The sequence below is a fragment of the Glycine soja genome, chromosome 1 (assembly GCF_004193775.1).
Source record: "Glycine soja cultivar W05 chromosome 1, ASM419377v2, whole genome shotgun sequence".
NCBI lineage: Eukaryota > Viridiplantae > Streptophyta > Magnoliopsida > Fabales > Fabaceae > Glycine > Glycine soja.
In genome coordinates, this window is record NC_041002.1 from 17,705,716 (window position 1) to 17,777,804 (window position 72,089).

At 38.2% G+C, this 72,089-nt stretch overlaps 1 protein-coding gene, 3 non-coding genes and 1 pseudogene across 4 annotated transcripts; 2 read left to right on the forward strand and 3 right to left on the reverse strand.

Annotated features, from left to right (window-relative positions):
* Positions 1-26,997: 26,997 nt before the first annotated feature.
* On the forward strand, positions 26,998-29,124 carry LOC114412176 (the record flags this gene model as incomplete). The annotated part of the gene is made up of 2 exons (XM_028376013.1): positions 26,998-27,888; positions 28,108-29,124. Coding segments are annotated over 2 exons (1,908 nt in total), but the record flags the coding sequence as incomplete, so codon positions are not given.
* On the reverse strand, positions 27,262-27,368 carry LOC114368378. The gene has a single exon (XR_003657330.1). It is a non-coding gene; the product is annotated as a small nucleolar RNA R71 (small nucleolar RNA).
* A 7,439-nt stretch (positions 29,125-36,563) lies between the features above and the next one.
* Positions 36,564-36,670, reverse strand: LOC114368583. Its single transcript, XR_003657364.1, has one exon. It is a non-coding gene; the product is annotated as a small nucleolar RNA R71 (small nucleolar RNA).
* Positions 36,671-47,562: 10,892 nt separating this feature from the next.
* Positions 47,563-47,669, forward strand: LOC114368392. Its single transcript, XR_003657333.1, has one exon. It is a non-coding gene; the product is annotated as a small nucleolar RNA R71 (small nucleolar RNA).
* Positions 47,670-70,805: 23,136 nt separating this feature from the next.
* The window catches only part of LOC114412259, a 2,266-nt pseudogene continuing 982 nt past the window's right edge, over positions 70,806-72,089 (reverse strand).

The window sequence follows — 72,089 nt, forward strand, 5'->3', positions numbered from 1 at the left end:
CTATGATTCATAGGAAGGAGTTCCATATTGATCAAAAAGTGTTCTTGTTTAACTCTCGCCTCAAGCTTATTTATGGTAAACTTCGATCTAGATGAGATGGCCCTTTTGTTACTACTAATGTTTTTCCCCATGGTGCAATCGAGATTAAAAGTGAAGTTACCGACAAAGTCTTCAAAGTGAACGATCACCAACTCAAGCTTTTTCATAAGAGCCCCCAAGTAGAGGAGGAATTTGTGACGGACCACTCTTTGGTCTTGTCAATTTTATGTGATAATGTGCCTTGAATGACACTTGAGGAGTTTCCTTCTCTTTTTCTTTTATATGTTCTCTTTGTTTACCTTTGATTGCATGCTAACATTGAGGACAATGTCTATTTCAAGTGTGGGGGGAGGGTTTAAAAAAATCTGTTTTATGTTTTTTGTTTTTACTGTTTCGGTTGTTGTTATATGTTTTTGTATTCTATTTTAGTTTTTGTGTCTATTTTTGCTTAGCTGTATTTTGTTTTGTCTATTTTTGCATATGTATTTGTATGTTCTATTTTCTGTTTCCTATTTTTTGTCTTGCTAAATTTTTTTTGTTTTGTTATTTTACTGTTTTACTATTTTTACATACAGAAAATAAAAAAAATAAATAAAGATTTTTCCAGTTGTTGTTTTCTAATGTTTTTGTTGAATTTAGACACTTTTTCATGTTTTCCATAGAATTTTAACTTGTATAAATTGTGAGAGATGTATCTTTTTTTGTTGATAGGTTTCATGCTTGATGTGAACCATGGTTGCAATTGTGGAAGTGATAGGTAGGCTTGGAAAAAATTGAAGGTGGATCATGTGTGATAGAATTATGCCTTGTAAGTTTTTTGGGATTTTGTGGATGGATTGCATTATTCCATTCATGCCCTTTCATGTCTAATTTCCTCTTTGTGCTAGATTACTCTAGGTTTTGCCTTGCCTATCTTGTCATTCGTTGTTGCACATACATTGATTGAGATGATTTAGGCCTTCTTTCTTTTAGCCAAATAAGCCTACCTTGCATTGATATTCATTATCACTTTCTTTGAGCCTTTAACCTTTTTTTTTATTTTGTAGCTCAGTACAAGAAAAAAAGTGGAAAACCATGTTGTCCTAAACTTTAGTGAGAGAAGAGGCCTTGGAATTGTTTTGGGAGTGGGTTTTAAACCAGTGTGGGGGATTTGTACTATGTTTTTATGAAAGTTTCTTTATTTTTGTCATTTCATTTTCTTGTGACTTGTTGAAGAGAAAAAAAAAAAGAAGAATACAAAAGAAAAAAAAGAAAATAATAATAATATAAAAAGAAAAGGTTCATAAAGAAAAAAATCTACAAAGAAAAGAAGAAAAAAATCGAAAAAAGTGTTGTAGTTCATTTTCATTCTTGTAAGTTCTTTTGATTTTAATTTTATTGTTCTCCATTTTATTTCTTTGTTTCTAACCCTCTTTTTACTTGTTGGCATACTCCCCATTGCCCTTATTTTCCTTTATTTTTAGCCTAAATATCCTTCTCGTATCCACCCTTACCTAAGCCAAACATTACAAACCAATAAAAGTCCTTTTGATCTTTTGATGCATGTGTAGTTCAAGTTGAATGGATAAAGTCTTGTCAAAATTTGGATGTGCTAGTTACATATGGTGCTTGAGTGTAAACACAAACCCATACACATTTGGTAAGGTTGAGTGTTGGTCTTGGAGAGATTTCTATCACCATGGTACATTCTTAATTTTGACTTGACTACTTGTCCACTTTGCATTTTGTGATCATGTGTTCATGAATTGTTTGTTACCTTGATACCATTCTTCCATTTTCCATCTCTCTCATTTTTGTGCATCGTTAGGATCCATTGAAAAATATGTGTGCCCTTTTCATACCTTTCTTTTAGTTATGATAATCTTTTTTAATTCTTTCTCTTAGTCTTTCTTCTAGTTTTGCTCAGGAGTGCAAAAGATAAAGTGTGGGGGAATTTGATTGAGCATTTGTAGTTTAATATTTTTCTATTCTTCTTAGCTTATTTGACCTCTCCTTGAATCCTATTTTCCCACCTTAACTCATTTTTGCTCTTAGGCAAATGAATGAGGTTAATTGAGAATTGTTACTTATCTTCTGATTTTGTGCGTACTTGACCTATCTTCCCTGTGCAGGGCCTATAGGACACTACAAAACTCCAGATGAAGCATGTTAGTAGTCCCTAGAAAGGTAAGAAAAAAAGGTTAAATTTGTAGAAGCAAATGACTTTGATGTTTTGATGATGATCATGATGATTTAATGCAAATGATGCAAATGATTCAAGAATACAAGCCACAACATCAAGATGATCACTAGTATTTTAGGAAGGGAATTCCTAATTGATTTAGCAAAAGGTTTGGCCAAGTAATTTGAGTTAAAAAGTGTTTTTCAAGAGATTTACTCTCTGGTAATCGATTACCAGAGGATGTAATCGATTACCAGTGGCCAAAAATGGTTTACAACAGCTACTAAATATTTGAATTCAAATTTTAGACTGTGTAATCGATTACACCATATTGGTAATCGATTACCAGCAGTTAATAAACGTTTTAATTCAAATATTAAAGCCTGTAATCGATTACACAAATATTGTAATCGATTACCAGAGGAGATTTTCAGAAAATAACTTTCAAGAGTCACATCTATTCAAATGGTTTATGAATGGCCATCAAAGGTTTATTTATATGTGACTTGGAAACACGAATTAAGAGAGAGCTTTTGATTGCCCAAAAAGTTTTATCCTCTCAAAAGATTAAGAGAGTTTTTCTAAATTGAAATGTCTTATCCTCTCAAAGATTCCTTGGTCAAACACTTGCATATTCAAATAAGGAATTGTGATTGATCTTCATTGTACAATCTGTCTCTTTCAAGAGAGATTTCTTCTTCTTTTCTTTTTACTTATGAAAAGGGGTTAAGAGACCGAGGGTCTCTTGTTGTAAAGGATTCCTGAACACAAGGGAAGGGTTGTCCCTGTGTGATTCAGACTTTGTAAAGGATTTTACAAAGAGAGTGGAAAATCTCAAGTGGGTTGCTTGAGGACTGGACGTAGGCACAGGAAGTGACCGAACCAGTATAAATCAAGTTTGCATTTCTCTCTTCCCTTAAACTTCTTTTATTTATTGCTATTTATCTTTTGCCTTTAAAGAAGTTTATTCTGAATTGTCTTTTGAGTAATTCATGTTAAGGGTGCATTGTTAATCTAAAAAGAGAGAGCGAAATTTTAAATTGGGGGATAGTTCTTGTTATCTTAATTCAACCCCCCCTTCTTAAGATAACTGAGGCCATTTGTCTAACAAAATTTTGTCAGAAATAAGATTGGGCTGACTCTACCATTTCAAAGGTCAATTTAGGCTTAGAAGTCAGAACTTCTGCACTTGAATAATTGGGCTGCGAATTTAGAAACTTGTTGTGCAAGTTTTAGGATCAAACTTTTGTTTTCTCTTTTTCTCTTAGCCGTTCTTCATTCTTCTCCCTCTTTTCACTTTTGTTTTTCCTTCTTCTTGCACAAATTTTGTTGCTCTTCCATTGATGATGATCATGGAAGGCTAAATACTCAATCAATCCAAGGATCCACTCCAACAAGGCTGAATTTGAGTTCTGATTTAGTATTTCAATTCTGTGTGAATGTTTATCTTTTCTTTCAATCCTATTTTTGATTTTCATGATTATAAATATGCTTTGGATTGAAAATGAATCAGTCCTAGGAAGAATTTTAACTCTCCCATCATGCTCATTTCAAATTTTGTTCACACTAGTTTAGAAAATTCTTTACAGAGCATTTCATTAGTAGCACCAAAAATAATATCGTCCACATATACTTGTACCAATAAAAATTGTGAGTCAGAATTTTTACAGAATAAAATTATGTCTACTTTTCCTCGTTCAAAGCCATTTATAAAAGATAAGAACTCAGTTTTTCATACCATGTTCTAGGAGCTTGCTTGAGTCCATATAGGGTTTTGTTAAGTTTAAAAACATCACGAGGAAAGGTGTCACTCTTAGATCCTAGAAGTAGTTCAACATAAAATTCCTCTTGGATTAAGCCATTTAGGAATGCACTTTTTACATCCATTTGATATAGCTTCATATTGCTATCAATTGTAAATGAAAGTATGATTCATATTGCCTTTAGACAAGCCATAGGTGCATTTTTTTTTGTAATCTATACCTTCTTGTTGTGAGTACCCTTTAGCAACTAACCTTGCCTTGTTTCTCACAACCTTGTTGGACAAGTGGCCTCAATAACTTAAGAGGGGAGGGGTGAATTAAGTTTCAAAATTCTCACTAACAAACTTTTAACCCCCCCCCCCCTTTTAAATTGATAGGCTCAGAATATAGAAGAAGAACAAGAAACAATCAATTTAACAATGTTCTTTTAAACGTGTAGACAAAGGATCAAGCTGAATGTTTTGATGATGCCAAAGGATTACATGTTTCTCAAAGTTTAATTCAAGACAAAGAAATCAAAGATATTCAAGATGGATGATCAAGACAGTCTCTAGAGTCTTAGGAAGATTACATTAAATAGGAAGGGAATTCCAATTGAAGTAGCAAAAGGTTTGGCCAAGAAATTTAAGTTAAAAAAGTATTTTTCAAGAGATTTACTCTTTGGTAATCGATTACCAGAGGATGTAATCGATTACCAGTGGCCAAAACTGATTTACAAGAGCTATTAAAATTTGAATTCAAAATTTGCACTGTGTAATCGATTACACATATATGGTAATCGATTACCAGCAGTTTCTGAACGTTTTAATTCAAATTTTAAAGCTTGTAATCGATTACACACATACTGTAATCGATTACCAGAGGAGTTTTTCAGAAAACATTCTCAACAGTCACATCTTTTTATCTGTTTCTTAAATGGCCATCAAAGGCTTATATATATGTGACTTGAGACACGAATTTAACAAGAGTTTTCAAGAACAAAAAGGTCTTATCCTCTTAAAAAGAAAAATAGTTTTATCCTCTTACAAATTCCTTGGCCAATACACTTGTGATTCAATAAGGAATTATTTGAGCGCTCAAATTGTTGAATCTATCTCTTCCAAGAGAGATTTCTTCTTCTCTTCTTCTTTATTCTGAAAAGGGATTAAGAGACCGAGGGTCTCTTGTTGTGAAAGAATTCTAAACACAAAGGAAGGATTGTCCTTATGTGTTTAGAACTTGTAAAAGGAATTTACAAGATAGTGGAACTCTCAAGCGGGTTGCTTGGGGACTGGACGTAGGCACAAGGGTGTGGCCGAACCAGTATAAATCTGAGTTTGCACTTTCTCTTCCCTTAAACTCCTTTATTTATTATTGTTTTATGTTCATATTCAAATTGTTCTATTTGAATCAATATTTAAGAAATTCATTATTAAGGGAATTTATAACTTGAATAGAAAGTTAAATAGAACTTTTAATTGGCGAAATAATTTGTAATATCTTAATTCACCCCCCCTTCTTAAGATATCTGAGGCCACTTGTCCAACAAAACGTGCAAGGAAAAATTGATTGCAATAACATAAATGAGATAAGGGAAGAGAGAAATGTAAACTCGATTTATACTTGTTCGGCCACACCCTGTGCCTACGTCCAGTCCCCAAGCAACCCACTTTAAATTTTCCACTATGTTTATAAAAATCCTTTCTACAACTTCTGAACACCCAAGGAATCCCTTTCCCTTGTGTTCAGGAAACTCACAATTCAAGAGACAACCAATCTCCTGATTACAATTGACTTTCTGAGAAGAATAGAAAGATTTCTCTCCTTTAGAGTGGATAATACAATTCGAAGTTCCTGGATGAACTCTCAATAGATTTGCAAGTGTTTGCCCAAGAGTTGTTGACAGAACATTTGACAATGAAGTATTCTTGGAATATCTCTCTTGCTTTTTGAAGTCAGACACGCATATATATAGGCCCTTCATGCCTTTTCAAAATGATTTGAAGAGATATGTCTTTTCAAAAAGATTTTTCTGAAATTTTTCACTGGTAATCGATTACAGGTTTTTGGTAATCATCGATTACACAATTATATTTTGAAGGGTCATGACTTTTGAATTTGAATTTCAAGACAAATTCTTTTTGACATCATCAAAACCTGCATGATTTACAAACCTCACCATTTTGATCTAGTTTGTTACGGAAGACCCATTTTGCTCCAACAACTTTCTGTCGTTTTGGTAGCTTTATCAACTTCCAAACATCATTCTTTGGGAATTGATCAAGTTCCTCTTGCATAGCTTTTACCCAGATGTTGTCTTGCATTGTATCATCAATATGTTTGGGTTCTACCTCTAAAATCAATGTTGTGTGTCCTTGAGATTTAAGTGATGATCTTGTCTATACACGATCTGTTGGGTCACCAATGAAAAATCCTAGTGTTCACAAATGTACAGAGTATAGCATGCATATAATATAAGACGATTCACTAGAATTTTCATAGAAAAGCGAATGCCAAATGATATACCTAGAATGTCCTGTTAAATTTGCAGTTCTATAAGATAATAAGTTTCAAAGCACATGAAGATTGAATAGATAAAAAAAGATCCTTAAATTAACTGAACATACGAGAATTAGGAAGTCATTAGTCAGCCTATTCTCACGATCAATGTCTTTATCTTGACGGTCTCCATGATTTTCACTGCAAAAGTGTATGTAATCTATAAGCAATGCTCCAGTTGACAAACCCTAACCCCAACAAGTTTAAAAGTAGGAACATAACCTTCTACCAATAACAAATCGCACAATGATGCCCATTCCTTCTTCAATTTTCTTCAAAGATGCACCTATAAAGATAGTAATTTAAAATTTAAACTTCAATCTTAGTGCAGGAAGCTGTAAACTAACTATTAAAGCAAGATACATTTAAAAACAATTTTTCAATATAGCTAGAAATAATTTTCAGAATCAATGAAATAAATCATTACATATGATATACTATACTGTAATTACTTAGATTATTAGAAAATTGGTGTATGTAGTGGTGATATTTTTTGTAATATAGAGTATATGTTTGCATATCGGTTGTTTTAAAAATTGGTTATACAAGAAATCAATCTAAAAATATTTTTTAAATAACTTTATTTTACAAGATCTAGATGCATGTAGTTAGGTTTAAAATTGACATGTACTTAATTAATTAACAATACAAATTTTTTACCGTGAATAAAAATTACGTAAACTCTTTTTCTTGTACATTTATTTTTAGTAGTAATTTTTATTGTTACCATTGTTTATTGCTTAACTTGTTAAAAATTCTTTAATTTTTTTTATTTCTATTGTTTTGTAGTACACCAGTACACCCGTTTCTCCTTCACCAGGATTGAAAATATTATTTGTCTTAAATATTAATATAGATTTCTATGTTAACAAAATAAAAGCAAAACTCATACGTACTGAGTTTTAAAGAATGGGAAATTAACTTGTTAAGATTCTTTTCTTAATTGAGTGAACCAAATAGCTACTATTGATAATTAAACAAATGAAAGAAAATCAAGAGGTCTATATCAGAAGTCTATATCCGAACCACTAGTGATAAAAGACTCCATTTTTGGGAAGAAAAATAAGTATGTCCCAAAGCCCTACGCTTTGGTATTTGACCGAAGAAAAAATGGAATATGCAGGGCATAGATGTAGTTCACTTATGGAATAAATTCATAATTTCATATACAGCAACAAAAGATAGTCTAATGTATTGTACTACAACCAGGTAAGAAAAAAGTCCCCAAATACAGAGGTGTCAATAGAGAACAAGGAAGGTGTATTCATATAAAACATTAACACCATCTGGACAAAAACAGACAAAAGCAAAATAGCATCCACATTATAATGATTCATCAACTCCCACCTAGAAGTCTAGAAGTTTAATCCTCCGAAAATTGTCAGAAAATCAAAATGGAAGATAAGAACAATAAAACATTTTTAAGCCATTAAACTGGTGGTGGATACAAAAACAAGTATAGTATGTAAACCTGAAAACATAACATGAACCCAATGCTAATAATATGTAGGTAGGTAAATAAAAGACAAAACAACTAGGTAAAATTTCTGTACTTACGCTAGATGTATCACATAATACAATATCAAAACCTAGCTCTTTTCCCTTTTTCATAGCCTGTGAAAGCACTACAAGTAATACAATAGGTACAAAATTTAGTAACCACCACAACAAATAATCTAATTATAGATGCTATAAAATTTGAAAGTGATAAATTGCAGACGCATGAGGAAAATTTAATTCCATTTGTACCTGATGATGCTTTTGCTTTCTTTGCTTTAGCCATAACAATTCTAGAAAGTTTAGAAAGCATTGTAGTAAACCAAGATAGGAAAAATAACCTGTGGCCATTTATTGCTCTTTGCATCACTGCTTCAGAATCCTTGACATGTGCAACTGATACCTAGCTTTCGAGGGCTAGGGAACCTCCGCGATATGCGAGACCTTGAGAAAGCTTGAGGAACTCGCAGAGAAGGAGAACGCGAGTTCAGGGAAGAACTTAGAGAAGAAGAGAAGAAGAGAGGGACTCGAGAGAAAGAGGCAGAAGCTTCTGGATATTTTTCTATATGCCATTCGTAGTTTTTACAACTTATTTATATGCTCGAGGAACCATATCTAACCGCAAGTGGTTAGTTGCTGTTAATAAACCCTAACTAACTAACCAACCTCTAACTACCCTTCACGCCTAAGGATCTTATGATCAGCTTTTACCCAGACCCACTCATTCTAACTGGTAAACATCCCAGTGCTTGGGTAACTGCTTCACTCTCCTCGAGCATCTGTGCTGCCTGGCTTCGTCTTCCATGTTCATATTATCCCCCCGTTCTTTAGACAAAACCTTGTCCTCAAGGTTGTGGCGTTCCTTGAGCTGTTGCCAATCTTCCCACGAGGCGTCTTCGAGGGATAAGCCTTCCCACTGCACCAACACCATTCGTCTGGGACCAGCTTCGGAAGGAACTAGCTTGGAGTCAATGATTGTCAAGGCAGCTGCTGCTGGTTCGTCACTAACCATGGTAGGTAAAGGATCCGCATTTGCCATCTCGGGATCTCCCACAAAGGCCTTGAGTAATGAGACATGGAAGACAGGATGAATGCGACTGTGGTCGGGAAGCTTTAGACGATACGCAACCTTGCCCAACCTCTCCACCATAGTACCTCTTTGTCAGCTTTAAGTACGATGTTTGAGAAGCCGAGATTTGGCGGTGTGGTCTGAGTTTGACCAAAACCCAGTCCCCGATATTGAACTCTTGAGGTCTTCTTCATGTATCCGTAGTCTGTTTCATCTTCTGCTGTGCTTTGAGCAGTTTGGGGCAAAAATCCTTACTGAAGAACGCGATGGGATTGCCTGCCTGAGAGAGAACCGCCCCGACAACGGTGCCAGACGCATCCATCTCCACCACAAATGGGATGTTAAGTTGGGCAGCGCAACAACTGGTGCAGTGGAGACTGCTTCCTTTAAGGTGTTGAATGCTTCAGTAGCCAACTCCGACCACCGGAACTGACCCTTGCACAGTAACTGGGAGAGAGGCACTACAATCTGAGCGTAGCCTTTAATAAACCTTTTGTAAAAACCCACCAAACCCAGAAAGCTTCTTAATGCCTTGACTGTTTGCGGTAGAGGCCATTCCCGAATCGCATACAACTTTTCTGGTACTGGTGCTACGCCCCTGCCGGAGACTATGTGCCCCAAATACTCGAGTTGTTTCTGAGAAAAAGTACATTTTGTACATTTCAAAGAAAATTTCCCTGAGATCAAGAGTTGGAACGCGTTTTCCAGGTGAACCGGGTGGTCTGTCATCGTTTTGCTATAGACGAGCACATCATCGAAGAAGACGATAATGAACTTGCGCAGGAAGGGCTGAAAAAGCTGGTTCATGGTCGCTTGGAACGTAGATGGTGCGTTACACAGTCCAAAGGGCATTACTCTAAACTCGTAATGCCCTTGATGCGTTTGGAATGCGGTTTTGTTGATATCTTCTTCCTTCATCAGAATTTGGTGGTATCCTTGCATCAAATCCAGCTTGGAGAACCACCGTGCTCCGCCTAATTCGTCTAGCAACTCATCTATGGTTGGTATAGGAAATCTATCGCGTATCCTTATGGTGTTGAGGGCTCTGTAATCAACACAAAACTGCCATGACCCGTCCTTCTTCTTCACTAGCAGCACTGGAGATGAAAATGGACTGGCACTGGTTCGTATGAATCCCTTGTCCAGCATAGAGCTTATCTGATCTTCGATTTCCTTTTTCTGATAATAGGGGTATCTATATGGCCTCACATTTACCGATGCTGCTTCGGGTAGAATGTTAATGGCGTGATCAGTGGCCCTCGAGGGTGGAAGATCCACTAATGGTTGGAATAACTGTGAATATCGGTCAATCAACTCCTCGATCTCCTGAGGTATTGGAATAATCTCCTGCTGTGGGGGTGAGTGTGGCTCTAATCGAATGTGGAACATTATACTGGTTCCATCAGTGTGTATAATGTGACGTAACTATGAAGAGGATATGGATTTCAGGGCTTGTTCATGCTCGCCATGTAACTCCACAAGGTGGCCGGCAACCATAAATTTCATTGTCAGCGTGGTGTAATTCGTCAACACCGGCCCCAACGTTTTCAACCATTGCACTCCCAAGACCAAGTCAGCACCACAGATAGGTAAAACATGGAAGTCTATAACGAAGGGGTGCTGTTGAATAGTTACCTCGACGTTGGAACAAGTTTGTTGGCACTGAAGCTCCTTGCCATTGCCAACTGTGACCCTTAATGGAGAGGTCGTACTGGTGGTGAGCCCTAATGTCATAACTACCCTGTGATGCACGAAATTGTGCTTGCTACCTCCATCTATCAATATACTCACAGGTTGCCCGCGTATGTATCCCTGCATGCATAATGTTTCCGGTACCACCTATCCTGACAACGCATTAAAGCTCAGTTGTGCTGGTGGTGGATCTGGCACGAGTTTCGACAATGTCAGCTGTTGCTCGTGAGACTCCGACGCCGTGTCATTATCTTCAACAATGAGTAGGAAAAGGGAAGAGGAGCACTTATGTCCTCTTGAGTACTTTTTGTCACATTGGAAACACAGTCCCTTCTCTCGTCGTATTGCTAGTTCCTCCAGAGTGAGACGTTTGAAAGGAACATTGAAAGAAGTCGTGCGCGCCGGTGTTGGTAACAATTGAGGATTGGAGGATGACGTAGGTAGTTGTGGTTGCAGGGAGCTTAAGGAAGCTCCTATTGAAGGTCGAAATGTCTTTCGCACGCCATTTTGTTTTTCCTCGTGCAACTTGGCGTATGCCACTGCTTGACTCATCGAGACTGGTTGCAATACTTCGACCTCTCGGTGAATCGTCGGTGTAAGGCCCGAGATGAAGCAACTCAAGGCCATTGAAGAAGGTAATCCAATAATTCGATTTGCTAAGGCTTCAAATTCAGAGGGGTAGTTATTTACCGTGGTTCGCTGCTGGAATTTGCATAGTAATCCTATTGGATCTTCGTATGTTGTTGATGTGAATCGTGAATGAAGAGCATGAAGAAATGCCGGCCAAGATGATAACTGGCCATTTTGGTGCATCCATTGAAACCATGCTAATGCCTGACCTTCCATATAGAATAGTGTGATCATGAGTCTTTCATGATCTGGTGTTGTGTGATATTCGAAGAACTGCGTTATCTTGAAGATCCAGCCTATGGCATCAGAACCATCGAATCTCGGCACATCGAGCTTCATCCAATATGGTGTTGTGTGTGATCTTGATGCCGGAAATGAAGTCGCCTCAGGTTGTGCTTGCTGTGGATTATATTGGTTTGCTTCGAGATGCACTAAATGTTCCAATAAGGTTTCCATCTTCGCCTCAATGAAAGCACCAATGATACCTAGCTTTCGAGGATAGAGCTTTCGATCTAGTACCTTCCGCCATACTTGTGACCGCGTGCTCAATGAAAGCACCAATGATACCTAGCTTTCGCGGACTAGGGAACCTCCGCGATATGCGAGACCTTGAGAAAGCTTTAGGAACTCGCAGCGAAGGAGAACGCGAGCTCAGGGAAGAACTTAGAGAAGAAGAGAAGAAGAGAGGGACTCGAGAGAAAGAGGGAAAAGCTTCTGGATATTTTTCTATATGCCATTCGTAGTTTTTACAGATTATTTATATTCTCGAGGAACCATATCTAACCGCAAGTGGTTAGTTTCTGTTAACCCTAACTAACTAACCAACCTCTAACTACCCTTCCCGCCTAAGGATCTTATGATCAGCTTTTACCCAGACCTACTCATTCTAACTGGTAAACATCCGAGTGCTTGGGTAACTGCTTCACTCTCCTCGAGCGTCTGTGCTGCCTGGCCTCGTCTTCCATGTTCATATAAGCAACATAGTAATATTGCCCCATTTAAATAAAAAGGTTAATAAGAAAAATATATTTTTTAAAAAAGCAACAACACAGTACCTCATACAAGTTGTTTTGGTGGCACCTTTAAAGAAAACTGTAGATATTTGTGGTTATCCTATTTTTGCTCTCCTAATTTGAATGTCTTGATTGCTTTTGATTAGACTTTGAATAGGTTAGTAAGTACTGAATTCTTGATATGTTACACATAAGACTTGTCTCATACAAATTCTGAAACAAAGTAATAAAATACAGGAATATAACCTTCTACTATAATGCTAAATTACCCCTTTATGTTTTTGTATGTACTGCCATTAAATTAAAATTTTCATATTCTTGGTGGCTGGTAATAAAATTAAAGGCATAATACAGCAGCAGATGTAGATTTAATACATTGTTTAGCTCTTTCATTTAAACAACCCCAAAGAACGGCACTTAAATATTTAGGTAGCACTGAGCACTTTACCTTTGCTTCTTTCTCCTTTCCAAAATATCTTTCCATGTTCGCTTCTTTATTTGAAGCCATCCTTTATACTGAATCCTCAATCATTTCTAAAAATATTTTGATTCAAGATCAGTGAGAACTATGATTTATAATATATAGGGTGGATTATTAGGTGCCAAATAAATTCTAGAAATGAAATATATGAATTATTAGGTTCTTAGCTCGGCATTGCTTTCTGAAAATAATATATTCAAGGGACATGAAAGTTCAAATTTTGAAATCTTTTCCCCAAAAAACCCAGCGGAAAATAAAAGGAAAATGTTTTGGGGGCTGCAAATTCACTTTGTCGAGAACAAAACCACAAATCGGACATATCCAAGTGTTGTAGATGTGCTCTAAACCTCTGGTATTCCCCTTGTTACATGATAACCCGATTTAATTAAATAAAATTTCACAAAAAAAATACCAAGGTTGTTTCCATCAGGAGGTTTTTTTTTATTTAAATTAAAAAAAAGGTTTTCCTATTAAATGAAAATGAGAAATGGAAGTGAGAGAGAGAGAGAGAGATACCTCACGAATGGTTGTTCTGGTTCTCACTCTGCATCCTTTCTTTCACACAAACAAACCTTTTCTTCTTCCTTCACTTTATTATCTCTCTGACCCTCTCTCTTTTTTTGCTTTCTCTGCTTTGTGTTGGCCTTGAAATGATGAGGTTGCAGTGCTTTGCTTCCTTCCCCTATTGTGAGTGCGCTTCTTATGTTATTTGGGTTAGGATTCCCATTTTCTAGCATCAAACCCCCTTTTGCCTTTATGAACCAAACATATTTACTTTCTATTCCAAAATTAATAATTAAATACCACCAACGCTCAAATAAAAACAAACAAATTTAATTTCTATAACAATCCCTCTCTGCCTCGCAACTGCAACAATGCAACTCTAGTTACAGAAATCGAAACCAACCACGCTCATGTTGGTCAATCGAAACTCCGTACAAAATAGGAAAAACAAATCTGAAAATTTTAAAAAAAAAGTAGTTACCACATGAACTAATAAACTAAATGACAATAAGAAGAAATTAATTTGAAAAAGAACAGTGATTGAATAACACATGAAAAAAAGGTGAGGAGTGGAAACTTAACCGAATTGGTTGGATGAGTTAGATCAGAGAGGGTGAAGGGACCGAGAAATGGGGGGTTGGGAAGATTGCAGTTTGTATTCTCGTATTGTACGGCACCCCAGGAAAAGGTCTCTGGAAAAAAATTAAGAAGAAGCTAGAAGACAACAAAACCATCACCAGATAGGAAGAGCAAGTCTGAAGGTCTACCTTCGCCACACGCTGCCACAGCGGCATCTCAGTCCTCAACGGAAATGATTTTGCTGCCTGGTACTGTCCGTCACTGCCGTCGTCGAGTGGAAATGGTAGTGGCTAGCGCAAAGGAGTCACAAATTAAATATTAATTAAAAAAACAGCGAAAAGGAGAGAGTCGAAGAGGAGAGAGTTGAAACCCTGGAGAGGAGTCGAAGAGGGTAGAGGGAGAGGGGGAGACTGAGACTCAGAGAGAGAGAAAAGGAGGAGTAGAAGAGTCGCAGATTAAATATTAATTAAAAACAGCGAGAAGTTTTCTAAGGCGGTTTTTACAAAACCGTCTTAGAATGACAACCTTCTAAGGCGGTTTTTGTAAAACCTTCTTCGTTAAAAATCTCTTATTTATAAAATTGTCACCGCCTTATATAGTAAGGCGGTTCTTCATCAACCGATGTCGTTTCGCTGTCTTACAAACTGCATTTTATAGTAGTGTACTATGTAGTTATCTATTTCAATATAGTAAAAAAAATAGATATTTTGTTCAATATAATTGATATATTATAATATTAGTACAATGATTATGAATGACTTTTTTTAACTCGTGACAATATTTCATTTGGCTTGTATTTTTCGTTAAAATCTTTGGCTTCTACTAAAGGCTTTTATCAATGTAAAAATTATCCTAGGATAATTTACTTTTTTATAAATGGTTTATTTATAAGTTACTGCAATAATTTTTAAACCCTTCATCTTCTTGCTGAGCTTCATCATTATAGGATAAATTTATTTGCCTGAGTTAAACACTTTATAATGTAAGAATTCTAATGACCCCCTTGGTCATGAATGGACGTCAATTTGGCAATCAACTACTCTCTCAGTCATGTATTACTTTAGTAGTAGCATATTTTTTTTTTAACTATCACAATAGTATAATTTATTTCATCTTTTGTTACTCAATCATTTGAATATACAAATGGAAAATATAAAAGCATATTATAATATCAATTGCATTAGTAATTTCTTATGTCATTGTGTCATACCCTAATTTCGTCCGGGGATTATAACTTGATAACATGCAACCTTTGGTTGGCCGCTTTGAGATACTTGGCATCCTTTGTTGCACAATATGTGAAGTCCCGAGACGTGTCGGAAATCAAAAGGAAGCAGGCTTACGCGATCCGTGAAATTCCATAATGTGGCGGAAATCGAAAAGAGGTGTTTTTGCGCAATCCGTGAGTTTACGTAACTTCTTCGAAAGCTAAAAAAGAGTAAATACATAATCCGTAAGGATTCATAACCTTGCGCAAGGAAAATAAGTATCGTTACGAAATTCGTAAAGTTTCGTAACGTTACGGAAAAAGAATTACCAAAAAGGGTAAAGGGGGGTGCATTTAGTAAAAAAGGGGGTACAAATAGCAATCAGGCCCACTTGGGCCTTCCAATTTCTTCCTCCAGAAGGCGGTTGCTTCTGGAGGAAGCAACCTTGCTCGCTTGGGCGAGCTAGGTGGCAAGCTCCTCCCCTATTTTGCTATAAATAGGGGAAGGAGTGAAGAGGAAAGGGGTTCAGCCTTCTTGCCACTTCTTATTCTCTCGAAATTGCTGAGGAAAATTGTTTCCGTGAAGAAAATCCAAGCTGAGGCGCTTCCGTAACGTTTCCGTGAGTAATTAGGCGAAGATTTTCAACCGTTCTTCGACATTCATCGTTCGTTCTTCGTTTTCTTCGGTCTTCAACTCGTATGTACCCCAAACCAAGCTTTTCAATTCATTCTATGTACCCGTGGTGGTCCACATTTTGTTTCATGTATTTTTATTCTTGTTTTCATTTACTTTCCGTACCCCCTTTTGACGTGCTTCAGTCATTTATTTAAGCCATTTCTCGCCTAATCAAAAAATAAAATAAATTTCCACCGATCATTTGATTTGTAATATCCATTAATTTCTGTTAAAATGAATTTCGACCGTTCGGTCGTGCTGTAACCACATTGGAAATCAAAAAAGAGGTAAAATAATAATATAATAATCAAAAAATACCGTTTAGTAAAATAAAGCGAAAAAAATCAATCAAACGTTTTTCTCTTTGGGATTTCTCATTCTTAATCGAATTGACTAATAACTAAAGTGAAACTAAGGCTAAAATCAACTTGCCTAGTCAAGCTCGTCCACAAAAAAGGTCACTAAATGGGGTTTGAAAGTTTATCATTTCAGTTTTCCTTATCAAGTAAATGGATCATTTTTAAGGTCCAACGCCTTAAAATGATCACTTTTTAAAGTAAAAAGAATCACTTGATTCACCCTTAAGAAAGAACTACGTAGGTATGATTTCCTCTTCGATGGAGGGTACGTAGGAGCAAGAGCCCCGCTTTTGTCGACCTCAAAAATAAAAAGAATATAAAAGTTAAGATAACACAATTCCCACAATTCTAAAAAATAGGTTGTTGTCCTTCGAGACAAACGTAAGAGGTGCTAATACCTTCCTCGAACGTAAATACAACTCCCGAACTTAGAATTTTCATTTTTGACCGGTTTCCTTCGGTTTTTCCGACGTTTTCAACAAATAAACGTTGGTGGCGACTCCGCGCATCTTTCCTCCTTTGGAAAGCGCACCCGTGAGCCTCGCCTTGCTCGCCCGCAAAAGGGCATGTTGCGACAGTTGGCGACTCCACTGGGGACTTTTTGTGAGTTAGGCCTATTTTAAGGAATTGTGAAACTTTGTGTGTGCATTTGTTGAACTGTGTAAAATGTAAATAACTGTTGTCTATTTCACATTCTTTACACTGCATTCTAAGCACCCACGGGTTTGAGTAAAAAAGGGGCCCTATACCCGGGTTCATGGGAATCTAAGAAGTGGAGGTGAATCTATTATCATGCTAGGTCTCCGACTTGCTTGATAATAGTGAAACCTCATCTAGAGCTTTCTCTCTTTATAATGTGTTGTCGCTGGTATTCCATACTGCCACAATATTATTATCTTGAGTGATGATACCTCTAGAAAACAGTCATGTGAGTTATGAATCTTTGGGAGTAGTTATTAGAGACCCCTAGATATTATCCTATAGGTTCCCAAATAGGGGCATAGAGCAAACACGCTCCGTGCCATTTGTTCTCATGCATTTTTCTGCGAATAGCACGTTTTGCTAGTGATATTTTGTTTCTCTAGAGTAATACATCACTTTTTAATACACACGTTGAGGCGCCATAATGCCTAAAACGTAGTATTAAAAAGATGGATCTTTTTGGTCTCGTATATGTAAATTACCCCTTTGTTGTGTTTTCTTTCCGTTTCATGCATGCGCATCTGCATCATACCGTCACACATGCGTTGTATGTGGGTCTCGTCTTTTTTCGTGGGAAGTCGGAAGATCCGTATCGTCTTCTTAACTGCACACATGGGGCACTGCGCCCCCAAATGCGCAAGTAAGGAGAGATGATTTTCCGGGCTCTCGTGTCCGTAAATGCATTCATATCATGCATCACATAAACATCTCTTCAGCATCATAATGAACATATCGTTCCTGCATTTGTCCGTTATCACATTCCAGCCTCACATTTTGCATGAGTCATTGCATCATCATGCATATGCGTTCAACATACTTTTTGTTCTACATGTTTGCTCATACATGATCCTTTTGTTTTCCTCTACAAAACAAAAACAAAAAAAGGGGGAAGCATGAAAATTCATGATGCATTCTTAGTTGCATGTGTTAGGTACCATGAGCCAACCATGTTGGGATCATAAACCCATTTCTAAAATTAAAAAAAAAACACAAACAACAAAACAAAATGATTGAGCATGGTACCCAATGCGTGGTTAATTAAGAAAGGATGTCTCTTCGGGCATCTCAATCTCATAATTACATTTTCCATGCGTAGCATGCATATTCTCGAGTCTTTCATCCCTATGAAATGTTGTTGAAGTATTGGCGATCAAAATTGCCATTCCCTTGGTTATGGGGTTGAACCAAGCTCGTGCTTTTACGAAAAGGTTCATCGAGTCAAGTTGAAGCATGGAAGTAACCATCTTGCAAAAATTGGGGCAAAAGATGGATCGTGTTACATCGCTGCTTCGTCTACTGCCAAACACATTTTAGGAATGTCGATGTCCCTGTTACTTCCAGTTCCACCTTGACAAGATATCATGGACCATGTTGAAAATCTAAATTGATTCAACCCCATATCCTGTGTAAAAATTCATAATACTTCAACTGTGCATCGTTCGCATACATCCATGCTTTTCATTGGTTGCATTGTTCATTGCATTCTTTCCTCAAAAAAAAAAAAAAGAAGAGAGAGAACTTAATCATTGTTATAAAAAAGAAAAGAACCCGCTTTATGGCGCCCTTACCGAACCTGTGCTAGAGCTAGAGTAATGGGTAAAGCAGAGGAGGTGCAAGAGAAGGTGAAGGCCGACATGGAGGCCATGAAAGAGAAAATGGCCACAATGATGGAGGCCATGATGAGCATGAAGAAGATAATGGAAGCCAATGCGGTTACAATTGCCGCTACCAGCACTGTTGCTAAGGTGAACCCGATGCCCCCATCTGGCCTCAACCAAATGAATCATCCAACCTTAGATATGGTAGGCAAAGATTCGAGAAGTAGGGACGGCTCCCCATGATATGCAAAATTAAAACAAGCATGCCTTCCCACCATATGGCTTGCCTCCCAACTATACACCACCCAATGTAGCGTACACTCCCAGTGAGAATGTCAATAACTCCACTCCCATACCCATTGAGAGCCAACAACCCCGAACTATCATGCACATGTCTCTTAAACCGTGGGGGAGACACATGAAATTCCTCACCACAATCTAGCCGACTTCGAGCCTTGCCTTGGATATGCCACTGAAGGGCAAACAATTGGTGGTATACCCCTGCAAAACACTTTGGAGGGCCCTCAGTATCACCCACAACTACACCTCTTGCATTCCACAACAAGCAAAAACCCTCATGCTATGGTAGAAATGGGAAAGTTGGATCATTTAGAGGGAAGGCTCAGGGCCATTGAAGGAGGTGAAGATTATGCCTTTGCTAACCTAAAAGATTTGTTCCTAGAACCCAATATCATCACCCCTCCCAAGTTCAAGGTGCAGGACTTTGACAAGTACAAGGGGACTACTTGCCCCAAGAACCATCTAAAGATGTATTATCGGAAGATGGAGGCATACGCAAAAGATGAGGAATCGCAGATACATTCCTTCCAAGAAAGTCTTACTGAGGTAGCTGTTACCTGGTACACTAACTTGGAACCTTCCCGAGTCCATTCTTGGAAGGACCTAGTGGTTGCTTTCGTTAGGCAGTGCCAGTATAATGTCTTCGGATAGGATGCAACTATAGAACATGTGCAAAAAGGGGGGCACGGATCTTTCAAAGAATACGCCCAAAGGTGGAGAACCTGGCAGCTCAAATGGCACCTCAATGATGAAAAAAATGATGACAATGATAGTAGACACATTACCAGTATTCTACTATGGAAAATGGTAGGTTACACACCTTCAAGCTTTGCGGATTTGGTCTTTGCCGGCGAAATGATCGAAGTGGGTCTAAAAAGAGGAAAATCTAATCATCTTGCTTTGATAAATGCAAAAAAAAAACTGGGGCAAGTGAAGAGGATGAGAATGAGGGAGAAGCCCATGCTGTGACTGCCAATCCTATACAGCCAAGTTTCCCACCAACCCAACAATGTCATTACTCAGCCAATAACAAACCTTCTCCTTACCCACCGCCCAGTTATCCACAAAGGCAATCCCTAAATCAACCACAAAGTCTGTCTACCGCACTTCCAATGACGAACACCACCTTTAGCACAAACCAAAAACACCAACCAAGAAATGAATTTTGCAGTGAAAAAGCCTGTAGAATTCACCCCAATTCCAGTGTCCTATGCTAACTTGCTCCCATATATACTTGATAATTCAATGGTAGCCATAACCCCAGCCAAGGTTCATCAACCTCCATTTTTCCGAGAATACGATTCGAACGCAACGTGTGCTTGTCACGGAGAAGCCCCGGGGTGTTCCATTGAGCATTGTAGGGCCTTGAAGCGTAAGGTGCAAGGTCTAATTGATGCGGGCTGGCTGAAATTTGAGGAGAATCGCGTGTAAATCCTGACATTGACAAGAGATGCCACACATGGGGCAATTTTGAAAGCTGTTGTTAGATGTCTCTAATGACTCATCAGGATTTTCAAGTTTGTACCATTATTGTAAACCACAGTTACAATGTTAAATGAAATGGATAAAGTTGATATCTTTGTCCCTCATCCTCTCACAAACGCATCTTTGCTTATTCAACTTTCACCGGAATGTGGGTGCAAGCCATTGGTCTGTTTGCTCAAGCGACCTGTGCTCCTGAGTTTGGACTTCCAAGACCATTCAATCAGAGATTAGTCGTCTTGCACATTGGTGGGGGTGCCGTAAAACAACAAATAAAGTTCAAAACAAATAAGTTTCAGAATAAAAATAAAAATAAAAATAAAAAGTTCAAAAAAAAGGGGCATTTGATTGACTGTTTTTTCAAGACGTTCATGTGAGCTCATTTTATCATTCCGGAAAGTTTGTCTTTTTAGAGAGAAGTGAGTTATCAAGAATAGGATGTTGGATCAATGGCCTCAGTTACCTTAAGAAAAAGGGGGGTTGAATTAAGATACGAAGACTATTCCCCAATTAAACTTTCACTCTCTTCGGATTAACAATGCACCCTTAACATGAATTACTCAAAAGACAATTCAAAATAAACTTCTTTAAAGCAAAAGATAAATAGCAATAAATAAAAGAAGTTTAAGGGAAGAGAGGAATGCAAACTTGATTTATACTGGTTCGACCACTTTCCGTGCCTACATCCAGACCTCAAGCAACTCACTTGAGATTTTCCACTCTCTTTGTAAAACTCCTTTTACAAAGTCTGAACCACACAGGGACAACCCTTCCCTTGTGTTCAGGAATCCTCTACAACAAGAGACCCACAGTCTCTTAATCCCTTTTCAGAAATAAGAAGAAGAGAAGAAGAGATCTCTCTTAAAAGAGAGAGATTGTACAATGAAGATCAATCAAAATTCCTTATTGAATATGCAAGTGGTTGACCAAGGAATCTTTTTGAGAGGATAAAACATTTCAGTTTAGAAAAACTCTTAATCTTTTGAGAGGATAAAACTTTTTGGCAATGAAAACTCTCTGTAAATTCGTGTTTCCAAGTCACATATAAATAGACCTTTGATGGCCATTCATAAACCATTTGAATAGATGTGACTCTTGGAAATTATATTCTGAAAATCCCCTCTGGTAATCGATTACAAGACCTGTGTAATCGATTACAGGCTTTAAAATTTGAATTAAAATGTTCAATAAACTGTTGGTAATCAATTACCATCCATGCATAATCAATTACACATTATAAATTTTGAATTCAAATTTCTAGTGACTGTGATAAACATTTTCAGTTGCCGGTAATCGATTACCAGAGAGAAAATCTCAATTTGAGGTGATAGAATTCTTCGGTCAAACCTTTTGTTTTTTCAATTTGGAAACTTCTTCCTAAAGATTCTAGAGATCAACTTGATCATATATCTTGATTTTCTTGGATTCTTGTCTTGAATAAAACTTAGAAGCACTTGATCCTTTAGCATCATCAAGACATCAAAACATCTTGCTTCTACATAGGAGTCATTTGACTTAATCCATCAACTGAAAAATCCTTCAACTATTTCTCGTCCTTGGATAATTCTTTTTGCAAGAATCAGCTGCTTCTTCCTCACTACGAGGTTGTGAAAACAAGACAACAATTGGTACCTCTAAGCCCTACACTGGGGCAATGAAAGGCACCATGCATAAACCTCAAACGAACCTAGGGGCAGATTAGAAGTTCTCATCCAATAGGTTCCTTGCTACAAGGTCATGACGAAAGACAACGATTGTACCTCAAAGCCTTACACTGGGGTAATGAAAGGCACCATGCAAAAACCTCAAGCGAACCTAGGGGCAGATTAGAAGTTTTCACCCAATAGGTTCCCAGCTACAAGGTCATGATGAAAGATAACAATTGGTACCTCAAAACCTTACACTGGGGCAATGAGTGGCATCGTGCATGAGCCTCAAGTGAACATAGGGGCAGATCAAAAGTTCTCACTCGTCGATGTTTTTAAACAAGAAAAAAAATGGGAGACAAGCCCTGGAATTTCAATAGATTGATTAAACGTCAAACGGCTCCATTCCTGTCACTCCAAAATGGTCAAGTGACTAAATCAAACAGAACATACACTCTGAGGGAGTTCCCGAAGAGATTTGCAAAAGATAGGATAAGGTTGCATGAATTATCACCTTTTTCAAAAGGACAGTCAATCTGTGTTTTCCAAAAAGATTAAATCAAAATCAAAATCACAAAATAGGGAAAGAATGTCATGAACATTGTACAACTTTCCATTGCATTGCATTGTTTCATATGAGGTCAGCGTTACCAAATTTCACAACAAAGGTTGCCTGCGTCTGCATCCCTAAAAATCATGTTAACTGCATAGATTTCCTACATCTCGTGTCCAATCTTGTTGGATGACCGGCCCTCTCGATGGGCCGATCTCTTGTTTTCTCATAAAGGTGGACCCTTGGGTACTAGTACCTATCACCTTTAGAGGACCATATGTCCTCGCCATCAGAGGACTGCACATCCTCGCCTGTAGAGGGCTGCACGCCTTCGCCTTTAGAGGGCTACGCGTCCTCATTTTCAGTGTGCTCCATATCCAGACCTTAGAAGAATATAAGGTCCTTTGCCCTTAGATGCTTAACCGAGACTTGCGCTCCCGATTAAGGGGCCAGTAGTTTCCTTTTATCAGTTCCTGGGCCACCCCCTGATATTGGAGGGCGACCAACTGTGCGAGCACATCCAGAGAGGGAGGCTATCATGCATCTACTATGCATACCGGAGCAAGATTTCCCCCGTGCAGCTGCAAAAAGACGAGTGCGGACCATGTGCACCAACATGACCACCCTTACGTGGATGACGCTGCTATTTAGCAACATTCTGCCCAACGACCACAATGTCAATCTCCCCCTGCAGATGTATCAGTTGGTCTGTGCCGTCATGACATAAGTAAGTATGCACATGGTTCAATTGATTTCTGATGTCATCTATTGTTTGCAGGGATCGCGCCCACAAGACACCCAGTGGACCCGAAGAAGTCCAACAGGGCCCTGGGGTTTCCAACTCTGGTTACGGGCCTCTGTCAGTCCTACCGGGTGCCCGTTCCCCCAGCAAGATCATGCCATCGTGACATAGGTAAGTATACATATGGTTCAACTGATTTCTGATACCATCTATTGTTTGCAGGAATGGCACCCACAAAGACACACAGTGGACCCGGAGAAGTCCAACAGGGCCCTGGGGTTTCCAGCTCTGGTTACGGGCCTCTGTAGTCCTACAGGGTGCCCGTTCCCCCCGGCAAGGTCACGTTATCATGACATAGGTAAGTATGCACATCGCTCAACTGATTTCTGATTTCATCTATTGTTTACAGGGATCGCACCCGCAAGACACCCAGTTGACCCGAAGAAGTCCAACAGGGTCTTGGAGTTGCCAAGCTCTAATTACGGGCCTCGGTCAGTTCTACGAAGTGCCTGTCGCCCTCAGCAAGGTTATCAGGCCCCCTACTAATCGAGCTTTCATCAAGAAGTACTGCGTCCCCAGGCAGGCGCAGGGCAAAACACCATAGCAGCCTGAGGATGGCCGACAGCGGGCAACAGACGCACCGCCATCACCTCTAGAGTTCACCTCAACAAATCCACAAAAAGGTTAGAGCGTTGCTTACGACCCATGGCCGACCAATAGGCGACCAAGTCCAAAGCCAAAGGTAAGCAAAGTACTAGGTCAATGACCGACAAGCCATCACGCGTCCAGCTCAAGACGTTAAAGAAGCGCTACTAGGAGGCAACCTAGTACCCTTTAAATCTCTGCTTGTTATTTGATCACTTTTGTTCCTCAAGTCATAGCAGGACACACCTAGTTGCTCATGATCCTAGGAATTTAAATAAAACAAGCACAAGCTCGGAAGGTAGTCATACCACACAATATATATATATATATATATATATATATATATATATATATATATATATATATATATATATATATATATATATATGTGTGTGTGTGTATGTTTAGGTAGAAAGATACCTTGGATATGCATGTATGTAGCAAAAAATACTTCACAAAATATATATATATGTATGTTTAGGTAACAAGATACCTTGGATATGCATGTATATAGCAAAATACCTCACAAAAATATACGTATGTTTAGGTAGCAAAATACCTCATGAAAAAAAGAGAGCAAAAAGAGAGCGAGCAAGAAAAGAATAAGAAGAAAAAATATAGAAAAAAAAATAATAAAGGTTGTCTAGCTAAAAAACAACATGCTTGTGAAAAGAGATAACTTCCAGCTTTTCTTTGAAAAATTCACTAATCATAACCAGTTTTTGAAAAAATCTGTATGCACCTGAAGGGTGAGTGCTGTGAAAATTTTCCCAAATGCCCAAAATGGACTCGGATGAATGCATGAATTGATAAAAAAAACATATTTTGGAAACACTAGGTTGACTTAAGTAAGGAAAATGAATCCTGAGCCCTAGTGTCACATGGCCATAAAAACTTGATGCTTGAGTGTCCACATGGGTGCATGCATGACTGATGTGCCATCATTTTCTTCTATTTTCTAAACCCTTTTTGCACCATTTTAATTATTGATTGGTCTTAATTGTCAATTAATTAGGCAGTTTTATTATTTGGGCTCATTTAGCTAATTTGATGTTTTTAATCTAATTTCAGGAATTAATGAAACATTGGGCTTAATTCGGATTTTGGTTGTGGACTTGAAGAGGGCAAATAAAGCAGCGCTTACCTTAGTTAATTTCTAATTAGGAAATTTTGCAATTTTATTTTATGTTGTTCAGTGTTTATTTCGTTTTGGGCCAGAGTATTGTAATAGGGCCCAGTGACTCTAAGTGACTCTTTTTAAATAGCTGCCTTGGGATTCGTGCAGGGGATTCTATTCTGCTATGCTATTTTCATTATTCAGAGCTTTGGTTTTAGGTTTTCACGTTTTTCTGTGCCCTTGTTACAGTTTTCGTTCTTAATGCAAATTTCCGTTTTCTGCTTCTAATTACGAGTTCATTCTTGCTTCTTCTTCTACTTTCATTTACGTTTCTGTTCATTTACGTTCTTGTTCATTTACGTTTCTGCTTCATGTTTCATTTGCGTTTTCTGTTTGAATCCACGGAACTCTAGATTTTCTGGTGTTGTTTCCTTTTGAGGACGAAGCCCAACTCTCTTTGAGGTTTCGTTTGTAATGTGGTTTCCTGGAAGTTTTCCCTTCACCAGTTATCCCAATTTCGTGAATATTAATCAGTGCACGCTTCGTGTTCGATTAATTGCCTCTGAGCCTAACTTGCGTTCATGCTTAATGGATGAAGGGCTAACTGGTGTATGTGGTGCCTAATCACGTATTGAAAACCGTAAGTTGATTTTCGCTTAGTAAATTGAAATAGGGTTGGATTAAGTGGTTGACTGTTAGGGACGAATTCTCCATAACCCAGGATAAGAGAGTGGCTTCTGAATCAGAGGAAACAACCCGTTTTTAATATTAGTAGTTTCGTATTCCATTTTATTTGTCTGCTCTTTAATTACCAAACAACCAAACCCCCCCCCCCCATCGTTACTGTTACTGCAAGTATATTATGAACATTTGGCTTGTCACTGCTCGTTGGGAAACGACCTAGGATCACTTCCTAGTTACTGCATTTTCATGTTTATTTGATTCGGGTACGACCTCGATCAAATTTGGCACCGTTGCCGAGGAGCAGTGTCCAAAGGTTCATAATAGCTAGCTAGTGTTGTGTGTTTAATCCTTTCGTGTTTTAATTGTTAGTATTGTGTTAGTATGTGTGTTAGTGTTGATTAGTGTCCTGGTATTTTGTTTAATGTGTGTTCTGTTTCAGTTTTACCATTAAGCGTTTCCCCTGTTTCAGTCTTGGGTGTTTTGCTGTGAAGATTGTGCTTGAAAACAGAGTAGTAGTAGAAATCAGCTTGTGGAAAAACAGAGTAGTAGTAGAAATCAATTAGAGACGGATTTTAGCGACCACCCATGCTGAATTAATTGGGATTTTTTGTTTTAGTAGCTAGGGTTGTTATTTTTGGCTGAATTTTTTTGTGGTAACTTCTTTTAATCCATATTTTGTGGGAAAAATAGCTAGAGCCATAGGCCGGCTGAGGTCTCCATCGTCCAAAAAAAGCGATTCTGTCAAAAGTTTTTTATTTTTCAAGTTTTATTCACTTATTTTTCTTAACCTACCAATTTTAGCTTTCATAGTTAGACTTTGAATTTTTGTCTGAAAGTTTTTGTGCTATCTTCTCATCATTTTATAAGGTTGCTCACAAAATTTCAAGTCATTTGGATATCATTTGAGGGTAGCTGTAGTTCAAACCTACACCTTTATTTACATGACAAGGCAACTAGTTGTGTGCATGCTGAATGTAGTGTATGACTAGAGGCAATCCATCTGACTTACAACCCTTTGATCCTGAGATAGATAGGACATTTCATAGATTAGTTAGGCATCATTTTATACCTTTTGATCATTCTGAGCATTCCATAACTGGTGAATCTGTGCATTCTGTTATTGGTGATTTTGAACATCCTGATCTTGAGCATTATAATTTTGAGCATTCTGATTCTGAGCATTCTGATTTTGCACATTCTGAGAACATGGCACAACCTCCACCTCGTGAGAGGACTCTAAGGGAAATGGTTGCACCTGATTTCACCTATGAAAGCTTGTGCATCCAATACCCTGATGAGGATGTCCCATATGTTCTTAAAACTGGACTGATTCATTTGCTTCCAAAGTTTCATGGCCTTGCAGGTGAAGACCCGCACAAACATTTGAAAGAATTTCACATTGTCTGCTCCACCATGAAACCCCCAGATGTCCAAGAGGATCACATATTTCTGAAGGCTTTTCCTCACTCATTAGAGGGAGTGGCGAAGGACTGGCTGTATTACCTTGCTCCAAGGTCCATCACGAGCTGGGATGACCTTAAGAGAGTATTCTTAGAAAAAATTTTCCCTGCATCCAGGACCACAGCCATCAGGAAGGATATCTCAGGTATTAGACAACTCAGTGGAGAGAGCCTGTATGAGTACTGGGAGAGATTTAAGAAACTATGTGCCAGTTGCCCCCACCATCAGATTTCAGAACAGCTTCTTCTCCAATATTTTTATGAAGGACTCAGTAATATGGAGAGAAGTATGATAGATGCTGCCAGTGGTGGAGCCCTTGGAGACATGACTCCTGCTGAAGCCAGAAATTTAATTGAGAAGATGGCCTCCAACTCCCAGCAGTTTAGTGCCAGAAATGATGCCATAGTCATTAGAGGAGTGCATGAGGTAGCTACAAACCCATCTGCATCATCTGAAACTAAGAAGCTTGAAGGCAAACTGGATGCGTTGGTCAACTTGGTAACCCAGCTGGCCTTGAATCAGAAATTTGTACCTGTCGCAAGGGTTTGTGGTTTGTGCTCCTCTGCTGACCACCATACAGACCTTTGCCCTTCCATGCAGCAACCTGGAGCAATTGAGCAACCTGAAGCTTATGCAGCAAATATATACAATAGACCTCCTCAACCTCAGCAGCAAAATCAACCACAGCAGAGCAATTATGACCTTTCCAGCAACAGATACAACCCTGGATGGAGGAATCACCCTAACCTCAGATGGTCCAGCTTTCAGCAACAACAACAGCAGCCTGTTCCTTCCTTCCAAAATGCTGCTGGCCCAAGCAGACCATACATTCCTCCACCAATCCAACAACAGCAACAACCCCAGAAACAACCAACAGTTGAGGCCCCTCCACAACCTTCCCTTGAAGAACTTGTGAGGCAAATGACTATGCAGAACATGCAGTTTCAGCAAGAGACCAGAGCCTCCATTCAGAGCTTAACTAATCAGATGGGACAATTGGCAACTCAATTGAATCAACAACAGTCCCAGAATTCTGACAAGCTGCCTTCTCAAGCTGTCCAAAATCCCAAAAATGTCAGTGCCATTTCATTGAGGTCGGGAAAACAGTGTCAAGGACCTCAACCCGTAGCACCTTCCTCATCTGCAAATGAACCTGCCAAACTTCACTCTATTCCAGAAAAAGGTGATGACAAAAATCTACCTAACAATTTTTGTGCAGGTGAATCTTCTTCCACAGGTAATCCTGATTTGCAGAAGCAGCACATTCCCCCTCTTCCATTCCCTCCAAGAGCAGTTTCCAACAAAAAAATGGAAGAGGCAGAGAAAGAGATCTTGGAAACGTTTAGAAAAGTAGAGGTAAACATACCTCTGTTGGATGCAATAAAGCAAATTCCAAGATATGCCAAATTCTTGAAGGAGCTGTGCACTAATAAGCGGAAGCTTAAAGGAAGTGAACGAATTAGCATGGGCAGAAATGTCTCCGCATTGATTGGTAAATCTGTTCCTCAAATTCCTGAAAAATGCAAAGATCCAGGTACATTCAGCATACCTTGTATCATAGGGAATAGTAAGTTTGACAATGCCATGCTAGATTTAGGAGCCTCTGTTAGTGTTATGCCTCTGTCGATTTTTAATTCTCTATCTCTAGGTCCCTTGCAGTCAACTGATGTGGTAATTCATTTAGCTAATAGAAGTGTTGCCTATCCTATTGGTTTCATAGAAGATGTCTTAGTTAGAGTTGGTGAACTGATTTTCCCTGTTGATTTTTATATCTTGAATATGGAAGATGGATTTTCTCAAGGATCAGTTCCCATCATTCTAGGCAGACCCTTTATGAAAACTGCTAGAACTAAGATAGATGTTTATGCAGGCACACTGTCCATGGAGTTTGGTGATATAACTGTTCATTTTAATATTCTGGATGCTATGAAATACCCATCTGAAGATCTTTCTGTATTTCGTGCTGAAATAATTGACCATGTTGTTGATGAATACATGAATGATCTTTATTCTAATCTGCATGCCTCTCACTCTACATGCATTGAGTCTGAAATTGTACTTGATCATATGTCTGAATTTGATGTTGAGAGTGAATCTGAGAGTGATATTGATTGCATGCCTGGTGGTGGTGTTTTACCTCTTGAGATTGATTTTATAGAGTCAGATAGGACTAACCATGTTTCAGGAAGTACACATACCTCTGACTTTCTTTATGAGGTAAAGGCTGAGAAACCATCTCCTTTACCACTGTCCAGCCGACCACACCAGAATTGAAGCCTCTGCCATCAAATTTAAAATACGCTTACTTGGATGATAGCAAGAGTTTTCCAGTGAGTATATCTGCCTCCCTTGCTGATGAGCAAGAGGAGAAGTTGTTGTCAGTTCTCAAGAAGCATAAGAAGGCTATAGGCTGGACCCTGGCGGACATTCCTGGTATTAGCCCATCCACATGTATGCATCGAATAAATTTAGAGGATGGAGCTAAACCAGTAAGACAGCCACAGAGAAGACTCAACCCGGTGATTCTTGATGTAGTGAAGAAGGAGATAACCAAGCTTTTGCAAGCTGGAATCATTTATCCTATCTCCGACAGCCAATGGGTGAGTCCCGTCCAGGTAGTCCCGAAAAAGACTGGCCTCACAGTGATCAGAAATGAGAAGGAGGAGCTGATTCCTACTCGGGTGCAGAACAGTTGGAGAGTCTGCATTGACTATAGGAGGCTGAACCAGGTTACCAAAAAGGACCATTTTCCCCTGCCATTCATTGACCAGATGCTTGAACGCCTGGCAGGTGAATCCCACTACTGTTTCCTTGATGGTTTTTCTGGTTATATGCAAATTACTATTGCTCCTGAGGATCAGGAAAAGACCACATTCACCTGCCCCTTCGGCACTTTTGCTTATAGGAGGATGCCTTTCGGCCTGTGCAATGCCCCTGGTACCTTCCAGCGGTGCATGATTAGTATTTTCAGTGATTTTTTAGAAAATTGCATAGAGGTGTTTATGGATGATTTCACTGTATATGGATCCTCTTTTGATGGTTGTTTGAATAGTTTGGAAAAAGTTTTGAATAGATGCATTGAAACTAACCTTGTTCTAAATTTTGAAAAATGTCATTTTATGGTTGAGCAAGGTATAGTTTTAGGCCACATTATTTCCAATAAGGGCATTGAAGTAGATCCTGCAAAAATTTCTGTTGTTTCACAATTGCCTTACCCCTCTTGTGTGCGAGAGGTGCGATCTTTTCTTGGTCATGCAGGATTCTACAGGCGCTTTATAAGGGATTTTAGCAAAGTAGCCCTTCCACTGTCCAACTTGTTGCAAAAGGAGGTGGAGTTTGACTTTAATGACAGATACAAAGAGGCTTTTGATTGCCTCAAAAGAGCGTTGACTACCACCCCCATCATCCAGGCACCCGATTGGACAACCCCTTTTGAGCTTATGTGTGATGCATCAAATTATGCATTGGGGGCTGTCCTTGCTCAGAAAATTGATAAATTGTCCAGGGTGATATATTATGCTTCTAGGACTTTAGATGCTGCCCAAGCAAATTATACTACTACTGAGAAAGAGCTTCTAGCCATAGTTTTTGCTCTTGAAAAATTTCGATCTTATTTGCTTGGTACTCGCATTATTGTTTATACTGACCATGCAGCTCTAAAGTACTTGTTGAAGAAGGCTGATTCTAAGCCTAGGTTGATCCGATGGATGCTCTGGCTCCAAGAGTTTGACTTGGAGATCCGTGATAGGAGCGGAGCACAAAATCTAGTTGCTGATCATTTGAGTCGGATCGAACGTGTCTCTGATGCAGATTCACCTATTCGGGATGATTTCCCGGATGATCATTTGTATATATTGTATAGTATTTCTGACTCTCTTTCTACTCCCTGGTTTGCTAACATTGTCAATTATTTAGTTGCCTCTGTTTTTCCTCCCTTAGCATCTAAGGCCCAAAAAGATAAGATTAAAAGTGATGCTAAGCATTTTATTTGGGATGACCCCTACTTGTGGAAATTGTGCAGTGATCAGGTCATTAGACGGTGCATTCCAGATCATGAGACTGACTCAGTCCTGCAGTTCTGTCATTCTTCCGCACCAGGAGGTCATCTGGGTGTTCAAAGGACAGCTCGCAAAGTGCTTGATTGTGGTTTTTATTGGCCCACCATCTTTAAAGATGCGTGGAAGATTTGCAGCACTTGTGAGCAGTGTCAGAGAGCAGGAAATACACTCACATGGCGACAACAAATGCCTCAGCAACCTATGCTATTCTGTGAGGTGTTTGATGTCTGGGGTATAGATTTCATGGGTCCTTTTACTGTCTCTTTTGGTTATGTTTATATTCTCCTTGCAGTTGATTATGTTTCAAAATGGGTGGAAGCCAAGCCCACTAGAACTAATGATGCTAAAGTTGTCGCAGACTTTGTCAGGTCTAATCTGTTTTGCAGGTTCGGAGTACCTAAAGCAATTGTTAGTGATCAAGGAACCCATTTTTGCAACAGGACAATGCATGCCCTGCTTAAAAAGTACGGGGTGGTACACGGGGTATCCACACTATACCACCCCCAGACTAATGGACAGGCAAAAATTTGTAACAGGGAAATCAAGAGAATTCTAGAGAAGATTGTGCAGCCAAGCAGGAAGGATTGGAGTACCAGGCTTGATGATGCTCTCTGGGCACATCGGACTGCCTACAAAGCACCCATAGGAATGTCTCCTTATCGGGTTGTCTTTGGAAAGGCATGTCATCTTGATGGAAGCTTGCTTGTGGGGCTTCTATGGAGGCTGGATCTTTGAGCTTCAATGGGGTCCTTTAATGGTGATTTTCCACCATGGAGATGCAGCGGAAGACAAAGGAAAGGAGGTGAGAGGAGGCGCCATCCATTAAGGAATAAGCCATGGAAGAAGGAGCTTCACCACCAAGATGAGCCTTGGATAAGAAGCTTGAAGAGGATGCTTCAATGGAGGAAAAGAAAGAGGGAGAGAAAGAGGGAGGGGGAGCACGAAATTGAAGGAAGAAAAAGGGAGAGAAGTTGAAGTTTGAGTTGTGTCTCACAAGACTCTCATTCATCAAAGTTACAACAAGTGTTACACATGCTTCTATTTATAGACTAGGTAGCTTCCTTGAGAAGCTTTCTTGAGAAAACTTCCTTGAGAAGCTTCTTTGAGAAAACTTCCTTGAGAAGCTAGAGCTTAGCTACACACACCCCTCTCATAACTAAGCTCACCTCCTTGAGAAGCTTCCTTAAGAAGATTCCTAAAGAAGCTAAAGCTTAGCTACACATACCTCTCTAATAGCTAAGCTCACCTCCTTGAGATGAGAAGCTAGAGCTTAGCTACACACCCCCTATAATAGCTAAGCTCACCCCCATGAGGAAAAACATGAAAATAACAAAAAAAGTCCTTATTACAAAGACAACTCAAAATGCCCCAAAATACAAGGCTAAAACCCTATACTACTATAATGGCCAAAATACAAGGCCTAGACGAAGGAAAAACCTATTCTAATATTTACAAAGATAAGCGGGCTCATACTTAGCCCATGGGCTCGAAATCTACCCTAAGGCTCATGAGAACCCTAGGGCCTTTCCTTGGATCTCTAGCCCAATCTACTTGGAGTCTTCTAGCCAATGCCCTTGCGGGGTAGGATTGCATCATTCCCTCCACCTTGGAAAGGATTTGACCTCAAATCCCGAGGTTCTTCATACTCTGGGCTCCTTCCCTCAACACCTGTAAAAAGAACAAAAACACATGTATTAGTGGTGTTTGGTATGTTGAAGTAAGGTAAGGTCTGAAAACCCATTTCCTGGGCATCTTCCCATGAAGGAACATGGTTTCTCACCAACTCAATGAGTGGTGCTACAAGTATAGAAAAATATGGGACAAACCTTTTGTAAAAGTTTGTTAAGTCATGGAAGCCCCAAATTTTTCTTATACTTGGTGGAGTGAGCCACTCAGGAATGACCTTTATTCTCTTAGGGTTCATGGGAACCCGTTGATCACTATTTGAAAAATTAAGAAAAGTAACGCAATAAAACATACCTTTTTCTGTATATTCATATTGATTATTCCTACCAAAAAGTATAACAAACCTAAGGTGTCCCATATGAGTACCTAAGTTTGTATTGAAACTAAAAATAAGAACAAACCTACCTAATGGGTCCCTATGTACACACACCATGAAGATGTTAGGTGTACGAGTGATTTTACAAAAGAGGGTTGCACCACTCAAAACATTCATCATACCACCTATTTTAGGGACTTGGTGCCTAATAATACCTATTTTGGGCACCAACAAAGCACAAGGATTTAAGCTCTTGCGAACCAAACCCTCATCCAACAACTTCTTTACTTGAGGAATAAACTCAAGCCCAAGAGGTGTTGCAATGCTAGCAAGTGTCTTTTTACAAAAGAGAAAATGTGGAGGTTGTCTAAGAGGGAAAGTTTCTTTAATGTTTGTCTTTATTGTAAAATGAGTTTCCTTCTTAGCTAACCTCTTGTAGGAGACACTTACCTCCTTACACTTCTCTTTAACCACTAATGGTTGTCCATCTTCTTGGGGGTAGATTTCTTCACTAGATTCTTCCCCTTTTGCTTCTTCACTTTCACTAGAGGAAGGTGAAGTAGTAGCCTCATCTTGGCTACTATAAATGTCTTGGCCCCTCATAATCATGGTTTTTGTGGTGGGGCATTGAGAAGTAATGTGTCCTCTTCCAAGACATTTAAAGCACTTTATAGAGCTAGTTTTCACTTGCATACTAGCCTTAGGGGCTTGCTTTTCTATTGCCTTCCCCTTATCATCTTTGGGCTTAGAAGGTGTGATGTGCCATCATTTTCTTCTATTTTCTAAACCCTTTTTGCACCATTTTAATTATTGATTGGTCTTAATTGTCAATTAATTAGGCAGTTTTATTATTTGGGCTCATTTAGCTAATTTGATGTTTTTAATCTAATTTCAGGAATTAATGAAACATTGGGCTTAATCCGGATTTTGGTTGTGGACTTGAAGAGGGCAAATAAAGCAGCGCTTACCTTAGTTAATTTCTAATTAGGAAATTTCGCAATTTTATTTTATGTTGTTCAGTGTTTATTTCGTTTTGGGCCAGAGTATTGTAATAGGGCCCAGTGACTCTAAGTGACTCTTTTTAAATAGCTGCCTTGCGATTCGTGCAGGGCATTCTATTCTGTTATGCTATCCATTATTCAGAGCTTTGTTTTAGGGTTTTTCGTTTTTCTGTTTTGCTGCTTCTGAGTTCGTAATGCAATTTTACGTTTTCTGCTTCTAATTACAATTTCGTTCTTGCTTCTTCTTTTACTCTCATTTACGTTTCTGTTCCATTTTACATTTCTGTTCGTTTACATTTCTGTTCATTTACGTTTCCGTTCATTTACGTTTCTGCTTCATGTTTCAATTGCGTTTTCTGTTTGAATCCATGGAAGGCTAGATTTTCTGGTGTTGTTTCCTTTTGAGGACGAAGCCCAACTCTCTTTGAGGTTTCGCTTGTAATGTGGTTTCCTGGCAGTTTTCCCTTCACCAGTTATCCCAATTTCGTGAATATTAATCAGTGCACGCTTCATGTTCGATTAATTGCCTCTGAGCCTAACTTGTGTTCATGCTTAATGGACGAAGGGCTAACTGGTGTATGTGGTGCCTAATCACGTATTGAAAACCCTAAGTTGATTTTCACTTAGTAAATTGAAATAGGGTTGGATTAAGTGGTTGACTGTTAGGGACGAATTCTCCATAACCCAGGATAAGAGAGTGGCTTCTGAATCAGAGGAAACAACCCGTTTTTAATATTAGTAGTTTCGTATTCCATTTTATTTGTCTGCTCTTTAATTACCAAACAACCAAAGCCCCCCCCCCCCCCCCCATCGTTACTGTTACTGCAAGTATATTATGAACATTTGGCTTGTCACTGCTCGTTGGGAAACGACCTAGGATCACTTCCTACTTACTGCATTTTCATGTTTATTTGATTCGGGTACGGCCTCGATCAAATTTGGCGCCGTTGCCGGGGAGCAGTGTCCAAAGGTTCATAATAGCTAGCTAGTGTTGTGTGTTTAATCCTTTCGTGTTTTAATTGTTAGTATTGTGTTAGTATGTGTGTTAGTGTTGATTAGTGTCCTGGTATTTTGTTTAATGTGTGTTCTGTTTCAGTTTTACCATTAAGCGTTTCCCCTGTTTCAGTCTTGGGTGTTTTGCTGTGAAGATTGTGCTTGAAAACAGAGTAGTAGTAGAAATCAATTAGAGACGGATTTTAGCGACCACCCATGCTGAATTAATTGGGATTTTTTGTTTTAGTAGCTAGGGTTGTTATTTTTGGCTGAATTTTTTTGTGGTAACTTCTTTTAATCCATATTTTGTGGGAAAAATAGCTAGAGCCTTTAGTTTGGTCAGATTTGAAAGTTCCAAAAAAGTAGCAAATTTTGTGTATGTCAAAACTTCAAACGGCCATAACATTTGCTCCGGTTATCAGAATCGCAATTATTATATATGCATTTGGGGTAGAAAAAAATTTCCTACGCCATGGCAGCCCGCCATATGCCGGCTGAGGTCTCCATCGTCCAAAAAGAGCGATTCTGTCAAAAGTTTTTTATTTTTCAAGTTTTATTCACTTATTTTTCTTAACTTACCATTTTTAGCTTTCATAGTTAGACTTTGAATTTTTGTCTGAAAGTTTTTGTGCTATCTTCTCATCATTTTATAAGGTTGCTCACAAAATTTCAAGTCATTTGGATATCATTTGAGGGTAGCTGTAGTTCAAACCTACACCTTTATTTACATGACAAGGCAACTAGTTGTGTGCATGCTGAATGTAGTGTATGACTAGAGGCAATCCATCTGACTTACAACCCTTTGATCCTGAGATAGATAGGACATTTCATAGATTAGTTAGGCATCATTTTATACCTTTTGATCATTCTGAGCATTCCATAACTGGTGAATCTGTGCATTCTGTTATTGGTGATTTTGAACATCCTGATCTTGAGCATTATAATTTTGAGCATTCTGATTCTGAGCATTCTGATTTTGCACATTCTGAGAACATGGCACAACCTCCACCTCGTGAGAGGACTCTAAGGGAAATGGCTGCACCTGATTTCACCTATGAAAGCTTGTGCATCCAATACCCTGATGAGGATGTCCCATATGTTCTTAAGACTGGACTGATTCATTTGCTTCCAAAGTTTCATGGCCTTGCAGGTGAAGACCCGCACAAAAATTTGAAAGAATTTCACATTGTCTGCTCCACCATGAAATCCCCAGATGTCCAAGAGGATCACATATTTCTGAAGGCTTTTCCTCATTCATTAGAGGGAGTGGCAAAGGACTGGTTGTATTACCTTGCTCCAAGGTCCATCACGAGCTGGGATGACCTTAAGAGAGTATTCTTAGAAATTTTTTTCCCTGCTTCCAGGACCACAGCCATCAGGAAGGATATCTCAGGGATTAGACAACTCAGTGGAGAGAGCCTGTATGAGTACTGGGAGAGATTTAAGAAACTATGTGCCAGTTGCCCCCACCATCAGATTTCAGAACAGCTTCTTCTCCAATATTTTTATGAAGGACTCAGTAACATGGAGAGAAGTATGATAGATGCTGCCAGTGGTGGAGCCCTTGGAGACATGACTCCTGCTGAAGCCAGAAATTTAATTGAGAAGATGGCCTCCAACTCCCAGCAGTTTAGTGCCAGAAATGATGCCATAGTCATTAGAGGAGTGCATGAGGTAGCTACAAACCCATCTGCATCATCTGAAACTAAGAAGCTTGAAGGCAAACTGGATGCATTGGTTAACTTGGTAACCCAGCTGGCCTTGAATCAGAAATCTGTACCTGTTGCAAGGGTTTGTGGTTTGTGCTCCTCTGCTGACCATCATACAGACCTTTGCCCTTCCATGCAGCAACCTGGAGCAATTGAGCAGCCTGAAGCTTATGCTGCAAATATTTACAATAGACCTCCTCAACCTCAGCAGCAAAATCAACCACAACAGAACAATTATGACCTTTCTAGCAACAGATACAACCCTGGATGGAGGAGTCACCCTAACCTCAGATGGTCCAGCCCTCAGCAACAACAACAGCAGCCTGCTCCTTCCTTCCAAAATGCTGCTGGCCCAAGCAGACCATACATTCCTCCACCAATCCAACAACAGCAACAACCCCAGAACTTGTGAGGCAAATGACTATGCAGAACATGCAGTTTCAGCAAGAGACCAGAGCCTCCATTCAGAGCTTAACCAATCAGATGGGACAATTAGCTACCCAATTGAATCAACAACAGTCCCAGAATTCTGACAAGCTGCCTTCTCAAGCTGTCCAAGATATGCCGAATTCTTGAAGAAAATTCCAAGATATGCCAAATTCTTGAAGGAGCTGTGCACTAATAAGCGGAAGCTTAAAGGAAGTGGACGAATTAGCATGGGCAGAAATGTCTCCGCATTGATTGGTAAATCTGTTCCTCAAATTCCTGAAAAATGCAAAGATCCAGGTACATTCAGCATACCTTGTATTATAGGGAATAGTGAGTTTGACAATGCCATGCTAGATTTAGGAGCCTCTGTTAGTGTTATGCCTCTGTCAATTTTTAATTCTCTATCTCTAGGTCCCTTGCAGTCAACTGATGTGGTAATTCATTTAGCTAATAGAAGTGTTGCCTATCCTGTTGGTTTCATAGAAGATGTCTTAGTTAGAGTTGGTGAACTGATTTTCCTTGTTGATTTTTATATCTTGAATATGGAAGATGGATTTTCTCAAGGATCAGTTCCCATCATTCTAGGCAGACCCTTTATGAAAACTGCTAGAACTAAGATAGATGTTTATGCAGGCACACTGTCCATGGAATTTGGTGACATAACTGTTCATTTTAATATTCTGGATGCTATGAAATACCCATCTGAAGATCTTTCTGTATTTCGTGCTGAAATAATTGACCATGTTGTTGATGAATACATGACTGATCTTTATTCTAATCTGCATGCCTCTCACTCTTCATGCATTGAGTCTGAAATTGTACTTGATCATATGTCTGAATTTGATGCTGAGAGTGAATCTGAGAGTGATATTGATTGCATGCCTGGTGGTGGTGTTTTACCTCTTGAGATTGATTTTATAGAGTCAGATAGGACTAACCATGTTTCAGGAAGTACACATACCTCTGACTTTCTTTATGAGGTAAAGGCTGAGAAACCATCTCCTTCTACCACTGTCCAGCCGACCACACCAGAATTGAAGCCTCTGCCATCAAATTTAAAATACGCTTACTTGGATGATAGCAAGAGTTTTCCAGTGATTATATCTGCCTCCCTTGCTGATGAGCAAGAGGAGAAGTTGTTGTCAGTTCTCAAGAAGCATAAGAAGGCTATAGGCTGGACCCTGGCGGACATTCCTGGTATTAGCCCATCCACATGTATGCATCGAATAAATTTAGAGGATGGAGCTAAACCAGTAAGACAGCCACAGAGAAGACTCAACCCGGTGATTCTTGATGTAGTGAAGAAGGAGATAACCAAGCTTTTGCAAGCTGGAATCATTTATCCTATCTCCGACAGCCAATGGGTGAGTCCTGTCCAGGTAGTCCCGAAAAAGACTGGCCTCACAGTGATCAGAAATAAGAAGGAGGAGCTGATTCCTACTCGGGTGCAGAACAGTTGGAGAGTCTGCATTGACTATAGGAGGCTGAACCAGGTTACCAAAAAGGACCATTTTCCCCTGCCATTCATTGACCAGATGCTTGAACGCCTGGCAGGTAAATCCCACTACTGTTTCCTTGATGGTTTTTCTGGTTATATGCAAATTACTATTGCTCCTGAGGATCAGGAAAAGACCACATTCACCTGCCCCTTCGGCACTTTTGCTTATAGGAGGATGCCTTTCGGCCTGTGCAATGCCCCTGGTACCTTCCAGCGGTGCATGATTAGTATTTTCAGTGATTTTTTAGAAAATTGCATAGAGGTGTTTATGGATGATTTCACTGTATATGGATCCTCTTTTGATGGTTGTTTGAATAGTTTGGAAAAAGTTTTGAATAGATGCATTGAAACTAACCTTGTTCTAAATTTTGAAAAATGTCATTTTATGGTTGAGCAAGGTATAGTTTTAGGCCACATTATTTCCAACAAGGGCATTGAAGTAGATCCTGCAAAAATTTCTGTTGTTTCACAATTGCCTTACCCCTCTTGTGTGCGAGAGGTGCGATCTTTTCTTGGTCATGCAGGATTCTACAGGCGCTTTATAAGGGATTTTAGCAAAGTAGCCCTTCCACTGTCCAACTTGTTGCAAAAGGAGGTGGAGTTTGACTTTAATGACAGATGCAAAGAGGCTTTTCATTGCCTCAAAAGAACGTTGACTACCACCCCCACTAGAACTAATGATGCTAAAGTTGTTGCAGACTTTGTTTCAAAAATGGGTGGAAGCCAAGCCCACTAGAACTAATGATGCTAAAGTTGTTGCAGACTTTGTCAGGTCTAATCTGTTTTGCAGGTTTGGAGTACCTAAAGCAATTGTTAGTGATCAAGGAACCCATTTTTGCAACAGGACAATGCATGCCCTGCTTAAAAAGTACGGGGTGGTACACAGAGTATCCACACCATACCACCCCCAGACTAATGGACAGGCAGAAATTTCTAACAGGGAAATCAAGAGAATTCTAGAGAAGATTGTGCAGCCAAGCAGGAAAGATTGGAGTACCAGGCTTGATGATGCTCTCTGGGCACATCGGACTGCCTACAAAGCACCCATAGGAATGTCTCCTTATCGGGTTGTCTTTGGAAAGGCATGTCATCTTCCAGTGGAAATTGAGCACAAAGCATACTGGGCAGTGAAGACATGCAACTTCTCTATGGATCAAGCTGGCGAGGAAAGGAAGTTGCAACTGAGTGAGTTAGATGAAATCCGCCTAGAAGCCTACGAGAATGCCAAGTTCTACAAAGAAAAGACCAAGAAGTTCCATGATAGCATGATAGTTAAAAAAGACTTCGTGGTTGGGCAAAAAGTGTTATTGTATAATTATAGGCTTGGACTCATGAGTGGTAAGTTGAGGTCTAAGTGGATTGGTCCTTTTGTTGTTAAAAATGTTTTTCCTTATGGCACAGTTGAGATCAAAAGCGACTCCACAAACAAGAGCTTCAAGGTCAATGGACATCGACTTAAGCCATTCCTCACGAACCCTTCTTTAGTGGACGTAGTGGTGGAAGAGACTTCCTTACTCCACCCTACTCTTCCTCCACCATGACTTAGGGAGTTTTTCTTTTCCTATCTCCTTCTTTGCTTTTATTACACTTGTCCGATTCTCTTTGATGATTTAATTGTTTTTAATCTTTTAATTGTGCTACATTGAGGACAATGTGTTGTTTAAGTATGGGGGGGAGTGTTCTTTGGTTTTGCTAGTTTTGTTGGTTTTGTTAATTTGTTAGTTGTGTTAATTTGTTAATGTTGTTAGTTTCGTCGGATTTTTAGTTTAATATTTTGGGTCAATTTTGTGTGCACGTATGATCGAGGCCGTACCCGAATCAAATAAACATGAAAATGCAGTAACTAGGAATTGATCCTAGGTCGTTTCCCAACGAGCAGTGACAAGCCAAATGTTCATAATATGCTGGCAGTAACAGTAACGATGGGGGGGGGGTTTGGTTGTTTGGTAATTAAAGAGCAGAACAAATAAAATGGAATACAAAACTACTAATATTAAAAACGGGTTGTTTCCTCTGATTCAGAAGCCACTCTCTTATCCTGGGTTATGGAGAATTCGTCCCTAACAGTCAACCACTTAATCCAACCCTATTTCAATTTACTAAGCGAAAATCAACTTAGGGTTTTCAATACGTGATTAGGCACCACATACACCAGTTAGCCCTTCGTCCATTAAGCATGAACGCAAGTTAGGCTCAGAGGCAATTAATCGAACACGAAGCGTGCACTGATTAATATTCACGAAATTGGGATAACTGGTGAAGGGAAAACTGCCAGGAAACCACATTACAAGTGAAACCTCAAAGAGAGTTGGGCTTCGTCCTCAAAAGGAAACAACACCAGAAAATCTAGCCTTCCATGGATTCAAACAGAAAACGCAATTGAAACACGAAGCAGAAACGTAAATGAACGGAAACGTAAATGAACAGAAACGTAAACGAACAGAAATGTAAAATGGAACAGAAACGTAAATGAGAGTAAAAGAAGAAGTAGGAACGAAATTGTAATTAGAAGCAGAAAAGGTAAAATTGCATTACGAACTCAGAAGCAGCAAAACAGAAAAACGAAAAACCCTAACAAAGCTCTGAATAATGAATAGCATAACAGAATAGAATGCCCTGCACGAATCCCAAGGCGGCTATTTAAAAAGAGTCACTCAAAGTCACTGGGCCCTATTACAATACTCTGGCCCAAAACGAAATAAACACTGAACAACATAAAATAAAATTGCGAAATTTCCTAATTAGAAATTAACTAAGGTAAGCGCTGCTTTATTTGCCCTCTTCAAGTCCACAACCAAAATCCGGATTAAGCCCAATGTTTCATTAATTCCTGAAATTAGATTAAAAACATCAAATTAGCTAAATGAGCCCAAATTATAAAACTGCCTAATTAATTGACAATTAAGACCAATCAATAATTAAAATGGTGCAAAAAGGGTTTAGAAAATAGAAGACAATGATGGCACATCAAAACCCCCCATACTTAGCCTTTTGCACTCCTGGGCAAAATGAAACAAAGAACAAAATCCAAGGATATCAGAGGGAGACAAACAAAAACATTCACATATTTCTAAATGAACATCAAGGAATGAAAGGAATGGGTAACATCTAACATAAGGAGATCCAAAAAGTCAAGACATTCATGAAAATCATCCAAGCAACCCAATCATGGCAAAATAGTTAATCAGCTCAAGAATGAAAAGTGATAAAGCCTCACAAGATATACACTCTATCTCTCAAGTGTCTAGGCTACTATTTACCCTCAAAGCACCCATGAAAGCAAACACCACATAAACTTGGCAAGATTCTAAAATTGACAATCAACCCATAAACACAAACACATGAGGATCAAAAGGTCTTTTAAGGTTGTAATGGGGCCAAGGACAAGGTATGGAGAAATATGGAATAAGTGGCTAAATCCCAAAGGAATAGAGGAGCAAAGGGGAATAAGTGCATTTTAAGAAAAATAAGAAAATAAAAAGAAGTAAAGATAAAAATTAAACATGAAGAGTAGAACCAAGAGTTTCATCATTCTTGTGCCATTTAAGATCTTATTCACTCAACTTTATTGCTTTTCTTTTTCTTTTTTTCGAAATTTTTTTTTTAATTACTCTTTAGCCTTTGAGAAACAACATTTCATTCAGCATGTCCAACATTTAACCAATATACAATGTACATCAAGTATGGCCCAAAATACATCATGAAGCATAGCCAACAAAACAAGTTGTCCAATGAAACAAAAACCCCCCCACACTTATTCCCAAAACAATTCCAAAGCTCCAAAATTCCTTAAGGATATGGTAATATCATGGTTTTTCACTTAAGGCTTGTAGTGAGCTTCAAAACAAGGAAAGGGAAACAAGGCTCAAAAGGGCTATCAAAGGAATTAATTCAAGGTAAGTCCATTTGGCTAGAAGCTTATAAGAACAAAATTGCCTTAATCATTTCCAAATATGCATGTGAATTAGGACGCATCAACAAGAATCAAGCCAAGGCTATTGTGCAAGCAATCAATGGGGCAAAACACACCAAATGATTATAATGATGGATGGCTCAAATTCTCACAAAGGTAAAATCATCACTTTCAAATTGAGCTTTCAAAACTATCATGACATGTAGAGAAGAATCAAGGATTTCAAGTCACAAAATGTCAAGAACTTTTATTTTCAAAACAATTACCCATTTCTTGAACATATCCTATAATTCAAAGAAAAACATGCAAAGTCGTACGTGCACACAAAATTGACCCAAAATATTATACTAAAAATCCGACGAAACTAACAACATTAACAAATTAACACAACTAACAAATTAACAAAACCATCAAAACTAGCAAAACCAAAGAACACTCCCCCCCATACTTAAACAACACATTGTCCTCAATGTAGCACAATTAAAAGATTAAAAACAATTAAATCATCAAAGAGAATCGAACAAGTGTAATAAAAGCAAAGAAGGAGATAGGAAAAGAAAAAACTCCCTAAGTCATGGTGGAGGAAGAGTAGGGTGGAGTAAGGAAGTCTCTTCCACCACTACGTCCACTAAAGAAGGGTTCGTGAGGAATGGCTTAAGTCGATGTCCGTTGACCTTGAAGCTCTTATTTGTGGAGTCGCTTTTGATCTCAACTGTACCATAAGGAAAAACATTAGTAACAACAAAAGGACCAATCCACTTAGACCTCAACTTACCACTCATGAGTCCAAGCCTAGAATTATACAATAACACTTTTTGCCCAACCACGAAGTCTTTTTTAACTATCATACTATCATGGAACTTCTTGGTCTTTTCTTTGTAGAACTTGGCATTCTCGTAGGCTTCTAGGCGGATTTCATCTAACTCACTCAGTTGCAACTTCCTTTCCTCGCCAGCTTGATCCATAGAGAAGTTGCAAGTCTTCACTGCCCAGTATGCTTTGTGCTCAATTTCCACTGGAAGATGACATGCCTTTCCAAAGACAACCCGATAAGGAGACATTCCTATGGGTGCTTTGTAGGCAGTCCGATGTGCCCAGAGAGCATCATCAAGCCTGGTACTCCAATCTTTCCTGCTTGGCTGCACAATCTTCTCTAGAATTCTCTTGATTTCCCTGTTAGAAATTTCTGCCTGTCCATTAGTCTGGGGGTGGTATGGTGTGGATACTCTGTGTACCACTCCGTACTTTTTAAGCAGGGCATGCATTGTCCTGTTGCAAAAATGGGTTCCTTGATCACTAACAATTGCTTTAGGTACTCCAAACCTGCAAAACAGATTAGACCTGACAAAGTCTGCGACAACTTTAGCATCATTAGTTCTAGTGGGCTTGGCTTCCACCCATTTTGAAACATAATCAACTGCAAGGAGAATGTAAACATAACCAAAAGAGACAGGAAAAGGACCCATGAAATCTATACCCCAGACATCAAACACCTCACAGAATAGCATAGGTTGCTGAGGCATTTGTTGTCGCCATGTAAGTGTATTTCCTGCTCTCTGACACTGCTCACAAGTGCTACAGATCTTCCACGCATCTTTAAAGATGGTGGGCCAATAAAAACCACAATCGAGCACTTTGCGAGCTGTCCTTTGAACACCCAGATGACCTCCCGGTGCGGAAGAATGACAGAACTACAGGACTGAGTCAGTCTCATGATCTGGAATGCACCGTCTAATGACCTGATCACTGCACAATTTCCACAAGTAGGGGTCATCCCAAATAAAATGCTTAGCATCACTTTTAATCTTATCTTTTTGGGCCTTAGATGCTAAGGGAGGAAAAACAGAGGCAACTAAATAATTGACAATGTTAGCAAACCAGGGAGTAGAAAGAGAGTCAGAAATACTATACAATATATACAAATGATCATCCGGGAAATCATCCCGAATAGGTGAATCTGCATCAGAGACACGTTCGATCCGACTCAAATGATCAGCAACTAGATTTTGTGCTCCGCTCCTATCACGGATCTCCAAGTCAAACTCTTGGAGCCAGAGCATCCATCGGATCAACCTAGGCTTAGAATCAGCCTTCTTCAACAAGTACTTTAGAGCTGCATGGTCAGTATAAACAATAATGCGAGTACCAAGCAAATAAGATCAAAATTTTTCAAGAGCAAAAACTATGGCTAGAAGCTCTTTCTCAGTAGTAGTATAATTTGCTTGGGCAGCATCTAAAGTCCTAGAAACATAATATATCACCCTGGGCAATTTATCAATTTTCTGAGCAAGGACAGCCCCCAATGCATAATTTGATGCATCACACATAAGCTCAAAAGGGGCTGTCCAATCGGGTGCCTGGATGATGGGGGTGGTAGTCAACGCTCTTTTGAGGCAATCAAAAGCCTCTTTGCATCTGTCATTAAAGTCAAACTCCACCTCCTTTTGCAACAAGTTGGACAGTGGAAGGGCTACTTTGCTAAAATCCCTTATAAAGCGCCTGTAGAATCCTGCATGACCAAGAAAAGATCGCACCTCTCGCACACAAGAGGGGTAAGGCAATTGTGAAATAACGGAAATTTTCGCAGGATCTACTTCAATGCCCTTATTGGAAATAATGTGGCCTAAAACTATACCTTGCTCAACCATAAAATGACATTTTTCAAAATTTAGAACAAGGTTAGTTTCAATGCATCTATTCAAAACTTTTTCCAAACTATTCAAACAACCATCAAAAGAGGATCCATATACAGTGAAATCATCCATAAACACCTCTATGCAATTTTCTAAAAAATCACTGAAAATACTAATCATGCACCGCTGGAAGGTACCAGGGGCATTGCACAGGCCGAAAGGCATCCTCCTATAAGCAAAAGTGCCGAAGGGGCAGGTGAATGTGGTCTTTTCCTGATCCTCAAGAGCAATAGTAATTTGCATATAACCAGAAAAACCATCAAGGAAACAGTAGTGGGATTTACCTGCCAGGCGTTCAAGCATCTGGTCAATGAATGGCAGGGGAAAATGGTCCTTTTTGGTAACCTGGTTCAGCCTCCTATAGTCAATGCAGACTCTCCAACTGTTCTGCACCCGAGTAGGAATCAGCTCCTCCTTCTCATTTCTGATCACTGTGAGGCCAGTCTTTTTTGGGACTACCTGGACGGGACTCACCCATTGGCTGTCGGAGATAGGATAAATGATTCCAGCTTGCAAAAGCTTGGTTATCTCCTTCTTCACTACATCAAGAATCACCGGGTTGAGTCTTCTCTGTGGCTGTCTTACTGGTTTAGCTCCATCCTCTAAATTTATTCGATGCATACATGTGGATGGGCAAATACCAGAAATATCCGCCAGGGTCCAGCCTATAGCCTTCTTATGCTTCTTGAGAACTGACAACAACTTCTCCTCTTGCTCATCAGCAAGGGAGGCGGATATAATCACTGGAAAACTCTTGCTATCATCCAAGTAAGCGTATTTTAAATTTGATGGCAGAGGCTTCAATTCTGGTGTGGTCGGCTGGACAGTGGTAGAAGGAGATGGTTTCTCAGCCTTTACCTCATAAAGAAAGTCAGAGGTATGTGTACTTCCTGAAACATGGTTAGTCCTATCTGACTCTATAAAATCAATCTCAAGAGGTAAAACACCACCACCAGGCATGCAATCAATATCACTCTCAGATTCACTCTCAGCATCAAATTCAGACATATGATCAAGTACAATTTCAGACTCAATGCATGAAGAGTGAGAGGCATGCAGATTAGAATAAAGATCAGTCATGTATTCATCAACAACATGGTCAATTATTTCAGCACGAAATACAGAAAGATCTTCAGATGGGTATTTCATAGCATCCAGAATATTAAAATGAACAGTTATGTCACCAAATTCCATAGACAGTGTGCCTGCATAAACATCTATCTTAGTTCTAGCAGTTTTCATAAAGGGTCTGCCTAGAATGATGGGAACTGATCCTTGAGAAAATCCATCTTCCATATTCAAAATATAAAAATCAACAGGGAAAATCAGTTCACCAACTCTAACTAAGACATCTTCTATGAAACCAACAGGGTAGGCAACACTTCTATTAGCTAAATGAATTACCACATCAGTTGACTGCATGTTCTGCATAGTCATTTGCCTCACAAGTTCTTCAAGGGAAGGTTGTGGAGGGGCCTCAACTGTTGGCTGTTTCTGGGGTTGTTGCTGTTGTTGGATTGGTGGAGGAATGTATGGTCTGCTTGGGCCAGCAGCATTTTGGAAGGAAGGAGCAGGCTGCTGTTGTTGTTGCTGAGGGTTGGACCATCTGAGGTTGGGGTGATTCCTCCATCCAGGGTTGTATCTGTTACTGGAAAGGTCATAATTGCTCTGCTGTGGTTGATTTTGCTGCTGAGGTTGAGGAGGTCTATTGTATATATTTGCTGCATAAGCTTCAGGCTGCTCAATTGCTCCAGGTTGCTGCATGGAAGGGCAAAGGTCTGTATGGTGGTCAGCAGAGGAGCACAAACCACAAACCCTTGCGACAGGTACAGATTTCTGATTCAAGGCCAGCTGGGTTACCAAGTTGACCAATGTATCCAGTTTGCCTTCAAGCTTCTTAGTTTCAGATGATGCAGATGGGTTTGTAGCTACCTCATGCACTCCTCTAATGACTATGGCATCATTTCTGGCACTAAACTGTTGGGAGTTGGAGGCCATCTTCTCAATTAAATTTCTGGCTTCAGTAGGAGTCATGTCTCCAAGGGCTCCACCACTGGCAGCATCTATCATACTTCTCTCCATATTACTGAGTCCTTCATAAAAGTATTGGAGAAGAAGCTGTTCTGAAATCTGATGGTGGGGGCAACTGGCACATAGTTTCTTAAATCTCTCCCAGTACTCATACAGGCTCTCTCCACTGAGTTGTCTAATACCTGAGATATCCTTCCTGATGGCTGTGGTCCTGGAAGCAGGGAAAATGTTTTCTAAGAATACTCTCTTAAGGTCATCCCAGCTCGTGATGGACCTTGGAGCAAGGTAATACAGCCAGTCCTTTGCCACTCCCTCTAATGAGTGAGGAAAAGCCTTCAGAAATATGTGATCCTCTTGGACATCTGGGGGTTTCACGGTGGAGCAGACAATGTGAAATTCTTTCAAATGTTTGTGCGGGTCTTCACCTGCAAGGCCATGAAACTTTGGAAGCAAATGAATCAGTCCAGTTTTAAGAACATATGGGACATCCTCATCAGGGTATTGGATGCACAAGCTTTCATAGGTGAAATCAGGTGCAGCCATTTCCCTTAGAGTCCTCTCACGAGGTGGAGGTTGTGCCATGTTCTGAGAATGTGCAAAATCAGAATGCTCAGAATCAAAATGCTCAAAATTATAATGCTCAAGATCAGGATGTTCAAAATCACCAATAACAGAATGCACAGATTCACCAGTTATGGAATGCTCAGAATGATCAAAAGGTATAAAATGATGCCTAACTAATCTATGAAATGTCCTATCTATCTCAGGATCAAAGGGTTGTAAGTAAGATGGATTGCCTCTAGTCATACACTACATTCAGCATGCACACAACTAGTTGCCTTGTCATGTAAATAAAGGTGTAGGTTTGAACTACAGCTACCCTCAAATGATATCCAAATGACTTGAAATTTTGTGAGCATGCTGAATGTATAATAATTGCGATTCTGATAACCGGAGCAAAAGTTATGGCCATTTGAAGTTTTGACAAACACAAAATTTGCTAGTTTTTTGGAACTTTCAAATCTGACCAAACTAAAGGCTCTAGCTATTTTTCCCACAAAATATGGATTAAAAGAAGTTACCACAAAAAAATTCAGCCAAAAATAACAACCCTAGCTACTAAAACAAAAAATCTCAAATAATTCAGCATGGGTGGTCGCTAAAATCCGTCTCTAGCTGATTTCTACTACTACTCTGTTTTTGCCGCAAGCTGATTTCTACTACTACTCTGTTTTCAAGCACAATCTTCACAGCAAAACACCCAAGACTGAAACAGGGGAAACGCTTAATGGTAAAACTGAAACAGAACACACATTAAACAAAACACCAAGACACTAATCAACACTAACACACATACTAACAATTAAAACACGAAAGGATTAAACACACAACACTAGCTAGCTATTATGAACCTTTGGACACTGCTCCCCGGCAACGGCGCCAAATTTGATCGAGGCCGTACCCGAATCAAATAAACATGAAAATGCAGTAACTAGGAAGTGATCCTAGGTCGTTTCCCAACGAGCAGTGACAAGCCAAATGTTCATAATATGCTGGCAGTAACAGTAACGATGGGGGGGGGGGGGTTTGGTTGTTTGGTAATTAAAGAGCAGAACAAATAAAATGGAATACGAAACTACTAATATTAAAAACGGGTTGTTTCCTCTAATTCAGAAGCCACTCTCTTATCCTGGGTTATGGAGAATTCGTCCCTAACAGTCAACCACTTAATCCAACCCTATTTCAATTTACTAAGCGAAAATCAACTTAGGGTTTTCAATACGTGATTAGGCACCACATACACCAGTTAGCCCTTCGTCCATTAAGCATGAACGCAAGTTAGGCTCAGAGGCAATTAATCGAACACGAAGCGTGCACTGATTAATATTCACGAAATTGGGATAACTGGTGAAGGGAAAACTGCCAGGAAACCACATTACAAGCGAAACCTCAAAGAGAGTTGGGCTTCGTCCTCAAAAGGAAACAACACCAGAAAATCTAGCCTTCCATGGATTCAAACAGAAAACGCAATTGAAACATGAAGCAGAAACGTCATTGAACGGAAACGTAAATGAACAGAAATGTAAGCGAACAGAAATGTAAAATGGAACAGAAACGTAAATGAGAGTAAAAGAAGAAGCAAGAACGAAATTGTAATTAGAAGCAGAAAACGTAAAATTGCATTACGAACTCAGAAGCAGCAAAACAGAAAAACGAAAAACCCTAACAAAGCTCTGAATAATGAATAGCATAACAGAATAGAATGCCCTGCACGAATCCCAAGGCAGCTATTTAAAAAGAGTCACTCAAAGTCACTGGGCCCTATTACAATACTCTGGCCCAAAACGAAATAAACACTAAACAACATAAAATAAAATTGCGAAATTTCCTAATTAGAAATTAACTAAGGTAAGCGCTGCTTTATTTGCCCTCTTCAAGTCCACAACCAAAATCCGGATTAAGCCCAATGTTTCATTAATTCCTGAAATTAGATTAAAAACATCAAATTAGCTAAATGAGCCCAAATTATAAAACTGCCTAATTAATTGACAATTAAGACCAATCAATAATTAAAATGGTGCAACAAGGGTTTAGAAAATAGAAGACAATGATGGCACATCAACGTACGACTTTGCATGTTTTTCTTTGAATTATAGGATATGTTCAAGAAATGGGTAATTGTTTTGAAAATAAAAGTTCTTGACATTTTGTGACTTGAAATCCTTGATTCTTCTCTACATGTCATGATAGTTTTGAAAGCTCAATTTGAAAGTGATGATTTTACCTTTGTGAGAATTTGAGCCATCCATCATTATAATCATTTGGTGTGTTTTGCCCCATTGATTGCTTGCACAATAGCCTTGGCTTGATTCTTGTTGATGCGTCCTAATTCACATGCATATTTGGAAATGATTAAGGCAATTTTGTTCTTATAAGCTTCTAGCCAAATGGACTTACCTTGAATTAATTCCTTTGATAGCCCTTTTGAGCCTTGTTTCCCTTTCCTTGTTTTGAAGCTCACTACAAGCCTTAAGTGAAAAACCATGATATTACCATATCCTTAAGGAATTTTGGAGCTTTGGAATTGTTTTGGGAATAAGTGTGGGGGGTTTTTGTTTCATTTGATAACTTGTTTTGTTGGCTATGCTTCATGATGTATTTTGGGCCATACTTGATGTACATTGTATATTGGTTAAATGTTGGACATGCTGAATGAAATGTTGTTTCTCAAAGGCCAAAGAGTAAAAAAAAAAAAAAAAAAAAAAAAAAAAAAAAAAAAAAAAATTCGAAAAAAGAAAAAGAAAAGCAATAAAGTTGAGTGAATAAGATCTTAAATGGCACAAGAATGATGAAACTCTTGGTTCTACTCTTCATGTTTAATTTTTATCTTTACTTCTTTTTATTTTTTTCTTAATATGCACTTATTCCCCTTTGCTCCTCTATTCCTTTGGGATTTAGCCACTTATTCCATATTTCTCCATACCTTGTCCTTGGCCCCGTTACAACCTTAAAAGACCTTTTGATCCTCATGTGCTTGTGTTTATGGGTTGATTGTCAATTTTAGAATCTTGCCAAGTTTATGTGGTGTTTGCTTTCATGGGTGCTTTGAGGGTAAATAGTAGCCTAGACACTTGAGAGATAGAGTGTATATCTTGTGAGGCTTTATCACTTTTCATTCTTGAGCTGATTAACTATTTTGCCATGATTGGGTTGCTTGGATGATTTTCATGAATGTCTTGACTTGTTGGATCTCCTTATGTTAGATGTTACCCATTCCTTTCATTCCTTGATGTTCATTGAGAAATATGTGAATGTTTTTGTTTGTCTCCCTTTCATATCCTTGGATTTTGTTCTTTGTTTCATTTTGCCCAGGAGTGCAAAAGGCTAAGTATGGGGGGTTTCGATGTGCCATCATTTTCTTCTATTTTCTAAACCCTTTTTGCACCATTTTAATTATTGATTGGTCTTAATTGTCAATTAATTAGGCAGTTTTATTATTTGGGCTCATTTAGCTAATTTGATGTTTTTAATCTAATTTCAGGAATTAATGAAACATTGGGCTTAATCCGGATTTTGGTTGTGGACTTGAAGAGGGCAAATAAAGCAGCGCTTACCTTAGTTAATTTCTAATTAGGAAATTTCGCAATTTTATTTTATGTTGTTCAGTGTTTATTTCGTTTTGGGCCAGAGTATTGTAATAGGGCCCAGTGACTCTGAGTGACTCTTTTTAAATAGCTGCCTTGGGATTCGTGCAGGGGATTCTATTCTGCTATGCTATTTTCATTATTCAGAGCTTTGGTTTTAGGTTTTCACGTTTTTCTGTGCCCTTGTTACAGTTTTCGTTCTTAATGCAAATTTCCGTTTTCTGCTTCTAATTACGAGTTCATTCTTGCTTCTTCTTCTACTTTCATTTACGTTTCTGTTCATTTATGTTCTTGTTCATTTACGTTTCTGCTTCATGTTTCATTTGCGTTTTCTGTTTGAATCCATGGAAGGCTAGATTTTCTGGTGTTGTTTCCTTTTGAGGACGAAGCCCAACTCTCTTTGAGGTTTCGTTTGTAATGTGGTTTCCTGGCAGTTTTCCCTTCACCAGTTATCCCAATTTCGTGAATATTAATCAGTGCACGCTTCGTGTTCGATGAATTGCCTCTGAGCCTAACTTGCGTTCATGCTTAATGGATGAAGGGCTAACTGGTGTATGTGGTGCCTAATCACGTATTGAAAACCCTAAGTTGATTTTCGCTTAGTAAATTGAAATAGGGTTGGATTAAGTGGTTGACTGTTAGGGACGAATTCTCCATAACCCAGGATAAGAGAGTGGCTTCTGAATCAGAGGAAACAACCCGTTTTTAATATTAGTAGTTTCGTATTCCATTTTATTTGTCTGCTCTTTAATTACCAAACAACCAAACCCCCCCCCCCCCATCGTTACTGTTACTGCAAGTATATTATGAACATTTGGCTTGTCACTGCTCGTTGGGAAACGACCTAGGATCACTTCCTAGTTACTGCATTTTCATGTTTATTTGATTCGAGTACAGCCTCGATCAATGACCAGTTTTGCATAAAATTTCCTAATCATCATTGTTGCATGGGTATCATGGAAATAATGTAGGACATCCCCTTTATCCTCGAACCGCTGGCCAAACCCTGACATATATCATGACCAGCCGTTCTACAAGCCTTGAGCCAAAATCCCAACTTATCATAAACTTTGACCCAGGGTGAGAATGTCAATCCTTGCCCTCGGAAAACAAAAAAAAAGGAAAAAAAAAAGAAAAATTCCCAATCAAAGAGTGGGAGAAAGCAAAAAAAAGGAAAGAAAATTCCCGATCAAGGATCGAAAGAAAACAGAAGAAACATCCAGAAAGGTCTTTGGACCAGACATTATCTGAACAGTACAGAATTGTCACCAAGTAAACAAGAAAAAGGAAACCACGACCTAAAGTGGTCCTCTCCCTTTGATTGACGACAAAATCCTGTGCGCTAGCGACTTTCTCGCCACGCACTAAACAAAAACAGAAAAGGAAAAGGCAAAAACACTCAAAGCCAAATTCCCCACCTAAAAACCAATCCCAAAATAAGTCCTATTGATCCATGATCACACATGTAATCTTTGATTTGATAGGAAATGATTTGCAAAATCAAGTCATGACATATCTATGGTTCGGAATTAGGATAAAACACTTACACGGGTGAGATTGATACACTTTGAGTGATTTTCTCCTATCTTTGTTGGACCCAGTGTTTCCTACAAATAGTCGTTTAGAAACGAAATGCTAACATCCAAAATCTCATTTATGGTTATGAGAAAATTTCATTAGCATACTCTCTTTCCCCGATAGACACATCATTTTTCATAAAAAAAAGGAGCATATATTGCTCTGATCAGTTGGAAGTTTTGTCTCTTTACTAAAGCATGTTTGCATTTTAGTGAGGAAAACACCGAGACTATATTGCTCTGATCAGTTGGAAGTTTTGTCTCTTTACTAAAGCATGTTTGCATTTTAGTGAGGAAAACACCGAGACTATTTTTAGTCTCACAGTTATCAAGAACTACGTAGGTCTGAGCCCCATGAATTCATTGCCTAGCGCTGTTCATGCATCATCCACCAACGAGTCTGGAGCCCTGCGAATTGATTGCCTAGCGCTGTTCGCCAATTCTCCATTCTCCACTTTTATTCGGAGCCCCATGAATTCATTGCCTAGCACTGTTCATGCATCCTCCACCAATGAGTCTGGAGCCCCACGAATTGATTGCCTAGCGTTGTTCGCCAATTCTCCATTCTCCACTTTTATTCGGAGCCCCATGAACTCATTGCCTAGCATTGTTCATGTGTCCTCCACCTTCGAGTCTGGAGCCCCGAGAATCGATTGCCTAGCGCTGTTCACCAATTCTCCATTCTACACTTTTATTCGGAGCCCCATGAATTCATTGCCTAGCGCTGTTCATGTGTCCTCCACCTACGAGTCTGGAGCCCAGCGAATTGATTGCCTAGCGCTTGTCGCCAATTCTCCATTCTCCACTTTTATTCGGAGCCCCATGAATTCATTACCTAGCGTTGTTCATGCATCCTCCACCAACGAGTCTGGAGCCCCGCGAATTGATTGCCTAGCGCTGTTCGCCAATTCTCCATTCTCCACTTTTATTCGGAGCCCCATGAATTCATTGCCTAGCGCTGTTCATGTGTCCTCCACCTTCGAGTCTGGAGCCCCACAAATTGATTGCCTAGCGCTGTTCGCTAATTCTCCATTTTCCACTTTTATTCAGAGCCCCACGAATTCATTGCCTAGCGCTGTTCATGTGTCCTCCACCATCGAGTCTGGAGCCCCGTGAATTGATTGCCTAGTGCTGTTCGCCAATTCTCCATTCTCCAATCTTATTCGGAGACCCATGAATTCATTGCCTAGCGCTGTTCATTTGTCCTCCGTTATCAAGCGCGGAGCCTCTGGTGACTGGGAAATATGGCTTTTTGTTATTTTCCCGATCGGTTCCTTCGCCAAACATGTGTATATTATGTTATCGGTGTTCTTTGTTGTTTGTGTTTGTTTTGTGTTGTGCAAAGAAAGAAGAAGGAGAGACGAGAGTTGTCATGGACTAATCACGGAAAGGGCAAGACGGACGAAATCAGTGTCTTATCTTTGCTTTCCTCTTATCTTTGATAAAAGGTAAGTAAAGAGGGGCAACTGTCATACCCTAATTCCGTCCGGGGATTATTACTTGATAACATGCAACCTTTGGTTGGCCGCTTTGAGATACTTGGCATCCTTTGTTGCACAATATGTGAAGTCCCGAGACGTGTCGGAAATCAAAAGGAAGCAGGCTTACACGATCCGTGAAATTTCGTAATGTGGCGAAAATCGAAAAGAGGTGTTTTTGGGCAATCCGTGAGTTTCCGTAACTTCTTCGAAAGCTAAAAAAGAGTAAAAACATAATCCGTAAGGATTCATAACCTTGCGGAAGGAAAATAAGTATCGTTATGAAATTCGTAAAGTTTCGTAACGTTACGGAAAAAGAATTACCAAAAAAGGTAAAGGGGGTGCATTTAGTAAAAGGGGGGCTACAAATAACAATCAAGCCCACTTGGGCCTTCCAGTTTCTTCCTCCAGAAGGCGGTTGCTTCTGGAGGAAGCAACCTTGCTCGCCTGGGCGAGCTGGGTGGCAAGCTCCTCCCCTATTTTTCTATAAATAGGGGAAGGAGTGAAGAGGAAAGGGGTTCAGCCTTCTTGACACTTCTTATTCTCTCGAAATTGCTGAGGAAAATTGTTTCCGTGAAGAAAATTCAAGCCGAGGTGCTTCCGTAACGTTTCCGTGAGTAATTACGCGAAGATTTTCAACCATTCTTCGACATTCATTGTTCGTTCTTCATTTTCTTCGGTCTTCAACTGGTAAGTACCCCAAACCAAGCTTTTCAATTCATTCTATGTACCCGTGGTGGTCCACATTTTGTTTCATGTATTTTTATTCTTGTTTTCATTTACTTTCCGTACCTCCTTTTGACGTGCTTCAGTCATTTATTTAAGCCATTTCTCGCCTAATAAAAAAATAAAATAAATTTCCACCGATCATTTGATTTGTAATATCCATTAATTTCTGTTAAAAAGAATTCCGACCGTTCAGTCGTGCCGTAACCACGTCGGAAATAAAAAAAGAGGTAAAATAATAATATAATAATCAAAAAATACCTTTTAGTAAAATAAAGCGAAAAAATCAATCGGACGTTTTTCTCTTTGGGATTTCTCATTCTTAATCGAATTGACTAATAACTAAAGTGAAACTAAAGCTAAAATCAACTCGCTTAGTCAAACTCGTCCACAAAAAAGGTCACTAAATGGGGTTTGAAAGTTTATCATTTCAGTTTTCCTTATCATGTAAATGGATCATTTTTAAGGTCCAACGCCTTAAAATGATCACTTTTTAAAGTAAAAAGAATCACTTGATTCACCCTTAAGAAATAACTACGTAGGTCTGATTTCCTCTTCGATGGAGGGTACGTAGGAGCAAGAGTCCCGCTTTTGTCGACCTCAAAAATAAAAAGAAAATAAAAGTTAAGATAACACAATTCCCACAATTCTAAAAAATAGGCTGTTGTCCTTCGAGACAAACGTAAGAGGTGCTAATACCTTCCTCGAACGTAAATACAACTCCCAAACTTAGAATTTTCATTTTTGACCGGTTTCCTTCGGTTTTTCTGACGTTTTCCACAAATAAACGTTGGTGGCGACTCCGCGCATCATTCCTCCTTTGGAAAGCGCACCCGTGAGCCTCGCCTCGCTCGCCCGCAAAAGGGAATGTTGCGACACATTGATATATAACTTTTTGTCGAAGCATTCTTTAAGAAACAACATGTTCATGGTAATGGCAATTTAGATGATGTATCAGCTCACAAAAAAGTGCAGGTGTTCTGATTCTGAATAACTTAAAATAACAATGTGCATCTTTTGGTAGATAATGCAAAATATACAAAAAGTCAAGTTCAAAGTTCCCATTAGCTAACAATTGAAATACAATTTTCATTCCATTTTGATGTGCTTTTTCATTTTTGTTTATGATAGTTGTGCAGGTGTGGCTTGAGAGAAAAACTCATCACACTACATTTCAAAGGAGAGCCTCTTGGCTAGAGTAAGAGTGGTTACCAATTCTGGACCATAGTCTGTTGTTTGTGGCAAAGACTGCTACAATGCAAACAAATGAATAAGTTCACAACAAAATAAAGTCAAGATACGAGGGAAATATAAATTCATTTATTCTTACAGTGTCACATAGGCAAAGTTGATTTATAACAGATTTTGCCTTGGCATTTTGATATGAACCCTATAAAGAAAAGACGTATTACTAACATACCCTGAGAAATTTAGATTCAGCTCTATAATGTATTGTTAATATACCTCATTGATTCCCAACTTTTCTTTTATATGTTTGATCAAATCTTTATCAGTAGAAATCCTATTGACAGCTAAAGTCTTGCAGCCCTTTGTAAATCTTGATTCTAATAGCTAAAGTGCTTCCCAACATATCATCAAGTTGGAGTGGGTATACTTTTGGGTCATCTTCACCTTCCTAACTAAGAAATGAAAGTTAATTATAAATTTTTAATAAATTGTAAGGTAAATTAACGAATATATATATACATATATATATATATATATATATATATATATATCTTATTTCTGCATTTTTCAAATACTATTTTGGAAGTATTTTTCGAGGAATACAGTCCGTAAGGGCGTATGATAGGAAGTAAGAGTAATGTCCGTTTGTATCCTTTATTATTCACAAATGGACAAAAACAGACTATTCGGCTCTGGTATCAGAGCCTGATGGGGAAGTAGGAATACAGTCCGTAAGGGCGTATGATAGCAAAGTTTATGGATCTGACACCTTGTATAGTATGAGTCATATTTTATTTTAATTTGTACAGTAGATGTTTGAACAGTACTTCCTGGAAGTACAGCAGTCTAATATTTTAGTTGAATGGTACTGTAGCAGTAAGACCCGTGGTGGATAAAGGGCAATAAGGCTAAGGTGTACTGTTTAACCAAAATATCAAAACATAATATACTGGTGGCTATAGGATTGCCGTTCAAACTATTTTTTCTTTTAAAAAAAAAAAAGAGTTTTTCTTAAAAATAATTCAGATACAAAAATTTTTGTTACATATTTACTTACGGAAATATTTCTATGGAACCAAATGACGGCGAAGATATTAGAGGATTTTATAATCATGTCAAGATTACTGCGTTCTTTTTTGCGTATTTCCTTTCAGTCTAATTCCTCTTCATCAACTTCTTCCAGAAATTCAAACTTATTAAATGATCAAGATAACCAGACCCAAGAGGTCGCCCCTAAACACAATCTCTTCGATGAGGACAAGTCGAAACCAGCCTAGGACAAGGTCCAGTATATTTTAATTGTTATCCAAACAAAACAGTGAGTCTGATGGACAGAAACATTCTCGACTCTCTGTTCTTAAACATCCACTTTCATGGCCTTGACATGAATGAAGGATCAATCCCAGCAGCTTTAATCTATAGGATCCAGTACAAGGTCATGAACACTTGTGCTTCTAGAGTCCTGTTACAACCACAAAAGGGAGAAACAACCTTATTTATTACAGATATGACAAAAGCCAATGTCTCTTTAAAAAGAATAATAAAATGGGATGAAGTAACTCTCCCCGAAAAATGGGTCATGGAGAAGGCCACACCGTCTGATCCCCGACCCGCTCCAATTATTGAAGACATTAAACAGGATAACTCCGGAAAGGTAGAAATAACCTTCAATAGGAGAAATTCCTTCTTATCAAGGATAGAAGCCTCTAGGTCTGAATATGAGTCAACGAGAAGGTCTTTTTCGGTTAGAACCCGTTCAATCCCAGTAGGACTAACCAGATCTGAGTTACATAACCAGTTCCCTACTGTAAACCTCCAAGGACTAGATACCACTTCTAGCATACCAAGAACGACCTACAACCAAGATCAGGAGGACGACCAAAAGTCGATCCAATCCCCAACATACTCTTCTATGGAACCTTATGATGTTATCTGACAACTTTAGCATTGATAAGGAAACCCTTAGGAAAGATTTTTATTCTCCGGCGAATGAGCCTCAAAGGAAATGGTTTTTCCAGAATTACAAGGGTACAAACAGAAAACAAATCCAAGACAAGTTCTACGAATTTGTCGAAAGGGTCAAAGTTAATGTCCTTTTCTTTGATTGGTTCCATGCTTACACCATCAAAAAAGATATAGATTACCCATGGAAGCAAGACATCATAGGTGATCCATCAATAAACGTTATAACCAACTGGCAAGTAAGAGATGGTGAGATAGTCCAATAGGAATTACCTCCCACAGCCAAATATCAACTCCCGAATATCAAAGATAGTAACAACAAACCTGTAATGGCAACCCCATTCAAAACAAAAGATATTAATGATGAAGTAACCTTTGAAGATATTAAAAGCCTAATGGAACAGGCAAACTACACCAATAAATGGGGTTGTTCCATTAGGCTTTTAATATCTTCAGAGGTTACTTCCTCATTGATATCTTTTGTTTTAAATGGGGTTGCCATTACAGGTTTGTTGTTACTATCTTTGATATTCGGGGATTTATTGTTGTTACTTCCACATTAATGTCTTCAATAATTGGAGCGGGTCGGGGATCAGACGATGTGGCCTTCTCCATGACTCATTTTTCAGGGAGAGTTACTTCATCCCATTTTATTATTCTTTTTAAAGAGACGTTGGCTTTTGTCATATCTGTAATAAATAAGGTTGTTTCTCCCTTTTGTGGTTGTAACAGGACTCTAGAAGCACAAGTGTTCATGACCTTGTACTGGATCCTATAGATTAAAGCTGTTGGGATTGATCCTTCTTTCATGTCAAGGCCATGAAAGTGGATGTTTGAGAACAGAGAGTCGATTATGTTTCTATCCATCAGACTCACTGTTTTGTTTGGATAACAATTAAAATATACTGGACCTTGTCCTAGGCTGGTTTCGACTGTTCCAATTAGGGAGTCTTCAAATTTATTATGCCTAATATCTCTTAGACACATCAGCACTACTGCATCTATGCCCATGTCTATTAAGGGCTTGATGGCTACTTGTACACAGCCGATGTGTAAATATTTATATTTTCGACTATGTTCATAAATTGAAATTTTTGAAAGTAAATGGAATTCTTCCCCTATGTCTTGCCCTAGAGGAATATTGTTTTCTACCGTTTTGATTATATAATCAAAGTTGTGCTTATCTTTCATTGTTTCAGGAACATATAGTTGATCCTGAGGGATTTCTGGGATGTTCCAGTCATCCATGTTTTGATTGATATCTTCGAATCAGACTTCTTCATCGAAGAGATTGTGTTTAGGGGCGACCTCTTGGGTCTGGTTATCTTGATCGTTTAATAAGTTTGAATTTCTGGAAGAAGTTGATGAAGAGGAATTAGAACGAAAGGAAATACGCAAAAAAGAACGCAATAATCTTGACATGATTATAAAATCCTCTAATATCTTCGTCCTCATTTGGTTCCATAGAAATATTTCCATAAGTAAATATGTAACAAAATTTTTTGGATCTGAATTATTTTTAAGAAAAACTCTTTTTTTTTTTTTGAAAAATAGTTTGAACAGGAATCCTATAGCCACTAGTATATTATGTCTTGATATTTTGGTTAAACAATACACCTTAGCCACTACTATCTTTGATATTCGGGGATTTATTGTTGTTACTTCCACATTAATGTCTTCAATAATTGGAGCGGGTCGGGGATCAGACGATGTGGCCTTCTCCATGACTCATTTTTCAGGGAGAGTTACTTCATCCCATTTTATTATTCTTTTTAAAGAGACGTTGGCTTTTGTCATATCTATAATAAATAAGGTTGTTTCTCCCTTTTGTGGTTGTAACAGGACTCTAGAAGCACAAGTGTTCATGACCTTGTACTGGATCCTATAGATTAAAGCTGTTGGGATTGATCCTTCTTTCATGTCAAGGCCATGAAAGTGGATGTTTGAGAACAGAGAGTCGATTATGTTTCTATCCATCAGACTCACTGTTTTGTTTGGATAACAATTAAAATATACTGGACCTTGTCCTAGGCTGGTTTCGACTGTTCCAATTAGGGAGTCTTCAAATTTATTATGCCTAATATCTCTTAGACACATCAGCACTACTGCATCTATGCCCATGTCTATTAAGGGCTTGATGGCTACTTGTACACAGCCGATGTGTAAATATTTATATTTTCGACTATGTTCATAAATTGAAATTTTTGAAAGTAAATGGAATTCTTCCCCTATGTCTTGCCCTAGAGGAATATTGTTTTCTACCGTTTTGATTATATAATCAAAGTTGTGCTTATCTTTCATTGTTTCAGGAACATATAGTTGATCCTGAGGGATTTCTGGGATGTTCCAGTCATCCATGTTTTGATTGATATCTTCGAATCAGACTTCTTCATCGAAGAGATTGTGTTTAGGGGCGACCTCTTGGGTCTGGTTATCTTGATCGTTTAATAAGTTTGAATTTCTGGAAGAAGTTGATGAAGAGGAATTAGAACGAAAGGAAATACGCAAAAAAGAACGCAATAATCTTGACATGATTATAAAATCCTCTAATATCTTCGTCCTCATTTGGTTCCATAGAAATATTTCCATAAGTAAATATGTAACAAAATTTTTTGGATCTGAATTATTTTTAAGAAAAACTCTTTTTTTTTTTTTGAAAAATAGTTTGAACAGGAATCCTATAGCCACTAGTATATTATGTCTTGATATTTTGGTTAAACAATACACCTTAGCCACTACTATCTTTGATATTCGGGGATTTATTGTTGTTACTTCCACATTAATGTCTTCAATAATTGGAGCGGGTCGGGGATCAGACGATGTGGCCTTCTCCATGACTCATTTTTCAGGGAGAGTTACTTCATCCCATTTTATTATTCTTTTTAAAGAGACGTTGGCTTTTGTCATATCTGTAATAAATAAGGTTGTTTCTCCCTTTTGTGGTTGTAACAGGACTCTAGAAGCACAAGTGTTCATGACCTTGTACTGGATCCTATAGATTAAAGCTGTTGGGATTGATCCTTCTTTCATGTCAAGGCCATGAAAGTGGATGTTTGAGAACAGAGAGTCGATTATGTTTCTATCCATCAGACTCACTGTTTTGTTTGGATAACAATTAAAATATACTGGACCTTGTCCTAGGCTGGTTTCGACTGTTCCAATTAGGGAGTCTTCAAATTTATTATGCCTAATATCTCTTAGACACATCAGCACTACTGCATCTATGCCCATGTCTATTAAGGGCTTGATGGCTACTTGTACACAGCCGATGTGTAAATATTTATATTTTCGACTATGTTCATAAATTGAAATTTTTGAAAGTAAATGGAATTCTTCCCCTATATCTTGCCCTAGAGGAATATTGTTTTCTACCGTTTTGATTATATAATCAAAGTTGTGCTTATCTTTCATTGTTTCAGGAACATATAGTTGATCCTGAGGGATTTCTGGGATGTTCCAGTCATCCATGTTTTGATTGATATCTTCGAATCAGACTTCTTCATCGAAGAGATTGTGTTTAGGGGCGACCTCTTGGGTCTGGTTATCTTGATCGTTTAATAAGTTTGAATTTCTGGAAGAAGTTGATGAAGAGGAATTAGAACGAAAGGAAATACGCAAAAAAGAACGCAATAATCTTGACATGATTATAAAATCCTCTAATATCTTCGTCCTCATTTGGTTCCATAGAAATATTTCCATAAGTAAATATGTAACAAAATTTTTTGGATCTGAATTATTTTTAAGAAAAACTCTTTTTTTTTTTTTGAAAAATAGTTTGAACAGGAATCCTATAGCCACTAGTATATTATGTCTTGATATTTTGGTTAAACAATACACCTTAGCCACTACTATCTTTGATATTCGGGGATTTATTGTTGTTACTTCCACATTAATGTCTTCAATAATTGGAGCGGGTCGGGGATCAGACGATGTGGCCTTCTCCATGACTCATTTTTCAGGGAGAGTTACTTCATCCCATTTTATTATTCTTTTTAAAGAGACGTTGGCTTTTGTCATATCTGTAATAAATAAGGTTGTTTCTCCCTTTTGTGGTTGTAACAGGACTCTAGAAGCACAAGTGTTCATGACCTTGTACTGGATCCTATAGATTAAAGCTGTTGGGATTGATCCTTCTTTCATGTCAAGGCCATGAAAGTGGATGTTTGAGAACAGAGAGTCGATTATGTTTCTATCCATCAGACTCACTGTTTTGTTTGGATAACAATTAAAATATACTGGACCTTGTCCTAGGCTGGTTTCGACTGTTCCAATTAGGGAGTCTTCAAATTTATTATGCCTAATATCTCTTAGACACATCAGCACTACTGCATCTATGCCCATGTCTATTAAGGGCTTGATGGCTACTTGTACACAGCCGATGTGTAAATATTTATATTTTCGACTATGTTCATAAATTGAAATTTTTGAAAGTAAATGGAATTCTTCCCCTATGTCTTGCCCTAGAGGAATATTGTTTTCTACCGTTTTGATTATATAATCAAAGTTGTGCTTATCTTTCATTGTTTCAGGAACATATAGTTGATCCTGAGGGATTTCTGGGATGTTCCAGTCATCCATGTTTTGATTGATATCTTCGAATCAGACTTCTTCATCGAAGAGATTGTGTTTAGGGGCGACCTCTTGGGTCTGGTTATCTTGATCGTTTAATAAGTTTGAATTTCTGGAAGAAGTTGATGAAGAGGAATTAGAACGAAAGGAAATACGCAAAAAAGAACGCAATAATCTTGACATGATTATAAAATCCTCTAATATCTTCGTCCTCATTTGGTTCCATAGAAATATTTCCATAAGTAAATATGTAACAAAATTTTTTGGATCTGAATTATTTTTAAGAAAAACTCTTTTTTTTTTTTGAAAAATAGTTTGAACAGGAATCCTATAGCCACTAGTATATTATGTCATGATATTTTGGTTAAACAATACACCTTAGCCTTACTGCCCTTTATCCACCACGGGTCTTACTGCTACAGTACCATTCAACTAAAATATTAGACTGCAGTACTTCCAGGAAGTACTGTTTAAACATCTACTGTACAAATTAAAATAAAATATGACTCATACTATACAAGGTGTCAGATCCATAAACTTTGCTATCATACGCCCTTACGGACTGCATTCCTACTTCCCCATCAGGCTCTGATACCAGAGATCAGCAGAAAGGATACAAACGAACAGATAGGAAGTAAGAGTAATGCAATATGACAAATGCAGAAATTTAAAATTTGTAAAACAGTTATCAAGGGCACACCGAAATCCGGCTTACAAACCCAGGTTTTTGAAAACAAAGAAACCGAAGCGGCGGCAGAGCCGCACAGGATCGGTGAAGGGAGAAGGGAGATGTGAAAAATAAAACTTTGAATTTATTGAAATCGAAAGAAAAGCTTACAAAGAGGTTTTCCCTAGGCAGAGCTTCTCTCTCTAAGACCTGATTTTGAGACTATCTGAAAGGGTGCGTCACAAAGGGAACGAGGACTCCTTTAAATAGACCCAATATTTTACTGTTTCAACAGTATCGGTAATGTTTACCGGAACTGTTACAAAAACTTTTTCAAATTACATTATTATCGGGAACCGAATAATTAGTTACAATAATTCATGATTACTACAACTAACTAATCATTGTCTAACGATATACCAAAACAGTCATCCTCATTCTGGTAGAATGGATCATCTTCCTAGTCATCATTATTCTCAGATGATTCGGCCTCCTTCTTGGGGGGTTCTTCTTCTTCTTCCTGTTGAAGTAGTTGGAGAACTTCCTTAAGATTCTGAGCAAGACTCTCTTTAGATTTTGAGCTTGCTAAGAATGCTGCAAGTTGAGACTTTTGATTCAGAAACAGAGATGTCTCTAGATTAGCAGGCTAGAGAAACTCAGGGTTGCTCTGAAACCAGTTCTTGACTTGTTCTGGAGCATCCTTTGAGGTATCGAATTGTGACCACCACTTTACAAAGGCATGTCTCTGCAATGGTGGATATTGTTTGCTGTTTTCGGCTTTTCCATATCTATATTGCCATGAAAAAATCCATGACAAGGCACAACTGGAAAAGTACTTTAAATCTGCCGGAATTCTTGATTCCTTGCTATTGAAGAGCTTGGTGAATTGTTGGAATCCTTGTTGGACTTCTTCTGGAAATATCTGCGGAGTTGGTCCGAAGTAGTTCCACCATTGGAGGAACCAATTTGGAAAATTATACACAGTGTTATTCTTGAAGTAAATTAGCCATGAATGCTTAAATTTACTATTTTGATGCCAGAACACATTGGTCCAGGCATCAATGTAGTCCCAATAATTATATCTTGCAGGATCAAAAGGTGCAGAAATTTTTTGGGTTGGTTTAAGTTTGAGCCATAATGTCGTGGCTACATAACCTTTAGGATTTGGATTGTGGAATGGGTATTTAGATTTGGATCTTTGGGGTCTTTGAAGTGTTTAATAGATACTAAGTTTGTATCTATTAGAATGAATTCGTAGAATTTTCTGGTTTTATTTGTGGCTGTTGGCCTATAATGGAATCCTGGGGGGAATACTTTGGCGGTTGCCTTGAAAGGATTCTTGTCCCAGTATTCTGGTTCCATTTGTAAAACATTGAAGAATTTGTTTTTTGAAATATAGCTATTGCTGGGTTGTGGTGTTGATTCTTGTTGAGTCAACGGTTGGCTTGGTTTTTGGTTACAGACAGTTTTAGTCTGTTTGGCCTTTTGGATTTGTTTTTGTAGGTCTGTTTCAGAATCATCATCTAATTCTGAGGCCATTTCTGCCCAGGTCTTTTTGGCCAATTTTGGTACTCTGGTGAGGCCTATGTCTTCTAAGGCCAGGAGAGTTTGTATTGACCAGGCATAGTCAGCCACAGTCTGTTTTGTTGTTGTTGGTTTTGGGGATTCCTGAGTTGATGACTCAGGTTTTATCTGGGTCAATGACCTTTCAAGCTTTCCTTTCTGGGTTGATGACCCAGTCTGAGTAGGTGACCCAGAAGATGATGTAGTTGCCTTCTTGGTTATTGGCTCTGGTAGAGCCAACATAACATCTTTTCCTTTGGTACTGGATCTTCCTCCTCTGCCGGAGGAGCTAGACACCTTAGGAGGCATCGGGAATTTTCTGTAAAAATTCACGAGTGAGGTAGTCAAGTAGAGAGTTTGAAGAGCCCTTGATATATTCTATGTTAAAATCAAAGACGCTTAAAATTGCTTGCCATCTTGCAAAAATTTGTTTCAAGGCAAGGTTTTTTACATTCTTTTGGGCAATATTGAAGGAGTTCTTCATTCATTTGGATTGGTCTAGCTTTTGTGGGAATTTGTTTTTCCCTAAAATCTTTCTCATAAGGAAGATCAACAATATGTTTCTTTCTGTCCCAAAACGCATGTGGCAATTCAGAACAAACAGTTGATTCTATATGACTTAATAAAGATTGGATTTTCTCTTTTATTTGGGGTTTTCCTAATTGTACTTGGATATTATTAAACGATACTTCTTCTTTTAAGAAGTTAATTTGATTAATCTTATTTTCTATAAAATTTATATTTCTGGAGATTGGTTTAGTAGAAAAATAAAATATAATTTTCCTTCCTAAATAACTTGTAGTTATTCCTTCATTAGATATTTGGATGGGAAATAAAGCTCTTATGAAGGGAGTTCCTAGGATTACTTCGTTCTTAAGGTTTTTTACCAGAAGAAAGTTTGTGTTAATCCTAAGACCTTGGTTTTCAATAATTGCATTTGATAACTTAAAGTTAATTTTTAATTTTGAGTCGTTTGTTGTACTAAGTTTCTCTGAGGTTTTCTTAAAGAATTTTGTAGGAATTAATCCTTCTAAAATACAGTTTGAGTCAGCCCCTGTGTCGAATAGGGCCATTGTTTCTAGAACAAAATCATTAAGAATTATTTTTATGTTTATGTAAATTTTTTGGATTTTAATCTTGTTGATTAATCCCATAAACATATCGTCTTCTAGATTTTCTGGTTGATTTTCTTCACTGTTGGTGTTTTCAGAATCACTTTCTTCCTCAAGTTGAGAAAGAATGATCTGATGAATTTCTTGTTGTTGACGAAGTTCTTTTACTTCTCTTTTTAGATTGTTTATTTCTGTTTGGAGATCCTGGATAGTCGTTGGTTTGGTTGAAGAGTTTTCCAATCTCTTGAGTATGTTACTTACATCAAACTTGTTGTTTGTAATAAAATCTTTTTGTCTAGGTTTGACTTCTAAGGTCTTCTTGAGTTTTTCCAGAAAAACCTTCTTTTCCTGAGGATTGGGGATGGAATTAATTGCTTCAAACAAGAGATCTTGTTCTCTTGTTAGAGTATTGATTTTCTTATCATCATCATCCGTTGATGATAATTGGTCATATTGTTGGATTAAGTTTAGATTTTCGTCGGAAAGTACGGAGGATGAAGTTTCTATTTCTGTTTCTTCCTTCGAAGTTTCTATGAGTAAATTGTTTATTTGTTCTTCGATTGTGGGCTCTAGGTTAAGATTTCTTAATTTTTTCTTTAATCTACAATACTTACTAATGTGGCCTTGTTTTCCACAATTGTAGCATGCTATTTTTTATTTTATTTTTTGCTTAGGATTTTCTATTTCCTTACTAGTTGAGGGTTTTTGAGAGTATCTTCCTTTTGAAAATCTTCTTCTATTGGCTAGTTTATGATCTTGGTTTTCTTTCCTAGAGGTTTGTTTCTTCTTTTGTTTTGAGATCCGTTTTGACTGCGCTGTAAATTTTTTATTTCTCCTCATTAGTGAGATAATTATCCCACCATCCTTTCAGTTGTCCAGAAAATCTTGCCACCAAGATGTCTATAATGGTCTCTTCTGAACATTCGAGGGAGGTTTGGTAAGCCGTAGCCACCATGGTCATATGTTGGAGTGTATTCATGATATTATACTCCGTTTGTGCATCTATGTTCCATTCGTAGATGTTGTTTGCACTAAAACTCTTGAAATTGTTTTCTCCTCTTTCTTCTAATAGAAGGTCAGGGGCAGTTGGACGTTGATAATATAATTTGGAAGGTGTTTTCCAATGTTTGGAATTAATTGGATTTATATTCTTTTCTGACACTGATCCTATCTCAGTTGTGTTATCTGAGTTTTGGTCACTATCTTCATTAATAACATTAATTAATTTGGAGGTACTTCTTGTTACCATTTTGGAAGTATTTTCCGAGGTTTGGGGAGTTTCCGAAATGACCTTAAGTAAACTACCAATCTTGTTTAGTAATTCACTATGATTGTCACCTACTCCTTCAACTAAGGATTTAGTTTTCCTAAGTTCTCTAATCTTTCGCTTAGCTTTCTCACTAACTTTGAAAGGTTTGAACAGTGGTTTTTCAATGGGAATACTTGGAGAGGTTTCTTCAACCGATTTTTGCTTAGGAACTACCTTAGTTTTAATGGTTTCTCCTAAAATTTGTAAATATTTATTGGTGTAGTTTGCCTGTTCCATTAGGCTTTTAATATCTTCAGAGGTTACTTCCTAATTAATATCTTTTGTTTTAAATGGGGTTGCCATTACAGGTTTGTTGTTACTATCTTTGATATTCGGGAGTTGATATTTGGCCGTGGGAGGTAATTCTGATTGGATTATCTCACCATCTCTTACTTGCCAGTTGGTTATAAGGTTTGTTGATGGATCACCTATGATGTCTTGCTTCCATGGGTAATCTATATCTTTTTTGATGGTGTAAGCATGGAACCAATCAAAGAAAAGGACATTAACTTTGACCCTTTCGACAAATTCGTAGAACTTGTCTTGGATTTGTTTTCTGTTTGTACCCTTGTAATTCTGGAAAAACCATCTCCTTTGAGGCTCATTCGCCGGAGAATAAAAATCTTTCCTAAGGGTTTCCTTATCAATGCTAAAGTTGTCAGATAACATCATAAGGTTCCATAGAAGAGTATGTTGGGGATTGGATCGACTTTTGGTCGTCCTCCTGATCTTGGTTGTAGGTCGTTCTTGGTATGCTAGAAGTGGTATCTAGTCCTTGGAGGTTTACAGTAGGGAACTGGTTATGTAACTCAGATCTGGTTAGTCCTACTGGGATTGAACGGGTTCTAACCGAAAAAGACCTTCTGGCTGACTCATATTCAGACCTAGAGGCTTCTATCCTTGATGAGAAGGAATTTCTCCTATTGAAGGTTATTTCTACCTTTCCGAAGTTATCCTGTTTAATGTCTTCAATAATTGGAGCGGGTCGGGGATCAGACGGTGTGGCCTTCTCCATGACCCATTTTTCGGGGAGAGTTACTTCATCCCATTTTATTATTCTTTTTAAAGAGATGTTGGCTTTTGTCATATCTGTAATAAATAAGGTTGTTTCTCCCTTTTGTGGTTGTAACAGGACTCTAGAAGCACAAGTGTTCATGACCTTGTACTGGATCCTATAGATTAAAGCTGCTGGGAATTGATCCTTCTTTCATGTCAAGGCCATGAAAGTGGATGCTTAAGAACAGAGAGTCGAGAATGTTTCTGTCCATCAGACTCACTGTTTTGTTTGGATAACAATTAAAATATACTGGACCTTGTCCTAGGCTGGTTTCGACTGTTCCAATTAGCGAGTCTTCAAATTTATTATGCCTAATATCTCTTAGACACATCAGCACTGCTGCATCTATGCCCATGTCTATTAAGGGCTTGATGGCTACTTGTACACAGCCGATGTGTAAATATTTATATTTTCGACTATGTTCATAAATTGAATTTTTTGAAAGTAAATGGAATTCTTCCCCTATGTCTTACCCTAGAGGAATATTGTTTTCTACCGTTTTGATTATATAATCAAAGTTGTGCTTATCTTTCATTGTTTCGGGAACATATAGTTGATCCTGAGGGATTTCTGGGATGTTCCAATCATCCATGTTTTGATTGATATCTTCGAATCGGACTTCCTTATCGAAGAGATTGTGTTTAGGGGCAACCTCTTGGGTCTGGTTATCTTGATCGTTTAATAAGTTTGAATTTCTGGAAGAAGTTGATGAAGAGGAATTAGACCGAAAGGAAATACACAAAAAAGAACGCAATAATCTTGACATGATTATAAAATCCTCTAATATCTTCGCCCTCATTTGGTTCCATAGAAATATTTCTGTAAGTAAATATGTAACAAAATTTTTTGGATCTGAATTATTTTTGAGAAAAACTCTTTTTTTTTTAAGTACCAAATCTAAATACCCATTCCACAATCCAAATCCTAAAGGTTATGCAGCCACGACATTATGGCTCAAACTTAAACCAACCGAAAAAAATTTCTGCACCTTTTGATCCTGCAAGATATAATTATTGGGACTACATTAACGCCTAGACCAATGTGTTCTGGCATCAAAATAGTAAATTTAAGCATTCATGGCTAATTTACTTCAAGAATAACACTGTGTATAATGTTCCAAATTGGTTCCTCCAATGGTGGAACTACTTCGGACCAATTCCGCAGATATTTCCAGAAGAAGTCCAAAAAGGATTCCAACAATTCACCAGCTCTACAAATTAAAATAAAATATGACTCATACTATACAAGGTGTCAGATCCATAAACTTTGCTATCATACGCCCTTACGGACTGTATTCCTACTTCCCCATCAGGCTCTGATACCAGAGATCAGCAGAAATGATACAAACGGACAGATAGGATGTAAGAGTAATGCAATATGACAAATGCAGAAATTTAAAACCTGTAAAATAGTTATCAGGGGATATATATATATACATCTTTCATTAATTAAGTTTATCAATTCGAGCACAGACTTCCCTATCAACTAACTACATTCATGATCCCAAAACACTAAGTTTAGGTTGTCCTCCTTGTTAGGGACCTTAATTTCAAGCTTGTATCTATACATAAAAGTTGATCATAAATAATTTGAAAGTTGAACTTAAATTGTCTAAAAAATGCTTAATCCAAAAGGACAGAGAAAACACACCTTGGAACATATTTTTCATTCTGTTTTCCACACTGACATACAAAAGTTGATTTTCATTTTTCGTCTTTTTATTGTAATTTTTGCATCCTTCATAGCACCAACCACTGCTGCCAACATTAAATGTGGCAAATGTCCCTACAATGACAATATCTATTTCTTAGTCATAGAAATTTTTTAATCTATGAAAATAAAAAATAATTTTTTTTTTAAATTGAAAACATGAATATGGTAATAGATTAGTACACACCTCATTAAAATGATAGATTTCAGAAATAGACATCATTTTTGCATTAGAAAGGAACTTGTCTTTCTTTGAATACTATGAGCTAACAATGCATTATGAGCTTCCAATGAACTGAGAGCTTTGAGAAAACTGGATCATATTTTCAACTTCACTTGATAGTTCATCAAGTTCAGCACTACTCAAACTACAATAGATGAAATTTAAATGCTCATTATAAATCGTTGTAATTGAAAAATGTAAAAAAAAAATAGAAAGCATGATAGATAGATATCATTAAGGGATACATAAACTTGTTTTTAAATGTTTCAATCTCTTCATCCTTTCATTGATGATCAGCTTTGGGCCATACTTGGAAATGTATATGCTTGATAGATAGATTTCTATCATAAAAAATTAAAAAGGAACAATCAATTTGTTAATTAAAAATGAAAAAGGAGTAATCCAAATTAGTGGAATGAACATGTTTGAAACTTGTGTATCCTTGATTTTAGCTTGTGTCTAAGATAATAATTATCCACAATTATTTTTATCTCAATAGTATGGCATAAGCTTGATGGCGTGTCCCTCTCAAAGAGTACATTGCATTAAATCTCCACTACAGTGACATTAGAATGAAAATGTTATAATACACAAATTAGTACAATTAGATGTCAATTTGTAATGGTAGATTGAAATAAAACATAATGTCACCTTAGATCTTTTATAGTAATGACAATTCTGTTAGGATCTCGATTTAAGTCATCAAAATTGATAGCATGCAAAGCACCAATCACATCTATGGACAGATCCAAATTTTTTGAAACATATGAAAATTGAAAACAAACTAATAACACATTAAAATTCAAGTATGAAATATAAAACATTACCAATTAACATATCCCCTTGATAATTTCACTACTAGAAATAGGATTTTAACATCGGTTATTAATTGATGGTGAAAGTACCAACGTTGAAAGTAATATCGTTAACATCGATTTTTCAAAATCGATGTTAACAAAAAAATGACAACAGACGTCGGTTATCACAAAACAACACTACTACAAAAAGCAGTTTTAACATCGACAGATTAACATTGGTTTTTGACAAAACCGATGTTAACATAAATACGGTGGCATAATTATAAATAATGTGTATCTGTTAACGTATGATCAGTTAACATTGGTTTTTTGAATAAAACCGATGTTAACGTTAACATCAATTTGTTAACATCGGTTTCTTATTGAAAACCGATGTTGAAATTACATTTTAAATTATATTTGACGTGGCCTATTTTGCTTGTGCTCTCTTCTTCTCCGTGTATTCTCTCGCACTCTCTTCTTCTCCGTTAACATCAAAGTTTGTTATTCTCCATTGCGCTGAAAACCGTGACAGGTATGT